The 61,900-nt window shown below is 36.4% G+C and overlaps 6 protein-coding genes, 1 long non-coding RNA gene and 1 other non-coding gene across 24 annotated transcripts in view; 2 read left to right on the top strand and 6 right to left on the bottom strand.

Moving 5' to 3' along the window:
* Window positions 1-1,535, bottom strand: part of tacc2 (transforming, acidic coiled-coil containing protein 2) — a 63,506-nt gene extending 61,971 nt beyond the window's left edge. Inside the window, exon 1 of the mRNA XM_089117072.1 lies at window positions 1,134-1,535. Coding sequence (XP_088973198.1) covers window positions 1,134-1,244 — 111 coding nt within the window. The 5' untranslated portion in view covers window positions 1,245-1,535. The remainder of the gene's footprint in view (window positions 1-1,133) is intronic.
* A 1,778-nt stretch (window positions 1,536-3,313) lies between these two features.
* Window positions 3,314-12,114, bottom strand: nsmce4a (NSE4A component of SMC5/6 complex). Its single transcript, XM_039672675.2, has 11 exons — window positions 11,982-12,114; window positions 11,177-11,413; window positions 10,992-11,072; window positions 10,233-10,363; window positions 9,982-10,124; window positions 8,564-8,663; window positions 7,230-7,320; window positions 7,052-7,146; window positions 6,914-6,962; window positions 4,826-4,911; window positions 3,314-3,555 (listed from the first exon to the last, which is right to left on the bottom strand). Exons 2-11 carry the CDS (start codon window positions 11,388-11,390, stop codon window positions 3,484-3,486), a joined length of 1,062 nt encoding a protein of 353 aa, XP_039528609.1. The 5' UTR covers window positions 11,391-11,413; window positions 11,982-12,114; the 3' UTR covers window positions 3,314-3,483.
* Window positions 12,115-13,268: 1,154 nt separating this feature from the next.
* hps6 (HPS6 biogenesis of lysosomal organelles complex 2 subunit 3) lies at window positions 13,269-16,852 on the top strand. The gene has a single exon (XM_039672648.2). It carries the CDS (start codon window positions 13,511-13,513, stop codon window positions 15,986-15,988), a length of 2,478 nt encoding a protein of 825 aa, XP_039528582.2. The 5' UTR covers window positions 13,269-13,510; the 3' UTR covers window positions 15,989-16,852.
* Window positions 16,853-19,907: 3,055 nt separating this feature from the next.
* On the bottom strand, window positions 19,908-32,147 carry prom2 (prominin 2). 5 transcript variants are annotated; one of them, XM_089117069.1, is made up of 25 exons: window positions 32,006-32,147; window positions 31,667-31,688; window positions 31,240-31,514; window positions 30,177-30,235; window positions 29,375-29,580; window positions 28,652-28,772; window positions 26,712-26,775; window positions 26,493-26,582; window positions 26,159-26,355; window positions 24,728-24,802; window positions 24,171-24,234; window positions 23,857-24,013; window positions 23,573-23,725; window positions 23,307-23,430; window positions 23,074-23,162; window positions 22,901-22,985; window positions 22,677-22,820; window positions 22,265-22,333; window positions 22,090-22,182; window positions 21,950-22,003; window positions 21,171-21,251; window positions 20,982-21,050; window positions 20,811-20,900; window positions 20,584-20,696; window positions 19,908-20,493 (listed from the first exon to the last, which is right to left on the bottom strand). In XM_089117069.1, the coding sequence occupies exons 3-25, from the start codon at window positions 31,451-31,453 to the stop codon at window positions 20,388-20,390; spliced, it is 2,517 nt and encodes an 838-aa protein (XP_088973195.1). In that variant the 5' UTR covers window positions 31,454-31,514; window positions 31,667-31,688; window positions 32,006-32,147; the 3' UTR covers window positions 19,908-20,387. The 5 variants fall into 5 exon arrangements, with proteins under 5 accessions (XP_088973195.1, XP_039528578.2, XP_039528581.2 ...); XM_039672644.2 differs by having other exon boundaries at window positions 32,015-32,147; XM_039672647.2 differs by lacking the exon at window positions 32,006-32,147 and adding an exon at window positions 31,831-31,896.
* Window positions 32,148-33,448: 1,301 nt separating this feature from the next.
* On the bottom strand, window positions 33,449-53,361 carry ldb1a (LIM domain binding 1a). 12 transcript variants are annotated; one of them, XM_039672662.2, is made up of 13 exons: window positions 53,227-53,361; window positions 53,000-53,039; window positions 50,468-50,568; window positions 39,572-39,674; window positions 39,349-39,393; window positions 39,036-39,111; window positions 38,756-38,861; window positions 38,429-38,601; window positions 37,988-38,110; window positions 36,797-36,880; window positions 36,593-36,716; window positions 36,260-36,408; window positions 33,449-35,751 (listed from the first exon to the last, which is right to left on the bottom strand). In XM_039672662.2, exons 3-13 carry the CDS (start codon window positions 50,493-50,495, stop codon window positions 35,521-35,523), a joined length of 1,242 nt encoding a protein of 413 aa, XP_039528596.1. In that variant the 5' UTR covers window positions 50,496-50,568; window positions 53,000-53,039; window positions 53,227-53,361; the 3' UTR covers window positions 33,449-35,520. The 12 variants fall into 12 exon arrangements, with proteins under 12 accessions (XP_039528596.1, XP_039528597.1, XP_039528599.1 ...); XM_039672663.2 differs by having other exon boundaries at window positions 53,217-53,308; XM_039672665.2 differs by lacking the exons at window positions 53,000-53,039; window positions 53,227-53,361 and adding an exon at window positions 51,987-52,303.
* LOC120479923 (small nucleolar RNA SNORA13) lies at window positions 38,173-38,306 on the bottom strand. Its single transcript, XR_005622994.1, has one exon. It is a non-coding gene; the product is annotated as a small nucleolar RNA SNORA13 (small nucleolar RNA).
* Window positions 48,337-56,385, top strand: LOC120479855 (uncharacterized). Its single transcript, XR_016145530.1, has 3 exons — window positions 48,337-48,677; window positions 48,826-48,961; window positions 52,655-56,385. It is a non-coding gene; the product is annotated as an uncharacterized LOC120479855 (long non-coding RNA).
* Window positions 55,153-61,601, bottom strand: polr1c (RNA polymerase I and III subunit C). Of its 2 annotated transcripts, XM_089117068.1 has the most exons (10): window positions 61,473-61,601; window positions 61,170-61,241; window positions 60,960-61,067; window positions 60,692-60,824; window positions 60,447-60,566; window positions 59,173-59,325; window positions 58,857-59,006; window positions 58,654-58,770; window positions 58,429-58,562; window positions 55,153-55,574 (listed from the first exon to the last, which is right to left on the bottom strand). In XM_089117068.1, the coding sequence occupies exons 1-9, from the start codon at window positions 61,590-61,592 to the stop codon at window positions 58,444-58,446; spliced, it is 1,092 nt and encodes a 363-aa protein (XP_088973194.1). In that variant the 5' UTR covers window positions 61,593-61,601; the 3' UTR covers window positions 55,153-55,574; window positions 58,429-58,443. The 2 variants fall into 2 exon arrangements, with proteins under 2 accessions (XP_088973194.1, XP_039528608.2); XM_039672674.2 differs by lacking the exon at window positions 55,153-55,574 and having other exon boundaries at window positions 57,373-58,562.
* Between the last annotated feature and the right edge of the window lie 299 nt (window positions 61,602-61,900).

Genomic DNA, 61,900 nt, shown 5'->3' with positions numbered 1-61,900 from the left:
TGAATAAATAATGTAATATAATAAAGCGCATTTTTGCCATGTACAGTAAATTGATGAAAAACTTCAAAATGGAATATAACTTACCAAACCAGTGTTTTCAACTCTTTCCATCTTTCTCCAAAACCTTCCATTCAACGACTATTTCCAGGTCGTTCTTGCTTAACTCCCTAGATTGTGATCTTTCCTTCGAATTCAAACTTAAATTCAACCACACAGCTGTTTCCCCATTGGAAAACCATGCAATCCATAATAACACATAAATGCATTATTTATGTATTATCCATTATCTGCAACCTGTTAACCTCACCCGTGCTCTTAAACACAACAACATACACTCCATTTCACTTATTCATACTCATTCTCACCTTTTGATACATACAAATTACAAAACCATACCCTGACTTTTTAAAAGCATAAAGAAAACATGAATTAAAGTATTTACTAATCACTGTAATAAATCCTTTTTTAATTGCTGGCAGTCACGCAACACACCCCTTCTCCTCCCTGATATCATTACAGTAAAAGATTAAGATTATTATACAATTATTAAAATAGTGACCAACCAAACATTCCTATTAAAACAAGTAGTGCATCTCATCACTTAAGAGAGGCTGAATAACAAGTTATTAATAAATCATAAAGACATCATTTAATGCCTATATACAATGACTGCTTATTTACTGTTTGGCTATTAATGCACAAATATTTCTTGTTGTTATGGGAATCAGTTCCTTATTTAATTCTCTCTATTTTCAGACAAGACATCATTTACTTGTTGCAATCTTGCCTAAAATGCAGTGTAGTGCCTTCCATTTATCCATGTCTGTCATTCCTTTCCCCGCTCACACTGTACAGATATTGTCAGGGATCTCTTTGCACCTCCCCCTCTTTTTTCCCTTCCATTCCCGTCTCCTTTCACTCTCTTTATCTCCAGAGCTCCGACCACTACAGGCCAGTATGAGACGAGACAGCCGAAAATACACGCTTTTTCTTTTATATCCCCCTGTCGACACAAATACTCCCCCTCATCCCCCTTTTCTTCCAGCACTAACAACCACCGATGTCTTCCCACTCATTCTCGTTTCGTTTTGCCATGCCATTCTGTGTGCAGTATCTGAGAGATGCGGTGTTACCTGGCTGCGTGCGACTCCGATGCAGCTTCCCATCCTGTATTCCATGTCCTCCTGAGGAGAGGTGACAGAAGCACTACAAGGCTTGCAAAAATAGTCTTTCCAGGATTGCATCCCCACTCCAAAGAAATGGCATCGCTGAGCAATGCAAGCAGGGTGTGAGCAAGTGTGTGCAAGCGTGCAAGGATACCCCTATGTGTGTGAGAGGGAGTTTGTGTGAATAAGCATCATCTACTGCAATGCCCAAGGTATAAGCATGACATACATGCTCATTCTCTTATATAATAATGCAATTATATAAATAGCACAGTTGAGGATTCAAAAAAAAAATAGAGTCTTGACTTTTTTTCCCTCCTTCTTTCGTCTGGGTTTGCAGTGATGCTAAGAGATGCTGCTCTGCAAGTGGCTGAAAGCCCCTCTGTTATCGACAGCGACCGTCACACAAGCAGGGAGAGGAGGGGAATGAGAAAGAGAAAAATAAAAGAACGGAGCATCTGCGGGTTTATTAGAGCAAAAGCAGCCGACATGATGACACGGTGCTGAGCATTGAAGAAAATCGCCAGAGGAAATGTGATGGAGCCACTCAAGTGAAATGGGACAGAGGAAGACAATAAAGGGATTTCACAAAATAATATAAAAAGGCCATAATGACAAAAAGAGATAAAGCCGTCCGAAGAATCACAGACTAAATTGAAAATATTTATTCTCTAATTGGCATTAAGGTTAACATGAAATCATAATTGTCCCTTGTTTTTTTGTTTTTTTTTTCTTAATGGTTAAAATTCCTCCAAGCATTAAAAAATAATAATAATAACAATATTTATTTATTTTAAAGTTATCAAATATCATCACTGATCCAGGCTGCAATTAAGCCAGTCATATTTAGATTTGCTTCCAATCCAGCATTGCAGTGAGGCAAAATAAAACACATTAAAAATCACATCTGGACCCTCATTAAAAGCAGTTTATCAGAATCATATCTCTTATCAATATTAACGATTTTAATATAACAATATTGGTCGAAATTTACTATTTATGTGTTTGACGCCTAAAATAAGCATGACAACATGGAATTGACAAAGACAAAAACTACTGATTTTAGTTTAGCACATTTATTTAAGACTAAATTGTTCTGAATTTTTATATCAGTCATTACATTACATACATTAATAACACAGTATTGGACAGCACTTTATTATCTGTGCATCCCTATGGAAAATGAGCTTTCAGCAAAAAAGCAACCTTTACTTTGAAATGGAAGGAAAAATAAAATGGCAAACACACATCATGTGTTTAGATGCATAACTTATTCTAAATTATATTAACTAAAAATGGACAGCAGGCAAACATACTGCAGTTCCCTAACACATTTACAAAATACAAAAGCTACACAACAGCTTATAAAAGACTAGGAAAAAGTAAGAACATTCAAGCAAATCCAACAGTAACTACTTTTCTATATGGCAATTAAAAGCTAATAAATAATTTCTGACATTTTCTGAAAAAAGAGAGACAGGATCTCTGCCACTTAGAAATACAAGGACTAGCGTAAACCGGTGAGCCACCACATTGGGCAGTTGATTAGCCAACAAAGTGCAAGAGAATACAGATATTCCCATATGACTGTGCAAATATCCCCGGTTAGAGACATCAGTCGAGATAATGTATTCAATCATTTTTTGGGTTGATTAACCAGTGCATTAAGTTACTTCACCACTAGGGGGAGTTCAACTGTAATCTAAATGTAATTACTGAGAAGGAAGTCAGGATATGGCCCATTTGAATGGGTTCATTTAGTTTCTACACTAATGATAAGATTATGGATTAGTATTGGGGAATCCAAACATAAACCATTCACACTACAAGTAATTTTAGTTAATCTGCAAGGATACATTCTGTTATCTACAAAAAAAAAAATCATAGATTTTGGGCTGAGTGAATAGAGTTTTGACTTTTTTATTATATTATATATCTTTTAGATTAGATAGATTATATCTTTGCATAATGGTTTACAAAGCAAACTTGTTTTATGAATTAATGGTCCCATGTGATGGTCACCGTTTCTGTGTGCAATATATATTTGGGATTCAGAGAAAGAGAAGAGAGATTTAAACCTACTGAAAGTGGAGAGTTATGAACCTTGTGTCCATGAAATGAAAATATTTCTACCACCTAATATAATGTTGAATGCAAGTTCACTTTACATTTATTTTATTAATCCAAATTATTACACTTTGTACAAAATTCAGAAGATATAACTCTTAAAATTGAGATTCCAAACATTAAAAATATAAAAAGTATTTGTTTTTTATTTTATAAACGTTTCGGTAGCTGTTGTTAGCTATCCTCCAACTTAGCTTTCTTGAGACAAAACCTCTAAAACTGGAATCATAGCGTCCTTAATATCAAAGGCATCAATGATTTCCTGAAAGACACAAACGAGAGATTATTTAACGTAAAAAACCACCATGCTAAATAAATATCTGCTTGAATTTAGTGATGCACCACAATTCCAGCAATTGAAAGTATTCAGCCGAAGCGGTTTTAAATTTCTTGATTTGAAACTTAATTTTGATGAACCGAGGTATTTTAGTCCATACGGTTTTTAATTTGCTTACCATCCAATAACTGCAATAAAATTTGTGCTTTGTTAATTTGGTTACAAAAAGTCTGAACCTTTCAAATTCTTTACATTTAACAAAACTATAATAATAATTATCGTTTGATGCTTTTAAATATGGTCACCGTGATTTTGCCAAGACAGACAGGTGCCTGGATAAACATATTTTGTTGATTAGGAGTTGAAACACTTCAGATTTTTTTGTTAAAGTCGACATTTATGTGATTAAAGTCGAGTTGACATCGACTAGTCGCTGATTAAGTCATTAACTAATAAATAAGTCTGAACCCCGAGCTGAAATTTAGGGTTTAGTTAGTAAATAGCAGAAGGTCTGGAATCTATTGCAGCCCAAAAGGACGTGTAAAGCAACCAATCATAGTTTGTTTTGTTCCGTGTCATGTTTAGGGGATTGAAAATGTAAAGTTGAAGTCAACGTCCCTACAATAATACACCGGCATGCATCTAATAAATTATTCATTTAAGATCGTTGTGCAAGTTTACTGCAACAATGGAGCCGAGAAATGTACATACTCTTGAAAATCCAGTGTTTAGTTGATCCTGTTTAGCACTTATTGTCACAGTTGTAAACACCACGGCATTCTTTTTCCACAAGGAGGTTTGGCGACATAAATATACATATGATAAATATAAATACCATGAAATTAAAAACCAAATTTTATTTTTAATATTGTAGTATTATCAAACAATTTATCTGTGTTTGTTTAGTAATCATAAGCTTTAATCATAACTTAATCTTAAAATAAATAACCCCTCCCTCTTGCATCTCTTCACTTCTCTGATGACGCGTTTATTGAAGCGAGGGCGGGACAACCTGTCACTCACATGAGATCAGAGCAAAAGCAAATCACAACCAGTACATATTTTCGATTTCATTTTGATCTACATCATTATAGAGTAGAAAAGAAAAAACTTCAGTTTCATGCAATATTAAATAAACTTTCATTTCGGTTTCAGCTTGTGGCTAAATGAAAACTTTAATTTCAGGTAAATAAATTCTAAATTTTGGTGCATCACTATTGCAAATAATCACCAAATGCAGTCATAATGTGCTCACCCTCCAGGATTCCTGGTTGATGGAGATGACACACTGATGTCGGATGGAAGCTCCACCAGGCTCTATCTCACCTTCCTCTACTAGAGCTACAACACACAGATAATAATATCATCTGCGAGAACATTCGACCAAATACGAACACAATAATGATTTATGGATTTGGCCTTATAGAATAGAATTGTTGTGTGGACAGCCCTACTTGTGAGATAAGCAGGGGTGTCCACAACCTTCTAGTTGACTAGTAGTTGTTCATTTAAGCCATTAGTCAACTTATGACTATGAATTATGAATGTGTCAAATATAGCAAGGAGAAATGTTAATTGTTTATTAATAAACTAATGCTTTCTGTGTCAGTGTCAGCTGCAAAGATAAAGTTGACAATGCTGACTCTCCATCTTCGCAGAAGTGAATGCGCCTAGAGAGAAATGCACGTCAAGTTATGACGTCACTTTGTAGGACAACTATGAACTTTCCCCATAGACTTTTGGAAAATCACAAAAAATAAGATCTTTGTTTAACAAAGAGTTGTGACCCTTACACGTTTTGTCTATTAAGATAATCTTTACAAGTTAATCCAAAATGTATACATTTTGAAGCCTATATAAAGACACAATAAAGTTTAAAAAACCAAAAGGAGGTTATAACTGGTGTGTTTTATGTCATAGATCAAAACGTGAAATTATTTAGAGGCTTTGTTAACCACAGACCTTATTTCAGGCGATTTAGCAAAAACCCATTCAAAAAACCCATAGACTTTAGGGCGAAGGAACCGGAAGTGCTAAAATGCTAACTCGCTACTGCGTTTTGGCCTACAAAGTGACATCATAACTTCAGCACTCTATACAGACCTTATGTAGCCCCATCCCTGCACTCGTTGTCTTTTGTCTTCCTGTTTTCGCATTTCCACAGCAATCTTAAAGGGTAACTAAACTCTAAAACCATTTTTTTTAAGTTAATAATCTAAGACTTTGGCTTTATTCAAGCTGGTCATTTATTCAAGTCATTTTTTTGACATTTGGGTGTTTTAAAGTGTTTTAATTCTACAATATATGGTGTAAAAACGAGTTCTGTGTGCTGCCCTCTTCAGGTTGAATGGTGGCTACTGCAGTTGAATTTCTATTGGAAGTTTTGGTGCCCTGACATACAGAGGTACCAGCTCACCACACCCTAGCCATGTGTTGTTTGAATAGGCCCAGAGCCATAGAGAGAGATTCTCTATAGATTCCATATACATTTATCTCTATATGGCTCTGGATAGGCCAACAAAATTGCTAAGTTGGCAACACTGCTCTAGTCATGTGAGCTCACGCAGCGCTGCCGTTTGGACTTTGAGCCGAGCGGATAAACAATCTGTGAGGCGCACACGGTTCTAATGAGTTTCGTTCAGCTTTTGGCGCATAATTATATCGAACATTTATAGAACTCTTGATATCGTTTAGTAGAGAAAAAATTATATCGCGATAATGAATGAATTAGCATATCAATTTAAGACGTGGCTAAATGTAATTTATGACCCAGTATAGAAAATCCAAACATTTTTATGACTTTTTATGGCCTAAAATTCTTTTTATTAAATTTAAGATGTTTTATGACTCCGCGGAAAGGTTTTATGACTCTTGCTGTTTAGTTATTAAATCCAGAGAATTGGTTGATGAAACATTGATTTGAAATTAAGATACAATTTATACAAAACAAAATTCATTTTAAAGAAACGCTTTCTACAAAACAAAAACAAAACTTAATGAAGTGGTGTCTGAGCTGACCCACTCCACGTCTTCCGATAGATTGCGCATCTTGTGATCCTATCTTACTCATGCTGTTCACTTTTCATAAAATCAACGGGCCAAATGGATGAGATTAAAAATATATAATTATATTATTTAAACATAAATATGCAACTAAATACGTTTTCTTTAATGGCTACAACACGTACAGTACTGGTACTACAGAGAAATTTTATCAGGAGCAGGATTTGAGTGAATTCTGTTTAACCAATGAGCATGTGGGGGAGGGGTGCGATTTTCAAATAATCTAATTCCCAGTGATCATCGAATATTATTTTTGCATAAAATGCCCATCCCTACTTACCAATACAAGGAAGCTCATCATTATCCAAGAACATCCTCACCAGTCCATCCTAAGGGTAAAAAATATAATTTGATTACTTTTTTTTTTATTGAGGGACATATGTTGAATTTTCACAGATATTGTTGAGTTTTGACTCACCCTTATGAGAAATGATGTGTGGAAGATATTCTCCACAGTCCGGGAGAAGGAGTTTGGGTCGATGACGAACTCGTAGTATGAAATAGGTTCCCCAGCTGTTCCGAAAAAAGCCATTTATTATAGGTTTTGAAATAGCCAGTGTCGCTAAGCTAACACTAACTTATTCTAGTATGCTTACAATTATCACCAGAGTAAAGTTGCAAACATCCAAGAATCCTTTCAACCTCTTTCTCTGTTGCCTCCTGGTGTGACTCTTCCATTTTTTTCAGCTGCGTTGAGAAGATATGTTTTAAAGTCAGACAGATTCTGAAGGATATTGGGAAAGTCAGGGTTTGCATTATTAAAGGGGTAGTTTACTGCTTTTTTTCTTTGCATGAATGTGTTTATGGGGTGCAATATAACATGTATTCGTGGTTTATCTTTTTTTTAAAGTCTTATTTTTCTTATTTTCATAGTGGAGTCTATGAAACCACTCCCTCAGAAACAGGCAGAGGGCTTAGACTGGTTAGTTTGGGAAGGTGTGTTGTGATTGGCTAAACTGTGTAGTGCACGTTGTCCAGATTCGACACGCCCATTACGTTTACGAGCGAAAGTTGCTTATCTGTTCCTGTCAAACGTACATAATGGTGTCGATACTACAGTATCAGTATGAGCCAGAATCAGACCCAGAAAGTGGCAATGAAGCGAGGCAAGCAGAACCTCACCACACATGGCTCTTACAAAACGTTTCTGAATGATACTTTGCCTATTTTTTTTTTTTTTACTTTATACAAGTTTGTTTTACACAATAGCATCTAAAAATACAAAATTAGTTCATATACAAATTCAGGTCCAAAATGTTTGTACGCGTTTGTCGTAGACACGAAATAGCATAACTAAGTGGCTATAAAGCCAGCGCTGGCATTTGATAAAACTAAAACATTACGTCTGAAATTATACATGCAAATACATTTACAATTATTTAGCCTATTACAGGTTGTGGCCCAACAACTGCTGCCACTGGTTTTAAAGTTGGAACTGCTTCATGGTTTAGTAACAGTTTCTTGTTGAATCCAGTGTTGAATTCGTGGAGATTCTGGAAGCTGTCTTCCGTAAATGCGCAGCACAAAGAGCTAAATTATGATTGTCATTTTCAGGAACATAATCAAACATAAATTGTATCCATTGTTGACGAACGACAGCGTCTGTAGGAAGCCCGAACAAAGAAGACCTGACAGCTGGATGAAAATAACACACTTTTGACAAGTCGCAAAAATATAGCCATGCCCTTTTTTGCATATCCCAGAGGGAGGGTTGATGCAAATGTATGGGTTAGTGACGTATAAAAACCCGTTGTAGTCCCAATCGAGTCGTTTTTGTAGGCATTAAACTTCCTGATTTTTAAAAGACGATATCTCTGCTTACACTAAACTTTCAGCGCTGCAACTCATGCACCAACAGCAACATTACACACTATTTAAAATGAAAAAAGTGAAATCGCAATCAACCACCCCTTTAAAATGATGAGCTCACCTGGGTGGGCATAATTCGTTTAGCCTCTTTGCTGGGGGCTTTTCTCTGCCTCTCCACTCTTGGCCGTGGTGGAGGAGGCTCTGCCAAAAATGAGCCCAATCTTGAATTGAAAAGAAAAAATAAAGGTTTGTAAACTTAAATGAAAAGGCATCAGTAGAGATTTTGTTTTCGTAAACTGTATAGCCAATTTAAAAAAAAAGAAAAAATTCCAATGTTTAGCGTGAAGTAAAAAATACCGAATGTAGTTAAATATGACTTTATTACTACCACACAATAAGTCTCTCTTATGCTCACCAAGGTAGTACTTATTTGTACTTATTATATATTATTACAATTTAAAACACCATTTTGTATTTAAATATATTTTAAAATACAATTCATTCCTATAATGGAATTAATGAGCACCCTTACTTTAGTCTTCAGTGTCACGATCCTTCAGAAATCATTCTAATATGCTGATTTGTTGCTCAATAATAATTTCTTATTATACATCAATGTTGAAAACAGTAATGCTGTTTAACATTTTTGTGGAAATCAGAATTTTGTTTTATTTCAGGATTCCTTGATGAATATGAAGTTCAAAATTACAGCATTTATTTATATTTATTTAGTCATTTAGCAGACGCTTTTATCCAAAGCGACTTACAACTGAGGACTAAACCAAGCAAGTCACGTGGGCCCTTTTGGGCTCGTTGAAGACCAGACGAGCTAGAGCATTCTGGATCATTTATAGAGGTTTAATTGCACATGATGGAAGTCCAGCCAGAAGAGCATTGCAGTAATGAAGTCTAGAAATGACTAGGGCCTGAACGAGGAGTTGTGTTGCATGCTCATTTAGGAAAGGCCTGATCTTCCTGATGTTGTGCATAGCATTTATTTGAAATAGAATTATTTAGCATACAGCCATTTTAAATGTCTCCACAGTTACTGTTGATTCATTTAAAGCATCCAAGTTACTGATTTCCAAAGTAACTAATTTACTAACCCCAAATTTGTTAAATAGTCGAGTATGCTTGCTTACTTACTAAACCATTTTAATATATAAAATACCACATGGGGACATCTACGAACATTTCTGAGCGATGATGAGAAAAAAATATGCAAGTAAACTTATTTAGATTGAGTTTCTGCTTCACAAAAATGTAACTTACCAATTATTACACCATCTACTGTAGTTTGGCAATAGAGACACTATAACATTTTTATCTTGACACGTTCATACTCACAAGTCATGGAGCAAGATGGGAATTGGGAAAATAGGTCAACTTAAGAGCTAAAACAAATGCTCTAAAAATGTTGAGCATTTTTTTTTTATTTCACATTTAATGTGAATTTTCAATATATACCCTAGCCTAACATATACAGTTACCTGATCACCATCAATCTCATTTTACTTCCCTTACTACAGCTATACTTACATGTAGTGGAATGAAGGGGCTGTTTTGAAGCAGGACTCTGATCTATTTGCAAGCTTTTGCCAGGCTCCTTGAGGTAAATATCCCTCCAAGTGTCCATCCTGACCACTTTCATCCTCCAAACGATTCAGACCCATGAAGGACAACTAGAGAGATCAATATGAAAAATCAACCAAGGAGAAAAAAAATTCCTTTCAGGGTGAATTTGCCCAATGCAAAACATAAGATCTGGCTTTCCTCTCACAGTAACTTACCAAATGTTCTGCAAATGCAGACGGGTCAAATGCAGAGCCTTCAGCATGTAGCTGGCTGGCCTTCTCCTTCCCTAGATCAGTGGCTAGTACCAGGAGCTGAGCATCCAGCGCTGCTTCACGAGCCTGTCTCACTGAAAACACACACACACACACACACACAATTGACAAACATTCAGGAGAACGTCATGAATACAAGTTGTGCATGCATCCAACAACTGCACTTAATTCCCGTTAGTAGATACCAGGATACTTTTTTTTTCAGGATACTAACTCGTTTTGTTTTATTTTAGCTATTGCCAAGGCAAAATTTCTAATTTTTATTTAATTTGCATTGTTGTACTATAGACCATTTCACAAGATGTAAACAACACTGGTCCAGAAATACTTCCTGTTTCAGTTTGTAACTGTTTTCTTTATTTCACATGTAAAGAAAACATCTTAAAGATGTTTGTTTAACTTTTTGATTCAATTTTAAATGTTCTGTTGGTTGTATTTTATCCCAGCTTTTATGTAGTGTTAAAAAACTGAAACAGGAAGTGCTTCTGGACCAGTGTTGTTTACATCTTGTGAAATGGTCTATAATAACTTCAACTGAAATAAAAAAAAAAAACTAAAAAAACAATACAATGACTAATAATAACTAATACAAACACTTAAATTGAAAATACAAAAATAATATATATATATATATATATATATATATTAAAACATTATAGTATCTCAATTATACAAAAAAATGACACTGTATAGAAATAATACCATTGACAAAAAGTTTGTTGGCTGCTTCTAAAACATCAGTGAGTTTATTGTTAGACGGGTTCAACATGTCCTCACGATTTTCTGTGAACAAAAAAACAAAAACAAAAAAATCTCAACAAATGCACTTCATAAATGAAACATCAATCTGTGTCATTGAAAGAAATGTTAACAGTATTAATACTCACGCTGGACTTGATTGATCAGATCCCTGTACTTGCTCCTGATCTCTCTTCTGCGTGTTGGATCATCATCTTCCTCACTAATACCTGATGGTTCACCAACATCATCTTCATCACCCATATCAACCACTCTCTCTGACCTGTTCCGCCCTCCCACTCCATTGGATGGTCCTGCTGGCTCCTCTTGAGCCCCTCTAGACCTTCTCCTCGAATCAGACATCTTCACTGTTTCTGCTTGATTTTCTGTGCAGAGAGACACATATGTCAGAATATAAATAGAACAGAAAATTAAAATTCCAACAGTTATAAAGTTGATAAAAGATTATATTACAATAAACATGAAATAGACTTAAAATTACAGTTTTGCACATTCAAAATGACAGTTGTACGCTGGGATGTTTTGGAAAATTAAGTAGGTTTTACTCAAGTATAAAAGCATAAGATAATATGTGATATGATGTGATGTAAATGCATAATTTGCAGCATAATCTAGTAAGGTAACGTTATAGCATAAGTTACTAGTCTGCAGCTAATCACATGGCGAGTAAACAGTATTTTACGGATACACCAACATATGTTAGTGAGATTTTTAAAAAGAGTGTTTATAAAACAGAGCATTTGTGTATGGAATCCAAGAAAATATATACTTAATTTTTTACATAAATATTAACGTTACACTACAGTGATCATTTTTGCGATTCAATGCAGTTGGCCTAAAAATGCAAATATACATCGGGAAATGAAGCCAGAGAAGAAACGATAAACACTGATTTACATAAATTTGTAATTAGCACGTATTTTGAAAACTTACAAACTTTAAAACCTGCGGGATTCATATCTGCGTTAGCATCAACGGTGAAAACTTCGCGCGAAGAGAAGGAAGTGTTTACTGTCATACGTCATTTCCGACAAAGTCAAAGCATAGAAACACAACAAGATGCCGCATCAGTGGCCAATGGGCTGCCATATTGGAACGGTCAAAACACGGCGCCGCAAACACGAGAGCCAGTGTACACAGTGTATATGTCTATGCACGAGAGCAAAACAGCAAGTTCATCAGAATAATTCTGCTGAAATAAACTCAATACAACAAAACGAATGTGTCAGCTAACATGACATTGAAAAGTAGCCTGCAGTATAAAAACCGGTCATATTGAGTTAATACATAAGAACACATTCTCACCTGTAAAAAGTTATCCCATTTCTTGTGGAATTGAAATCTCGTCAGTTTCACAACCAGAAGCTCCGCAATGTTGTGGCATCATCGATTCTTACCAAAAAGAGTATAGAACAACATAATATAAGTTATTTTTTTCTTACTGTGAGTGACACATTGACCGTTCCAAGATGGCGTACGCGCCAACGTATCTGGCATTTGGAGCGGTCAAATGTGGATTCTACATTTGAGCTAATGACTCTACTTGTGACCATCGTATTATTGTGTTTAAGTTATTTGGTCTTCCTTTGGCTTTTTATTCTATGTGTAAAAATACTATTATTTAAGCATCGCTATCTCCGAACTGCAATTGTTGATTAATTTCTCCATAAGCTCACCCCTAATTTGTAGCCTAGTTGTTTTTATAAAACAACTTGTCAACTTACCTAATATGGAATATAATCTATGTTGTTGATCAAAAAAAGTCTCAAAGTATTGTTAACCAAAACATTAATTTACTCTTATCGAAAACCAAACAACCCACATTAATTTTCTGTGGCGAATTAGCCTCATTATGAGCAATTTATTTGATTTCAGGATACACATTCTTACAGATTGAAAGACATAGTTGCGAGTTTTTTTTGTGTGTGTGTGTGTGTGTGTGTGTGTGTGTGTGTGTGTGTGTGTGTGTTTGTTTTTTGCTGAATAAAAAATATGCTTGTGCAGATTGTGCTCATGTAGAGTGATGAATAAAACCCCTCCCTTCAACGGAGCAAAATTGAAAAATAAAAGCAACGCATAGCGCATAGGACGTGTTTAAAAATGTAGAAAGCTACCTACCTTACTACCTAGACATGATTTCTGTCTAGCAAAGTCGCGATCGTTCTTGCTCTATCATGTTGCCTGGATAGTGGGCTCACTACGTTTTGAAACACAGCCATTATATTCCGGAAATTAACAAACTCGTGATGTCAGGAGGAGTGGGAGAGAAACAGACAGCACAAGAGAAATATACGTGTATTTCGCAGGATTTGTGGACTGTATATGACAGAGTCATATGATGGAGTTAACGCGTGAAATAAGCGCTGGACATGATTCAAGGAGATTGTGGATGATCGCAGGTCCAAACTGAAAGTGTTTTCACCCTCGTGTGCTTCCTATTACAGATCGACATTTCAGCAAACATGACGATGCTCGCATTGGAACAAGTGACTGATTTCGGAGATTTTACGAAAGGAAAGGATCTAAAGGAGTTTTTTAAACGAGAATACTCCAACATCTCTACTCAAAACTGTCTGTCCGAAGTGCGTCTGAGTCCAGATGGACGTCACATTCATGTCATTGTGCGTCAGCCCAAGAGTGGTCTTATGACATATGACAAATATCAGCGAGCCCATTTAATGCAATGCCAAAAGCACGTTGATTTAGTGCTAACTCGAAATGTTCCTATAGTGGATGTTATTTATATCCCTCTCAGCAAACCAGATGACGCAGCCCCTGTGTTGGGAGTGATTTTTGAGAATGGAAAAGTAGAATTCTGGAAATTCCTCGAGAGCAGATCAGGCTGGCATCTACTCCAGACTGTGGATCTGTGTAACAGCCCTCGTGCAAAAGTAGTTTCTGTGTCTATGTGTCACAATTTCATCATATGGTGTGAGGAGCGACCACCATCTGAGAACTCCAGTAGTGTGTGCAGCAGCTTCCGGTTCTGTATCTGCAAAAAGACAGTTGAAGTTAATGAGGGAGGTGTCAGTTTGGGAAATGTGAAAATTGCATTGCATAATAATCCTCGATATACGACCATCAGTTCTGGCGATTTGGTCTATCTGCTCCCAGACATGCGGGAAAACTCTTCATTGGATGTTTCGAAAGTGTTTCTTGTATGGTCACCTGAACATGACACCTTTAAAGTGCACAGTGCCTGTAGTTGCACACTTATGAAAAGCTCAAGCAAAGAATCAGACTTCAAAAGGCTTGTTACAGACTTCATTGGCCTCCTACCCACACTAAATCCCCCTAAAATCTGTGGATTCTCTCCCACTGGATGTGGAGACCTCCTCCTCCTCCTCAGCACTGGTTGGGTATGCATTATGAAGAGGGATGGCTGTCTTCGCAACATATACAAACTTCCTGATAATTGCCTAAGTGCTAGTGGGACCCAAAACAGTCTGAATATGTATAGTGAAGTCCTGGCACTAACAATAGGCAGGACCCTCTTCTTAATTGACACCAAATGTGGCCTGGAATTAGAAAGAATAAGTCTGAAAACCGAAGGTCTTCTCTTTGTAAACTCTTTGGACAGTCACTCTCCGCAAATCCTGTCAGAGACCGGGTTGTTTGTGGTCACGCAAACACAGAAGTCTTCTCCGACATATTCAGAAGACTCAAGTGCACTCTTGGTTGAGGCTGTTTTCGAGGAGGCGTGTAAATACTATCAGCAAAGAAGTCTAAGTAGCACACAGCTCACGGTGGAGAAGCTCAAAAAAGGTGGGATGTTTCAAGCTCCCATATCGCTGGCTGCCATCCTCCGAGATTACCTCAGCAACCAGAAGACCAAAACTGGTGAGAAACATTCCTCGGGTCAAGAAAGGCTCATGAGCTCGCTCGAATCAGAACTTAGGGGTCTCGTTTTGCTAGAGGACATCAAAACGTCAATGGTGAAGGCTTCTGAGAAAGATCTAGCGAACTATTGTGAAACCTTGGTGCAGCAGGAGATCTGCCGGCTGCTTGGCGGTGAGCTAGAGAAGGAAAATCTTCAATACCTGAACAGCATCTTCCAACTCTTTCCCACTCATTCCTGGCACGCCGTGCAAGCGGTTCTGCATCTGAGGTGCAACGGTGAGGGATCATTGTCTTCTAAAGCTCCTGCTGAATTGTGGAAAATCATCCTCAGCCCTGTGCAACCCACAGCGAACTTTGCTCACTGCAACGGTCAGCAGAAACACACTACAGTGAACCTGCCTGTTTTTGAGCTCTTGTGCCACTCCATCTTCAAATTCCAGCCCAGCTGGCTCCCCAGGTTTCTGGAATTGGCACAACAGCAGATGGGCACAACCTCCACATCTTCCTGGAGTTACGGTGTGAAGGAGAGCTCTGAGAGTTTGCCGCTCTATAAACGGGCCCTGACTGTGCTCCCTTGCAAAGGGTCCAACCAACACCTGGAAGTGGAGCTGCTTTTGTCCAGCGAGAGGCCCAAAGCGATAATGCAAGCATTGCGGATTCTCATCGAACAAAGCCAGTGGGAACGGGTGACACAAGTTGCTGAGAGGTTCTGCCAGAAGAGCCCGCTTCTGAACAAAGAGATTTTCAGCGCTCTGCTGTGCGAAGTGTCACAGCATAGAGACCTGGACCCTTATTTGGACCTGCTCTGGACTCTTTGTCCAGAGGACATGACTGTGACGAGCATACTCAATATTGTACTGAAAAACCTGCCGGATTCGACGCAGAACTCGGGACCGTTCGAAGCTCACGGCAGCCAGGTCACCATTGGGCTTTTGAAACCGCTTCTCAGAAAAGTTCTCCAAAGGGAGACCAAACCCAGCCACAGGTACGCAGATATTCTTCAGTCACCCACAGTTCCTCCTCTCACGCCTCCACGCCAGCCAAAGGGACTCTCCAGAGATGCCGAACACAAGGAAGCCAAGCAGAGGACTTCCTCTTGATCTCAAGTGACGTTTAGAGCCAGCCTGGTCTGACTAATCATCTAAAACCTTTCCATAGACTGTTATTAAATATCACCCAAAATGAACTTGCCCTCATGTTGTTTCTAAACATGTTTGACTTTCTTTCTTCTGTAGATAACAAAAGAAGGTATTTTGAAGAAATTATTGTCCATACAATGAAAGTCAATGGGGTCCAAAACAAACTTTGGACCATTCACTTTCTCTCTATTGACAAAAAAAAAGAAAAAAGATCTTCTTTTGTGTTTTACAGAAGATATAAAGTTCAACAGGTTTGGATAGACATGATAGTGAGTAAATGATGACAAAATGGTCATATTTGGGTGAACTGTACCTTTAAGAATTAAGTACCTTGCATGGTCTAAACAGAATTATGGCGCTTCTTCATATCAGATCATATTTCATTAATCATAACAATTGTGTAGTATTTACTGCAATTCACAGATGTTTAACTACTGCTTTAATTATTCCTGATATTGAATGTAATATGCTGTTTTTATGTATGCTGAATTTCGTCTTACATTTCTTTTGTGTTTTTTAAACAGTATTTTTCTTTTTCATAACCTTCAGATGTGACGTTTTTATGAGTCATCACATGCAGGCATGCTGTTACCCCGATCCTTTTGGAGATGACTAAGCATTATTCACATTTCATGCTCCAGATAATTTATTTTATAAACCCCTAGCATAACAATATATTTTTGTTTCTACTGACACTACAGTTTGTCATCATATGCTAGTGTGATTATTATTTTATGAAAATCGCATGTGGAAGACCTAAGCTAAGAATTGTTTTAGTCATTAATAAAAGTGTACAGTAATATAAAATGTAATGTGCATGATCCAGATTTTTCAGGATTGCTCTTGTATTTATTGCTACCACTGGGATTTTATCATTGTAGGACGCAATTAAATATGACACATGTATTGCTGCCACTCATTTTTAGTTGTTGTTTTTTTTTTTCGGAACTAAGTTGTCACGTACTTCTGCTGCCTTTAAAAAGTTATGGTTGTGTTGTCGAAGAGGGGAATTCTGATGTGTTTCCAATGAAAAGCTTTATAAACGTACTATGTCTGTACAGCCCCACCCTCTGCATTCCTTTTTGGCTCAGTAGCAGCATTCACAGCACTGCTTTAAATTCAATTGAACTAAATTCTATTACAGTGACCAGCTTCAAGCTCGGTCACATTGGACAGGCTTGTGCTGCCTTGAATTGATGTGGCATAGCTAAAGTATTTGGAAAGCTGAAACACTTCTTATTCACTAAGTGTTTACTAACAAATTTGACTGAGTTTTCTGAGCCAGCGTTCAAAAGTCAAATAAAGTAAATAAATCAATATGTTTTAAATACATGTTGTTCTTTTGAACTTTCTCTTTATGAAAGTATCCTGAAAAAAATCAGCATATTTTCCACAAAAATAACAAGGGGCATAACTGTTTTCACCATATTATAACGATTTCTCACTGTAAAAATGAATGCACTTTATCTAATCAAAAAAAAAAAAAAAAAAATTGTGGCAACAGATTACAAGCAATACTATTAAATAAATAAAATATTATTAAATATGATCAGCAATATTATTAAATTTAACAAAAGAATTGAGTAATAATTAATCAAATTAATTCATTAAAAGTTAACCATTTAAAATGAGTAAAACGTTTTTTTTAGAAAGTATGTTTAACCCTTATGCTGCATTAGGGACATTTTTGGTCTTTTGCAGTTTAATTTCTTTGACCATTTTGGCTGTTTTAATGCAAATGGTATGAAATTTGGCAAAATTGTGACTTTTTGGATACATGTAAAAAATGTGATCCCATTTTGCAAAATATGTATAACACACACTGTGTAGATCAAATAGTAACACTCAGCACCATAAAGACCAAAAATGACCCATTGAAACCCATTAAAACGTTTAAATCTGAGGCTGTCAGTAATACATGAAACATGATTTTTACACAAACATCCTTTCATTTTGAAGCAAAAGCATTATATTTGCATTATATAGTGTATTCCACCAGATGACGTCACTACATATTTATTCCCTATGGGTGGAAATGCACCTTATTTTAGGCAATAGGCAATGTTTAATAGGTGGCCATTTTTGGTCTCTAACGCGCTAAGTGGGATTTTTTGCAAAGTGGGACTGTGATAATCCAAATCTAAAGTTTTCTCTTTGCATTTAGTTTATTGAAAATAATTGAATTTTTGTGTTTTTTCCTCTTATACAAATCGATGGTTTCGCAAACAAAACTGGTAATTAAAGGGTTAAAATCCTGAAATTGAATACATTTTTGGTAGTTATGATGAGGACTGATGCTGGTTAAAAGATTTAACTTGGTAAAAGTGGAAAATAATAATAATATATAATATTTTAGGCAATGTTTAATATGTGGCCATTTTTGGTCCTTAATGCACTTAACGGTGTTAAAAATCTAATGCAGCACAAGGGTTAAGTCACCATTATGGTGCTCGGTGTTTGTTTTAGGTTTGTTTTAAAATGACGGTTTTCTCCTTCATTGATTCTGCTTGTTAACATCAGGTGCTTCAATGTTGGCAATATAACATAAAGATAATATAAAATAATTCATCTTTGACATCTGTTTGTTCAGATATTTTTGTTAAATTTTCTTGGTGTAAACGTTACTCATTTTAAATGGTTAACTTTTCAGGAATATTTTGATTAAGTATTACTCAATTCTAATTTGTTCTTTTTTAATTAATAATATTGCTTGCAATCTGTTGCTACAATTTTATTGATTAGATAAAGCATATTCATTTTTACAGTGGATTAATGACTGCTTAAATACTCAGCTTTGCCATAACAAGAATAAATTACAATTGAAAAAATTGTCATATATTTTTGGTCAAATACATTGTCTTGGTGAGCATACTAGACTTCCTCAAAAACATTAAGAACTGACCCTAAACTTTGAACGGTTGTCTATATTTTGTGTGTAATGTAAATAGGTTCATCTGAACGTCTTCTGCAGATTAATTCAAAATGATTTTTCTGTACATAAACCATTTTTCTGTTCTGGAACCTTTAACATGTCTCAAGAATCACTGTAATCATTTTTCTCACGCCCTACATAGACAGAGCATGAGAGTGCATTTGGATTAGATTTAAAATATTTCAAGACCAGTTTCATGGCCTCTCCTCGTGCATGTCTATTAAGTATCTCTGGCTCTTGCTAATCAAAAAGCTAATTACTATCCATAATCTTGAGCAATGGTATGCTTTTAAATGACACCCTTTTATATGACATAGGTGTTTCTGAAAGGTAGTATACTATCACTTTACTGAATATTTAATCCCATGAATGCTGGTTTCCCTCCCCCTAAGCTGCACAAACATGTGTGGAATGCATGTTTCACTGCTCTACTTCCCTCTGATTGGCACACTTTTGTAATGGCAGCTGCACAGTACCGTAAGGCCTCGGTCACAGGATGTAGCGTGGACTGGAGGAAGGGTTTCTAGATGGGTTGGCAAGACAGAGAGTGGCAAGTGATGCTTTAGTTTACACCAAACAAATAGGTTCAGCATGGTAGTGTGAGCATATTTTATTACTATTGTGATTAACACATGACATAAAAGAAATGTTTAATAGGCCACCTCTTCAAAATGAAAACAGTCAATGTCTGATAGAAATGTTTTTGGTTTTAAATAAACTGCTGTACAATATCAGCAGTATATGTGTAAAAGATTATTTCTTACTGAAAAAATGGCAAAAAAGTAAATCTCAATGCCCACAGGACCACATAAAGTGCTTTCTAAAACTTGACCTCCCATTAACCCCTTATAATAATAAAAAAAAAACATTACAGTTGCATCAGTACAGTTTTTCTTTTCATTTAAATATCGAAGGAATACTCCACCATTTTTTTTTTCTTTTTTCTGAGAGAGGTATGTATCAACTTGTCTTAGGTAAGTGAATGACATTGTTTAAAATGAAAAATACGGTGGAGTATCCCATTAAGTGCTGAAATCATCAAGTGCAAGTAATTATATTAATAATACAGTTTCTACAGCACATAAAAGTACTACATTTTCTACATTATTACAGAGCCCATAAAGGAACGTAGGGATGAATTTTTATGCTTTAGCGTTCCCCCGAGAAACTTGGCGTTCGCTCGCAAAACTTTTCCGTTCTTTGCGAGTGAATGCATAGCTTCTCAAGTAAAGCAAAGGTTTTGTGAGGTAACGCACATTTCTCGGGGAAACGCAAAATATTTCCGAGGAAATGCAACAGCATTGACATCATTTTTTTTTCTTCCATCTCATTTCACCATGTCCCTTTAAGGGCTGCATCATTTGTCCACCATTGTGAATTAATTGATATGTGGTTCGGCGTGTGTAAACCAAACGTTTACTGTCGTTTTTATTTACGCATGTATGTATAAGGTGGTTGTTTCTCATTTTCCAATAATTCAGGTCTTAGGTGAGCCTTTGGGAAAGAATGCATCCTGATGTTATTATTGGAATTCCTTTAAAAAGAGAAATAAGGAGACACTTATAATCAATCCATGCGTAAAATATTATCCTTACATTTAGGAAAAACAAATAAGATATCTTACTCATAAACATCTGAATACTTCATCCTGCGGTAGTACTTGGCCAGTTTAACTGAGAAAATGATGCTGGGGATCAGGAATATCATACACCAGCCCAAACTGAACCAAAAGGCATTCTGGGAACAGACAGGACATTGTTTGTTAAGGTTTTTTTTTTTAGATGGCAACTGCATGGGCACTTCCAAAGTCATCAGCACTATAGGCAGATAGAGCTGTTGATGGATTCTTACCAAAGATCCCACCAGGTGTTTACAGAGAAGATCCTCTGATCTTTCTAATGCTGCCGCTACAGGCCCACAACGACCCATCCTCTCTGTGATCTGACACAGAACACAACACAATAATGTTATTAATCATTCAAATAGTTGGCAACTTGAATATTAATAAAGACAAATATATACCGTTTGATTTGCCCAGCTGACAAATGCCTGAAAGATTTTCAGCTGACAGTCTATGAATGACATGCTCTCCTGCAGAAAAAACGTGACAATTATCATTTTAAGACATCCCGTAGATTGCTTCATCATTTTACATACAGTAAACATCCTGACGGATGATAAAGCTAAATATAGAATTGATTTTGCACTCACTTTTTTCACTATTTGTGATATGTTGTAGTTCAGGACGTCCTGAGCATTGCCAACATTTTTAAGAACATTCTCCACAGTTGCCTACAAAATGATTGAAGAGAAGGAATTAGAGGATACTGTAAGTGCATTTTTAAATCATGAATATAAAGATAATATATATATATATATATATATATATATATACATGGTTAAAGTCAGAACAAAGAGTTTTGTTTAGTACTTATTATACACATACAACATTTATTTGAACAAAAATATAGTAAAAATGTAATGGTTTTCTATGTCAATATTTTAAATTCTAATTTATACCTCTGATGACATTTCTTATTATTGTTAATGATGAAAAAAGTTATTATTTTTTGCGGAAACCATGCATGATACAGTTTATCTTATTATTTTGTTATTGAAAGGAGTAAAGCAATACATATGAAACCATGAAAGTTACATTTTTCTTCTAATTTTAACTATAATATCCCCCCTCATCCCCAAAACATCCCCATGCATACATGCATTACATGCATTTTCAATATTCTTTGATAGATGTAAAATTACACCATTTATTTGAAAGTCATTTTATTAACTGTCCCTTTCCCTTGCATTCTTGCTGAATAAAAGTATTAATTTAATAAAAACAAATGACTTTCAAACTCTTCTGTATATGCTAGTGAACTGTGATAAAATTACCAAAGCATCATATTTCATGGAGTCTTTAATGAAATTGTTATAAATACTAATATACGGTATTCTAGGCAGTGTGTCAGACAGAAATGATGACTTACATTGACCTGTAATGCTACTGCGCTGAGATTCTTAATGGTATCATTCAGCTCCAGCTGCAAAGAGGAAAGGGTGAGGGTCACAGTAAACCAAACTGAATTGATATTAATGATTTGATAAATTTGAACAAGTGTTAACACACCAGCAAAGGCATAATGTTGTATGTGATGTCAGTCTGGATGTCTCGCAGATCTTTAGCTTCCCCACGCAGTTGCTCACTGGTATTGTTGTTTATCTGAAAGACACAAATAAGTCTATGTGATTCACATCAGTCTTACACCAGAGCAGGAGGATGTTAACAAGAAAGTAAAATTCACCTGTTTAGCAGCCAACTCATCCAGACTTTGTGCAGCTGAGCTCAGATTTGTCCCTGACACATCATTTATCTGAAATATGAATAATAAAATAATTACGAGCCTCAATATACAAGTACATTTCAAGATAAAATGGCCAAAAGTATATCACTAACATGCATTATTTTCGATAAATCTTACATTTGCTCATATATTTTTAACCATGTATATATACATATGTGTGTGTGTACTTCAAATGTACTTCAAGTTGCAAGAACTTTTAATTTAATCTTAACATATTTTTGGGGAAAGCAAAATAATATATAGATCATGCTTAATAAAAATAAAGGCCTTTATGTACCCTTTATTAAATTATTCTTTATTTAATTACACAAACAGTATGTGCTAGTCTATTTGAGAATAAACAGTAGTTTACCTGCTGTATAATGTTGCTGAAGTTCATAGTGCTGGCACTGCTAGAGAAGTTGTGTAGCTGGGACTTTACCTCCGGACTGAGGACAGTGATGGTTGCAATGTTGAGGTTTGCATCCTCAAAGATCTGATAAATCTGACTTTCGTACTGTTAGGAAAATCAGAAAGCTGAACTATTAGTGTCCAATAAGTGATGCACTGGGACAAGTAGAGGTAATAAATTCTCACCTTTGAAACATTTAACATATTATTTAGGTCGAAGACCTCATTCAGATGTAATGTGGTCCACAGGGGCTTATTATTTTGACAATCACTAGAAATAAAATTAAAAAAAAAAGATTTATTTATAGTGGACAAGTTATGCAAAAATGTCAGCCATCAGTCATACAGCCTTGATGTACCTGTACACATTAACAATGCTCAGGTTTGTTTTCAAATTCAGAATCTTGGACAAATCGAACCCTTGAATCAGCCCTGGAGTGTCAAAAACCTATGAAACACAATATGATTGATTACCAAATATGCTGGCATACGTTACGGCAAAATTTACATTTACTGGAAACTAACAGAGATGGTTAACTCCTAGCATCTAGTCAAAGTCATATGTGTAAACACAATGAGTTTCTGGAAATACCTGGAGGAGTTCCTTGTTCTGCCACGGTTTACAGACTATGGTGTAGGTATTACCTCCCACTATGAAAAGTATCAACACCACTAACATGAAGATCCAGGAGAACAGGAAGCTAAAACCTACTCCTCTAAAATGAAACAAGAGCAAGTATTTGTATGTGTACCGTGTTTTTTTATTGTACTATACTGTATATAACAATAGAACAAATGCACACCCTGACAACAGTTTCCTGTTTCGCAAACACAAATCCGGGGAGTCATTGTACTCACGCCATGAAGAAAATTCCTCCACAGTTGGATGTGCCGGAGCGTTCAGTGGGATTGACTTTAGCATTTAGTCCAGCTGTACCCAGCAACAGACCCAGAATATTACAGATCACCACCAGCAAAATCAGACAGCTCAGGGTCAATCCAATAGCCCGGCTACACACACACACACACATAGTTTATTCTTCACTTTGAAATTATTGTAAATGTTAAAAATTGATTAAAATGTATTTGAACACCATTGTTGTGAATCATTGGAAATAGGAATACAAGATTTGTGAAAGTACCTGATTTGACTTGATCTCTCTATCTCAGGAGAATATTTTGAGATGAAACCCTGCAAGTCAGATAATGGTCCTGAAATTTTCTCCAAATCATCAAGGGGAAGGTCATTAGTCACACCTGAGATCTGTTTTTTTAACTTGTCAAGCTCATTCTTAGCCACTTTAAAGGACACAAGACAAAAGATCACTTTAACAACTAGACTGATCAGCAACTTCAAGTAAAATACACAACTGAAAACCTGCAGTGAACAAACATTTGTGGTTCAAGTCAGATTTCCAGAAAGAAGCGACAAACTCTTTAATATACACACACTTACAAAACACACTTGCTGTCGTCTGAGTTTTCACCTTTTGAGGAATACTATCAAAGAAGTCTCTCCCCTGGGAAACAAACAGGTGTAGACATTGAACAATAGTTAGTCAAAAATTATCATAACTGTTAAATACATAACATTCAAAAATTTAAGTTTAAAGTCAATAAGAAAAAAAACGTATATTAAGCAAGAATACATTACACTGATCAAAGCCTATTACTAGAATATTACAAAAGATTCCTATTTTAAATTTATGCTGTTCTTTGTATCCTGAAAAAAAAAATCAGTTTCTACAAAATAATAAGCATTACAACTGTTTTTAACTGATTATTCCTGACTAACGAATCACTATTAGATTTATACAATGCACTTCTTCCTTTTAAACTGTAACAATATTTTACAATATAAAAGTTTGTACTTTATACAAAACGTTCATTTAGTTAAACAAATAAATGTAGCCTTGGTGTGTGTGTGTGTGTGTGTGCGTGCGTGTGTGTGTGTGTGTGTGTGTGTAAAAATGCACTGAAGCGAAAATGTATACATGTGAAAGAGGCACTAACCTTTTCTGCCTGTCCAGTGACATTAGCATTTATGGCATTGTCTATAGCAGAACTTAAATCACTTTGGCCAGAAAACTATGCAAGACAAAACACAATCAAAGTCATTAGATTATCTCATTATAAATCAGCATAACAATTGGAGTGAAGAAAAAAATACATGTCAGGATATCCCTTTTTGCTTTTACACCAGCACTCTAAAATGAACTCCACACACTGAAGAAAATTATATACGAGTAGATTATTTTATATAGTCATGTGATCTCGACATGATCACACGACTGTATGAAAACTACTCATATCTCAGACATGATCACGACTCATATCTCATTGACTTCAGTGTGTGTTCATGCTAGCTTGAGTGCTGCTGTGAAACATGACTTCCCCTTGCTCCATATAAAATAAAACAGCTTTTATTAAACCACTGATATTATGTACTGTAATGTAGATGATTTATAATATTAAATAATAAAAAATTATACTTATAATATAGTCCTATATTTTCAATGTTGTCTCGTCTATGCTGTCAACCATTGCAAAAAATAAGCATCAAGCATAGCACACATTAAACACTAGAGGGCATTAAAAGCTGTGAACACACATTCACTATTGTCCTGACATCCACATTCACAGTGACAACAGAAAGCCTGTATTTGTGGAAATGTCTTTAGACTAGGAACGAGTTAGGTTTCCAAGAGAAAGAGATTGTAAACATTGATGTGTTAACAATGACGTCTTGAGTTACTCCTTATTGTTTGTTTCTTTGTTCCTTCTTCCAGTCAATTAGAGCGTTTGTGCCTTTGTGTGCATAGACGACTGGTAATACAAGTTGTTCTTCTGTACTGTACTGTACTAGAAAAATGCTATATAGTAGTCAAGTAATCTAAGTTAAAAATATTGTGTGGGTTTCCTAGTAGTGCTTATGTTTTCCCCCAAAAGATTGACGCAGAAGAACTTACTCTGCTTTAATCACTAACCTGAGACCACAATCATTAAATGCTTAGAGCTTCAAAGAAAGTGAGAATTATTGTATAATGATCCATCCACGTTTGAGCATTTATTTGCTCTTAAAGGGATACTCCACTTTTTTTTGGAAATATGCTCATTTATCAGTAACCAGACAGTTTCTGGTCTCATTCGCTTAAGGTCAATGAGACCAGAAACTCTCTGGTTACTGATATTCTTCTAAATATCAGAAAATCGACTGAATGCATTCGACAACGGTAAAAACTCAACTGTTTAACTCTGGGGGAGTTGTAAAATGAGCCTATTTCCAAAAAAAGTGGAGTATCCCTTTAATGCTAAACCTGAAACTACCACGAAGCCTGAAGTAAAATCAGGATATAGGCAGGATGTTTCACTGAACAGCCATAACAGAATTTCCCACTGAACTTTTCACTGGTTTGTTCCTATGGCACCTCTGGTTTAGCTTACTTCAAGACTTCCATCCAATGACAGTTTGTCCAGTTCTGGCTGAAAGGATGTGCAGTTTACACAGTCTGACATATGCAAAGTGTTGTTAATCCGCTGCCTCACTGCTGATAAATTAGCTTGCAGTGCATCCACCTTCGGTTTCAATAGATCCAAAGTTTTATTAAGCTGAAGCAGTCCGGTGCTGGTGCTATTTATCACTGTAACACACATACATGAACAAAATCTATTTTAAAATCAATGGATTCATTAATGTTGCAAAGTTGAGTCAAGAAGCACAGGCTCGTTCATGGAGAGAGTTTCCCAAATAAAGGGACTGTGGTATTTATATGCATACCTTTAGCTATTTCATTAATTGATGTGAATGCTGGGTCGAGGGCACCTTTAAGACCATTCTGGATCGCTTTGCCAAGCAAAGACCCCGTTTCTATAGAAATAAAAAATGTATGAATGTGAGACATAACTTTTTTAATAATTGGCAACACAGCCACAATTTTTACATTGTCCTAAGCTCCTATTCATTTCTGACTCTGGTCTTGAGAGATACAGGACGTACCATTTAAGTTGTATTCCACCTTATCCACAGTCTTAGAGCTCTCATTCGTCACTTGTCGGATTTGCTGTTGAGGAAATAAAAGTATTAAATTTTATGTATTAGTTGCATTAAGTTCAACTCAGTTTTGAAATAATTTAATTTAAATTCTTAAGATAAATCACCCTAAACAGTGTCTATTCTAGATATGGAAAAAGCATAAGGATTTTCTATTCAGCAAGAATACATTAAATTTATCAAAAGTTAAAGTAAAGACATTTATTACATTACGAAAGATTTCTATTTAAAATAAACAAGGATATTTTGAACTTTCTATCAACCAAAGAATCCAAAATAAAATGCATTACTGTTTCCATAAAAATATTGAGCAACATAATTGTTTTCAAAAAGTTAAAAGTTACACCAAATCAGCATAATTTCTGAATGATCATGTGACACTGAAGAATGGATTGATGGCTGTAAACTGGCTGTAAAACATAAATCTGCATCGTTTATCCTTTTGATCTTTCATTCAAAAAAATTGCAAAAAAATCCAACCTTGCATTAAGTAAAAGAATTGAAAGTAGGGGGGGAAATCAAATTATGAAATGTTTTTTCTCCAAAACATGTTGGCCACAATCATTGGCACCCTTTAATTAATCACTTTTTGCAATCTCCTTTTGACAAGATAACAGCTCTAAGTTTTCTCCTGTAATGCCTGATGAGTTTGGAGAACACCTGAAAAGAGATCAGAGACCATTCCTCCATTCAGAATCTCTCCAGATCCTTCAGATTCCCAGATCCATGTTAGTGCTTCTTCTCTTCAGTTCACTCCACTCATCAGGTCAGGGAACTGGGACGGTCATGGCAGAAGTAACACATTGTTGTGTTGATTTTGATGTTTGTTTTGGATCGCTGTCCTGATGGAAGATCTAAATATGGCCCATTATAAGATTTCTATCAGAAGGCGTCAGGTTTTGATTTTTTATCTGTTGATATTTGATAGAATCCATGATGGCATTATGTGTCTGAACAAGAAGTCAAGGACCTCCAGCAGAAAAATATGCCCACAATATCCAACGGTAATAATAACTTGTACACATGGGGTACTTTTTATCCTGTGCACCAAACTCATTTAGTGTGTTTGCTGCCTAAAAGCTCTTTTTTTGTTTGAAGTTCCAGTCGTGTCTGGCAACTGAATTTGCTGGAGTTTGTTAGGAGGATTTTTCTTGAAAACTTCCCAAACAACATGTGGGGATGTAGGGGTTGTTTGATTTTTTTTAATAGGCTTTCTGACCCCAAGACTCAACTGCAATTCTGCATTTCTCCATCTGTGATCATTGAGGAGTCTTTGGTCACTCAGACTTTTATCCTCACCATCCATTAAGGCTAACATCTTAAGGTGATTGGAACTTCTTAATTATTGCCCTGATGGTCAAAATGGGGATTTTCAATACTATATTCTTACAGCCACTTTCTATTTTGTGATGCTCAACAATCTTTACTATATTCTACTATATTCTTTGGGTTTACTCGTGACGGATGATGAAGGGATGACAAAGGCCAATTATCTTTGGCCTTTGTGTTTCCTCATACTTAAACTCTTGTGAAACAAGAAGTCATGGCTGGAAAATTTTATGTTCCTAGTCCTAAAAAAGGTAAACATTAACGGGAATATACTTCGAATTACTCGTAAAAAAATTCAAGGGGTACCAATAATTGTGGCCAATGTGTTTTGGAGAAAAACATTTTTTTAATAATGTGATTTCCCCCCACTTTAAATTCTTGTACTTCAATGAAAGGTCCGATTTTTGCCAATGAAAGATCAGAAGGATAAACGATGCAGATTTATTTTTTTACAGCCAGTTTTAATCATATTTACCAGGGATGCCATTAATTTTGAGCACGACTGTATAACATGGTATTTCAGGCAACATTTCACTTCTCCCTTCTGAATGATGTACCTCAGGAACAGTAGTAATATAGCTTTTGACGTTCTCCAAGATGTCATTGAGTTCTGTGGAGCTGCTCATCACTGTCTCAGAAGTGTACGTACTGCTCAGGAACATGCAAACGTTCCCTGCCCTGCACAGCAATTCACATTCATTTAGAATACTGATATACACTCACCAGCCACTTTATTAGGTACACCTTGCTAGTACCGGGTTGGAACCCATTTTGCCTTCTGAACTTCGTGTCAGATTCAACAGGGTACTTGAAACCATACTGACGCTACACCGCTGGGTTTAAACGATGCTCAGTTGGCCCAAAGAGTGGCAAGAAAATATTCCCCACACTTTTACACCACCACCTACAGCATGAACCATTGATACAAGGCAAGATGGAATCATGCTTTCATGTTGTTTACGTCAAATTCTGCCCCTATATCATCTAAACGCAAAGCAGAAATCGAGACCCATCAGACCAGGCAACGGTTTTCAAATCATCCATTGTCCAACTTCAGCTGATCGTCTTGACCATGTCTACATGTCTAAATGCATTGCGTTGCTGCCATGTGATTGGCTGATTAAATATTTGCGTTAACAAGCAGTTGAACAGGTGTCCCATAATAAAGTGGCCGGTGAGTGTATAATAAATAAGATGCATGATAATATACACCAGTTACATTTAAAAAAAAAACCAATAAGCTTTTGTCTTAAGATCACTAAATGTTAACTGGTGCTCACAGAATTAGTGCAGTTATGATAAATGTGGAGCAGTAAAAGCTTCTTCGCTTGCAGTGGATGTTCGTTTTCTGCTTCTGGTGCATACGGCCCCCGCAGTTACCACAGCAACGACAGCAGGCGAAGAATAGGCCAATTAGAGGCATCAGGACAATGTAGAGGATCCCAATGGCTACACACACCAGGAAACCTACCTCATATAGCAAAACCTTGCCGCAAGTGAAAGAGGTTAGACAGGTTGGTTAGTGTGGGTATTATGACTCAGTAAAGCAGGAAAGATGAGATTGACAAAAAAAAAAAAAACTCATGCTGATGGGTGTAGATCTGTGCTCATGTGCTCTGCTCAAGTGTGTACCCAAAACATGTCTGATGGTGAGATCAAATCAGCCACCGAAACTGGCAAATAGTGAGTGTTTACACAACAAAATAGAGTTGTTGGCGTCATTTACTTATGCTAAAAAAAATCCTAAGAAACCTGTCCCAGTAGTACTCACATATTTAAACAGATTTACTGAGAATTTATTATAATAAGCCGAAGACTAACAAGTAACACAATTTGATCTCACTTCAACAAACAGAATATGTGATATAAAAAAATATGTTGTAGGTATTACATCCTGAACAAGGGCTTCTCTCACCAGGGTTAGTTATTAGTTATGTGGTATGATCACTTTTAATAAAAAGAAAGCCCAGAAGTAGATTTTCTTCTACATAGGTCATTTTAAATATCTATTGCATAAATAGGACTAAGGTGTTATTTATGATCAAACTGTTTATTTACATGCAGGTGAATTTTATTACATACCTCTTTAATCATATCCGTTTGTGTGGTTCCACTGCCTTTTACCAATCCAACCACCAGATCTACAGGGGGAAAAAAAAAGTCAAATCATTGTACATTTATTTTTAAAATTCATTTACACATAATCAGTGTTCCAGCATTTTGATTACGCTTTGAGAGTCTCAGAGGCCAACAGTGATTAAGTGGCCATGGTCAAAGGTCTAGCTCTCTACTATATAACATTAACATAATTGTGCATATTTAGTCCCACAATTTCTTTCTTTTTTTTTTTAATAGCTATTGATGTCAGGTATTATAATAAAATACTTAACTTGAGCCAAAGTAGAAAATTAGACTCGACACAATCAGACTCTATTTACGAGTGATGATGAATAGACATTTGTCATTGTAACATGAACTTTCAACGAGGTTTCTATGGAGTAAAATTTCATTCAACAGCATTTCTATGAAGTAATGCTTCATTCTATTGTTGGCAAGGGATGTAGTAGAGCGTGTTTGATCTTATAATTATAGATCAAAGCGACATTGTTAACATTACATTTTATGAAAAGTTTGGAACTTTATGAGGTCATGCAATATAAAAAGTAATTTTCTTTCAGCATAAAATGAGTTTGCAGGTAATAATTAACCTAAAAGTGTTGTGATCCAGAGTGTAACTATATTCTACTTGAAATGTACACAACAATAACATATTTTTGAGGTAAACAAAGCATTTGGAATGGGGAAGGGTGTTGATTCAAATGTCGTGGACATTTGCATGGTTATTTGCACAGTGGTTTTTGTTTCTGACAATTAACGGAGTACATTTATCCCACCTGAATGAGCACAATCTAACCATGTGCGTCAAAGCCAGCCAATAAACCTCCTCTAATGAGTCTAATACAGCCATTACACTCTCAGAAGAGCAAGTCTGATTCATCTGTGCCACACATAGCATCTTTTTTGCATATAGGTCAACTTTTTTTAAGACAGATTACTCAACATAAAAAAAAAAAAAACATTGGCTGTTTGTACTGAATACGCCTTTGTCAAACACGTAGATCAAAAGTACATTACATGAACTTACCTTTAGGGAATGGCTTGGGCTGGACAGAACCCAGGAATGAATTCACAATTGGAGACATAAAGGCACTGTTGAAGGTCAGCTGGGAAGGTTTCACATTTGGATTTTGTAGCTCTGTGCTTATCGTCTCTACAGGACATGATGGTTGTCCGCTTACAAATGTGCAGAGAAACAGCAAAAGGCTACTCCAAAAACCTCCTTTCATTCTGAACCTCATGGTTTCAGTCACTAGTCAGTGAGTTTTTAGGTCATCGATTCTTATGGGCATCAGACATCACCTGTGAGATGATAAAGGTCAATTGGTAATTAGTCTATTCATTAAAAGCTTCTTAACAAGCCAGTCATTATAAGCATGACCATTGTCTTAATTACAGAAATAATTGTCAAAATTAGAGAAAGATGAACGGCAAAGTCTGCCAGCTGTACTTACATCCTACAACACATCCTCCTTGCTAAAGTATAAAACAAAAACATTGTCAGGAATATAAATGCTCTGTAGGCAGCACAGAATTATTTTTATATAAATACAATAACGTTTAAACTCGTTTGTTGTATAATTTCTTACATATTAATTCAAACAGAAGCAGAACTCACTCTTTCACTCTCACCAATTTAGGTAAAACGGACCAGTGCAACTGAACTGAAACTCAACTGTTTACCTAAAAACAGTTAACTGAGACCTAAGCAACGAGAGAGGAAGCTAGAGAGGGACAGAGAGAACTTGTATTGTTGTAACTTGTATACAAAAGCTTTTAGAAGAGTACCTGACCTGTTTTACCTTTATAGTCCAGCTATTGTTGAGTGTGTTCCTCTTAGTTCAGTTTAAATGAGTCTGTAGATCCAATGTCTTTATCCTTCTGAGAGAAACCTGATGTCAACACTGAAGTTTAACTGCATTGAGTGAAGCAGTAAATTAATGAAAGACTCACTAAAATGGGAGGGACCGAGAGAGAGAGAGAGAGAGAGAGAGAGAGAGAGAGAGAGAGAGAGAGAGAGAGAGAGAGAGAGAGAGAGAGAGAGAGAGAGAGAGAGAGAGAGAGAGAGAGAGAGAGAGATGGGGTGGTTGGGCTCTGAGTATTGAAATACTGGTCAGTTTTCAGAAAGTTTTTTTTTTTTTTTATCCAAAACTGTTTGTTGTAGTTAATTTTCTTCCAAAAGTAGTGATCAAAGACAAAATTTTTAACGTCCAAGATGACAAAAAAGTGTAATATGATATCATATTTAATATATTATATATATATATATATATATATATATATATATATATATAATATGAAATTAATATTTTAAATAGTATAAATTCAAGTACTTTGAATAATTATATTTCAACCTTTTAATTATTATTTTTGTATCTATTTCTAGACAGTTACACAGACATGTTTTACTTAAAGGCATAGTTCACCAAAAAAAAAAAAAGAAAAAGAAAATTCTGTCATCATTTACTCACCCTCATGTTGTCTCAAACACTTAATACTTACCTCTGTGGAACAAAAAAATATATTTTGAAGAATATTGGTAACCAAAGATTTCTGGTGACCATTGAAAGACAAGCCTTACACATTTCAAATGTTTAATTCCCATGTTCCTGTTTGTAATTATTCAATGGACAAAAACATTTGTGTGAAGAGACTTTTTTTTCCTTATAGTTCCCGTTGCACTACAGGTGAAGTAATTCAACTTAAAAGGTGAAACTAATATATTTACATTCTGAGATATTTCAATCCTTTATTTGTTATAACTTTGATAATTCTGGCATACACCTTATGAAAACACCCTATTCAAAATTAGATTATTACATGGAATCAATAAAAAAGGATTTTAAATACAGAATGTCAGCCCTCTAAAAAGTATACTAATGCACATGTACTCAGTACTTGGTTTAGGCCCCTTTTGCATGAATTACTTCCTCAATGCGGTAATTATCAGCATAAATATTCTATTCTACATTTCTTTTGAGTTTCATCTGTATTTCTGCAAAAAGTATAGGACAGTTCCTGGTGGCCTTTGATCACTAGCTACTATGAAGAACCAGGTTGGTAAAAAAAAAAAAAAGGTCCAACTATAAAGTACAACAAAAACACTTATATCCAGAGCTGTTTGCAGAGGATCTTCTTAGGAACGTAAAGCGTCAATAGCTCTCTATTTGGTGATAAGGAAGCCTCACATATTTTGAATGTACTTTTGATGCGAGTTAACCACACACCAGGCATGATAGCTGTGAAAATGTGTTTTATTGGTACCACACATCAATTGTCAATGGGAGACACTAGGCAAAAATATATTTGTAAAACAACCACAAACAAATGGTCTCTGAAAACTCCAGAAAGTGCACACCTGTTTTATAACCGACTTGAGAAATGAAGCAAAATTCGGAAACATTCGTGAAAAATGTACTAAAGATTTGTATGCCATAGATTGGTTACATGTAGCTATAGTTTAGTCTCAGACCATTTGTATGGGTCACTGGAGGCCTTACAATGGAGTGCCCTCTGCTGTTTTAAAAAAAACAATACACTGTAACCTCAAGGGGGCTTCTAGGAATTAACAGTCTGGATTTTTTTACATTATCCAAGGTTTAATAAGAACTCTTACGGATTCATTCAAGAACTTATATATCATCTTAGGTTAATGAAATAACATAAAAAGTGAAATAATGTACAAAGGCAACATCACATACACAGCAACATGTTTCGTTTCGATATATAATGCAATGGCAAAGACTTTAAAAAAATAAATACATTGTACATTGACTTAAAAACTATAATCTACCTTTATAGGTGAAAGGTAGTTGTACCTTTAATGCATCTAGAAACGATTTGAAATGAGCGCTTTACTTTTGTCATATGAATGGGTCAAGGGCACAGACAAGGGTCCTAAAGAAGAGTAAATAGAATCACACTTATACAGAACTTGGCTACAATTTTAAATATACAATCACAAATACACAAACAAAATGATGAAAAAACTAAATCATAATACAAATGTGTAAATTAAAGGATTTTGCTTCTTGGTCTGTAGCATCAGGGAGGAAAAAAAATAAACAATGGCTGGTATATGCTAAAATTAAGTTTTTCACAATTGCTTTGAATGACTGGGTTTATACAAAGGCATTGAGCTTGGTCAGTTCTTTTCAATAGGCTAAAAATCTCCAAGAAACAAAATTTCCATAGCTACGGTCTCAGGACAAACTGTGCCATACCAGTCGTTGGACTAACAGTGTAGGATTTAGATCCTGCAAACAATGACTGTTACAGCTGCAATAGCTATTGTCTGACACATGCAGTTCCCAGACGGACATGCTATGATCATGTAATGTCATTTTCAATGAAGATTGAAACAGAAGAAACAGAAAGACAGATAGGTGTAAAGCTTAGAGCAATGTAGCATCTACTTACAATAATATTGATAACAGTAACAATACAAAATTTGTTATTTTACATTTGAGATTGACAGCTTTTTCCAGTTAAAGATTATCCATTTTTTTTTTTGTTTTAATAAGAACAAAATTCATCATAATCGTTTTATTAAGAAAAATAGATCCAAAATACAGTGACAAGAGTGCAAAGGATATTTAGAGTTTTTGTTTGCTTACTTATTTTTTCTCTTTAGAAATCGTTATAAAAAATAAAAAAAGAACAAGAAACCAAACAGAATGCAAACAATTAAAAAAAACAAACAAAACAAAACAAAAAAACAAACACTTCTTTGAGTCTGGCATAACGGTCAGGCAAGCTCTCAGTGACCATTTCGGGTATGACCAAACTCAAGAACCTCGATGCTTTACACTTTATTTAGTTTTACTTAAAGGACTTTACGTAGTGGTTCTCAACTCCGGTCCTCAAGCTCCGGAACTGTACAGGTTTTTGTTCCAACCAGGTCCTACAAAACAAATAATTGAGTTTTTAAAAATGGAGTGTTGGGTTTGAATCTGAGGTGCACACAATGGTCATATCACTAAACGGTTAGATAAAAAGTGATCCTTTCCTGTCAAGTGAGCACAACAGAAACGGCCATGCGCGTCAAAGCACGGCACGCACAGAGAGACCCGAGGTTGGAACAATAACCCACAGCCTGATCGCTAAGCCTGATCGAGACACATAAACGGAGGGTGTTGGAAAACGACTCTCAAAAAAACAAAAACAAAAAAGAACCAACAAAACGGCATGTCTGATGGCGGCGGAGGATGAGGAGGGCCAATTTCACGAGGGACCAATTGAGGAATCGTCAACGCAGAAGACTAGGACCGGGTCGTGTCCTCGAGCCTTTCGCTAGCCCCTAATGCTTCTACTGTGATGACTGTGAGGTGGGGTTGTCATTTTTGCTCTCCTGGCTGGAGGGAGCTTTGCTGTTCCAGGGGCTGTTGGTGCCAAGGGCGGGGGAACTGTTGAAACTGTCCTCGTCGTCGATGCCATTGGCCGCATCAAACTGTGTGTTCTCCAGCCGCGTGATGAGCCGCTCATCCTCGTCCCCGAACTCCCCTCCCATCAGAGTGGGCTCTCCCACCACCATCACATCCTGCAGGGGACAGGAAGGGGCGCAAACATTATCCCCGCAACCCGGGGGTGCTCCGTAGGGGGACGCGGTGGCTTTCTACACCACATAGCAACTGCAGAAGGCACTGAGGAACAAGACCTCCAGACCTCCACTATCCTGCCCACTAATCAGCAGTGCTGTATGTGAAAAAGGCTACGTTCACCATGCTGAACACTAAATAGCTCTGCCATGGTGGGCATCCCGGATCCTTGAGTGCTGCACGGGTTTCATTCCACCTCGGGTCTCTAGTGTTGGCTGCGTCTCTGGAGCTCAAAACACCCAACAGACTGACAAAAACCACCAAAAAAAACCCCACAGACCTGCGGCCCTAAAGGACCAGGGACTGCCCAGCATTGGATCATGTCCACTTGTCTCTATGTTGGGTCTGTCTTCCTAGTATTATGCATAACTTGAATACAAGCATTGGTCCACCCTCCTCCCCCTACCAATCTCACACAGCTCAAAATGGACATCAAAATGAGATGCTTACAGGTACCTGGCTGGAGAGCGCAAAACTGCTGGCTGGACTTTTCTTTTTACTGTTGCTGTTGTTGTTGTTGCCTCCTCCGGTACTCATCGTGCTGCCGCCGGACATTTTCCGTTTCCTTCGCTTGTTGGGGGCTTGTCTCGCAGGCTCGGCTGGAGAAAGAGCAGAGGACGATATTTGAACCTTGCATGGAATTTCCAGTGGGATGCAGTTATTTATTTATTTTACACGTTCATTTTATTTTTTTCATAGAAATATATTTATTTCAAACAACAAATGTCTTTTAATGGTTTTAGTTTACTTTCAAAACCCGAGCTGTTGTTGCTCGATTCGCACCTGGTGGGGCTACCATCCTCTGCCATTTCTGAAACAGACAGGTTTTGAGGCAGTCTCGTGGGCTGAGACTGTAGGTCTTGTGTCTGGACATCAGCTCCTGCATGGGCTCCAGGATTACACAAAGCTGTGGAAGAAGAAAAAGGAGAAGTGAAGCCACTGTAGCTGGAGATGGTTTTTAATTCGAATCTACCGTTCTTTACTTACTCGGAGGTAGTTCAGCGTAGAGTTAGATAAACCACATCTTGTGATGTTTTTAGATAGCTGGTCAAGCATTTGAGGGTCTTGTGCCTGTTGTGGAAAAAATTAGAAAATTAACAGAAATAGTAGAGTAGTGTAGGTTTTTGCTTATGCTTTATCAGACAAGCACAAATCTTGATTAAAAAACATTTATTGAAAACTTTTAAACAAAACATGACATATTAAGTAAAAGAAAGACATTCTAGTGTTGACATGCAGCATTGTATGGGAGACTAAAAATGACAAAGTAAATAAATAAGTGCCATATCTACATCTAAAATCATTACAACTTATAGGGGGGAAAATGGTCCGAATTATAGGTCATTCTTTCACAGGAACTAGATTCTTGTATGGCCGTTACCTGTAGCCAGTAATTATAGTTTATGAAGTTATAAATATGGATATAATTTATTTCTAACAAAAAAACACATACACTACAGAGGCCTTTATTTACCCCCTGGAGCCATATGGATTACTTTAATGATGGATGAGTTTTTGAATTAAAGGTACCATTCATTCCCATTATAAACCTTGGAAGAGACACAATATTTTTTTTTAAAAATATCTACGTTCGGGTTTGGCTTAAAAAAAAAGTCATATACACTTAGGATGACCTAAAAGGTGAATTAACCCTTTAAAGGCAGATTTTACACAACAGTAATTGTGTGAAATATTATAAGAATTCAAAATTTCTGTTTTCTATTTTAATACATTATTATTATTATTATTATTCCTGTGTGATGGCAAAGCGGAATTTTCAGCATCATTACTCATGATTCTTCAGCGATCAATCTAATATGCTGATTTGGTGCTCAATTAAAATGTCTTTTTATTATGTCTATTATTATTATTATCATTGCTGTAAACAGTTGTGCTGCTTAGTAAACCATGATACATTTGTAGCAGGATTCTTTGATGAAATATATTTTAAAATTATAAATGTGGCTTTACTGTCAATTTAATGCATCCTTGCTGTATAAAAGTATAATTTTTTTTTTAAATCATACTGACCCAAAACTTTTTAACAGTAGTGTAAATACTTATTGAAAGAGGGGTTGAGGACAAAAGTATTGTTCTAATAATCTCAATATATTCACTCATTATAAGAACTGTAATGATGTTAATAGAAAACAGCATGAATAATTATCCAAAACTCACATGCATTGCCAGGATGCTTCTTGGCACAACCTCTCTGTGCTGTCTGATGCTGAAGTGCCATGTCTTTATACGCATCATGTCATCGAACATAAACTCCAGGTACAGTCTTCCCTCCACACACACCTGAGGAGATGAAAGTACTTGTCAACTTTGAACGACAATGGTGGCCAACAATCATTCGATGGTTATGTTCTTATAGTAGAGCTTATTTAATGGAAATACATTTATTTCCAATTAAGATCACAACAAGAGTTAATGTAAGCCTTTTCTGACACCACATTCATTTTGAAAAGAAATGAATAGGCAACACATAAAGGCTATTTTTAGGATTTATTTCTGACAATGAACTTTATAAGAAGTGAATTGTGTAATGGTGGTCATACTAAAGGATATTCTTAGTTGGCGTTAAGTTTTAAAACTTAACGCAGAAAACAATTATACCTGTGTGAACATGGGTTTGCCATTCTGTGTAACCATGGTGCACTGATCGCAGTCCAGGGACACAAAGTTATTGTGGAACGACTCCTTGGGATGTTTTAGCACATAGAAAAGTTCAGTGGCCCCTCCCTCAAATATACTCCTGAAGTACCGAGGGATCAATGTCCTACCAATAGCTGAAAACAGGAAAAATTTTGGATTCAGTTACTGGGGAAAAAACAGACTATGAATGGGTTTTCCTTATGTTTACATCTATATTTGATCATTAAAGTGAAATCAAATACAAATAAATTAAAATCACCGAAGTGACATAATAAAACAGAATATTACTATATCTTTTGGGTCCATCTTCCAGACAGAAAGTGATAGTCAGCATTGCATCATCTTCGAAAAACTCTGTAGTGAACGCATCCCACCACAAATTGTCACAATCCTGCTGAGAAAGCACAAAAAACCCACACAACTTTATTTTTTTTTTAAAGTTTAAATGGGCAAAACAAGCAACATATACATGTTTCAACTAACTAGTGTTTCCTTTCCTGAAATAAGGATTTCAGTTGTCCCCTATTTAAATGTGTACCATGAATGTTGATGAAGTGGTTTCTCTTACCTCTGTCCAATTCTGTAGTCTTTTGTTGAGCTCAAATATTCTGTAGTCTGTTTGATTTCCATACGGTGTGTGCCTCCTGTAACATGGCAAGCATTATTATTATGGAGAAAAGAAATTCTACTAAACTCTGTTCAAAATCACAATTTCTACAAAAATATTAAGCAGCACAACTGTTTTCAACATTGAACATAAAAAAATGTTTCTTGAGCAGCAGATCAGCAAATTAGAATTATTTCTATATCATGTGAAGCTGAATACGGGATTAATGGCTGTTGCCATGAACAGCAATATTAACTGCCAAATAAGTGCTTACCCTATTCCAGGTTCCATGTAAGAGGGGGGATACATCGGTGTCGGACTGAAATTTAAAGAACATTAGTCAAACTTTAATAATAAATTAATTTCATTTGAAATGTACAATCAGTTTAATTGGGATAGATGTCCACTTTTAACTATAAACTAAAAAAAAAGGGGCGATTACTAGACACGCATGTAGTTTTCACCATGTAAAACAACAATCACAACATGAGTCTCACCCCACATCTCTATCCAGCATTGCACCTGGGTGAAATGGAGGGAAGGCACTGCCGTTGGGAGGCTCCTTTGGGGAGTACAGCTTGAATGACTTGGACGAACAGCCTATAGAAGTAAACACAAAGACAATGAGAGAGAGAAGAGTCCATTCAAACGTAAAAGAAACAGTACATTTATATATATATATATATGTGTGTGTGTGTGTGTGTGTGTGTGTAAATACACAACCCTGAGTTATTCTTGTTCACTGACTAGCAGTTCAGTTAACATGCATGTTGATCTGTGACTAAGGAAATTACATCTTTAAATATTTCATTATTCCTTTAAAATAATAAATATGATGAATATTTTGCTTTTGATAGACTTCCATGATAATTCCCCCACACCCCAATAAGCAAACACCATGTGATCACATGACATTGTGATTATTTCCCTGTAGCTTATTCACAGCCCATCCCCCATCTCGATTTAAGGATTCAGTTAAGTCCAGTTAGTCCTGATATGACAGCAAATTAAAAGCAGAAACCCCAAAAACAAGCCACACAAGGACTAATCTAATACAATGGACAATTCAATTAGCAATTAAATGCAAAATTTGCGCAGTGCTTTATGTTTCTTGTCTATTTTATTCACATTATATAATAGCCATACAATGAAATTAGACTGGAATGTAATTACTAGGTCAGGCTGACATCATCACACTTTTTGAATAATAAATTTACATCACTATTTTGGTCGCTCATGACTTCTGAATAAGTAATTATTTTTTAAAACATTTTATGGATATTTTAGCAGCCAATTAAATATTTCAAATTTAGCACAACAAGTCAAGAAACATATTCAATTTAGAGCGTGGCCTGGAAATGGCATATTTACATATCCCTGATATTTACAGGTTTTGCATCAGTCATCAACTGGAAAAAAAAGGCACGTTACACCATCTCTCTAGTCTGATACACCAACCTGTCAATATTGTGGCTCTGGGAGTTTTAGTAATCAGCATAATTTGAATAAACTAAGATATACTATTCACTCTATGCCACCAAGCCTCTTTTGGAAACAGGGGAGCTTATTATATTGCATTTGAGAAATGTAATAATTAGTATAAATATTTCATGTCATTGACAAATACATCACACACACAGTTTAACTGACACTCACATTGTATTTACCAGAATTAACGTAACGTTTTATAATGCCACTTACAAAGTAATAATGAGTAATTTTTAATCCTAAATATCATTTAAAGCAATTAAGGACTCGTGGTGTTGCACATGATTAAATAAGAAATACTGCATATTTTGTATATTCACACGGATTAATAGTAACGTTAACCCCTTAATTCTCCTCTGCTGTTGGTGAACATTTATGCTAAGCTAGTTATAAGGTGAAACGTTAGCCATACTACTGAAAACATTACACACTAAAGTGCATTGAACTACGCTTAAAAGATGTTGCTGTTATTTCAAACAATTATCACTGGTGTTTCTGTAGCAACTTATTCCAAGCAAGTCACGGCATTTGTCTAGTACAACGACTAACTTGGTAGCCTAGCTTAGCCAGGCCTGGCCCCGAGTCCGAGCACAGGCGAGGCCCTGCACAGGTTAGCCGATTATCCGAACAGCGTAAACGGCATCACCATGGCGACGCAATTCAAAGCATTTATTTCGGCGCTTACAAGCTTTAAAACTAAACGTTGCTATGTATTTACGTTGCAATGAAGCTCAAGCACACCTGCAGCAATCCAAGCAGGAATTCGACGCTCTCTCTCCCCGGTACTCCCTGATTATAATCCCGGTCTGTCGGTCGCTGTTTTTAAAGCGAGGTGAGCTGAAACATCAGCCCCTTCAAACCATCGTGGTGTGCAAAAAAGCAGGTACAAAATGCAGTTGCATCGCTGGTAGTTGTAGACTGTGTTAGACAAGAACCAGACTCACGGGATAACGAGGAAAAGTGCCCGTGCAACCCTTTGTTCTTGATCATGAACAATGGTAAAGGCCCTTCTTTCTCTCCGTGCAACCCCCCTCAGCACTCCCTGCTCTGGTGGAGCATCAACCCCTCGCAATCCCATCCCATCAAACCTACCCCTCCCCCAAACACAAGCTACTGCCTGTAACAGTAGGCTACACGTCGAAAGCCTACTGTAAATGTGGTCAAAAGACAAACAAGACCATCGAATAAAACTCTAGTTGGATAAACTTTGAAAATTCGTAACGGGACTTGAATGAGAGCAGAGAGGATGTTGTGTGTTTACACCGGTCTACACATCTTCTGAAGACCCTGCCAAAAATATTTTTTTGAGTTAGTTTATTTTGCTTAATTTAATTGGCAACTTGATGTAAAAAAAAAAAAAAGACTTAAAAAACAACTGAATCTATATTTAATTATAATTGTTATATTTAGGCTATATTTTTAAATAGGCTGTCTTAATTTCATGATTAAAATTTCATTCTGAAGTCACTTGGATGTTTCAACGCTGTAAAAAAAATATTTTCATGATTTGTAATCACAACATTTTTTCTTTTGTCAAATCAACTTAGATAATTTATGTAGTTCAGAACATAATATTTTGAGTTTCTGGTGATTAAATTAATCTCCTTCATTGTATTAACTCAATTTTTCCATTTCAATTAACTTAAAATTAAGGCAACCAGGTTACTTATTTTTTTAAGCTAAACCAACAATTTTTTTTACAGTGAACATGCAAGCTGTGAATTTGTCAATAAAACCCATTGCCAGAATATTTAAGGTTTAACTGATTTGCTACTGATGTGGAATTGTTTACATAAATAAATACTTTTAAACAAGTTGTTCCAAACCAGCATTTCTTTTTTTTCTGCTAAACACAAAAGATATTTTGAAGAATGAGTAATCAAACTGTTGATTGGCCCCATAATTGACTTCCAAAGTATTTTTCTTCCATATGGAAATCAATGGGGTCCATCAACTGTTTGGTTACTCATGTTCATTTAAAAAAAAAAAAAATAAAATGTGTTCAGCAGAAGAAGAAAAAAATCATACAGGTAAATGTAAATGATGACAGAATATTAATTTACAGGTAAACCTATCCCCTTAATTCAGGGCTGGTAACTAGCTGAAAGGGTGCTGACTCAGTCCTATACTTGTAAAGATCCAGTTACAACCATTATAAAAAATAATTCAAAATTAAAGGCAGGAGTTGCGAAAACCAATGCTGTCAAGTGTTCAAAGGCAATAAATCAATATTTTATTGCCTTTTATTCAAAGGCAATAAAAACAAATCTATCATGCTGAACTCTTTCCTTGTGATATCATCGCCTTAATACAAATTTCACAGATTGTTATGTTTATGTTTTGTCATCAAGAAGAAAAAAAGGTTTTAAAATATCATTACACACTAAATCAATCCCATATGGTTTATTTATTTATTTATTTATTTTTTTTGTCCTAATTGAAAAGTATGTCACAAGGATCAAAATGCCAGTTTAAATACAATTAAATAAAATTAAATAAACTCCTGGTCAAAGTTTAATCACACTGATGTTATTTCAAAATAATATATCTTTGAAGAATGTTTCGTTGTATATGGACAAAAAAAAATTAAACTTGTTTTCTCTACTAAATATCGTATTTTATGTTCTACGAATAAAAAGAAAGTCATACAATTTTGGAACAACATGATGGTGAGTTTTTTTGGCTTTGGTTTAACTGTCTCTTTGGCTGTGGTGGGTCATATCCATAGGTCAAATCAGCATAACAAATTCATAATGAATTGCTGTGGGTCACATGTGGCACGTGTTATGGTTCAGTTTTTTTTTTTACAGTCTATGGTTCAGACCCATCCACTTCCTGCAGACAGAACAACATCGCAACCTAGTGTCATGAACTTGCATAAACTCCATATCTTACTAATTCACTGGACTGCAGCACAAATTGAGCGAGGAAGATATGAGCCATTATCACAATAACACGCGAGTGTTAAGGGAACCATTGCTTATATAAATTAGCTTGTTATTTGTATGACAGGTAGCCTACCTCAACATTGGTGTATTTTAAAAGTCTGAAGACTAAGCAGCTTGAATATATGGCACATTGACGATATGCTAACGATAATAGCTAAACTTCCACTGGGGGCTCTTGGTGAATTCATTTATGAAGCTTTATGAACGTCCTTCATGTGCAGCAGTGGAGCTGTTCTCATTTTCATGGTTTGAATGAAGGATTGCCTCTGTGGAGAAAACTCCATCCTTCACTGCCATGGCTGACAAAATCTCTCTCCCTGATGAGGCCTCTGCTTCCCTCACAGTGCTCCAGGGGCTCTTTGTTATGCCACTGCCTCATCTCTCCCAAACACAAGCACAGGGAGAGCCATGTGCCTCACGCTCACCCAGGCTGCTCAAAGCTACACGGCTGGCAGAGCGCGATAATGCTCTGGCGACAGACGACATATGTGAGGGCCATACTAACTACTGTGGGGGACTGACTGACTGCAGTACAAATCATATCTGTCCTCCACTCAGAGGAATGTGCAAGGGGAAACATCTCATGATCTGCTGTTCACAAAAGAGAGTCAACACATTTGAATTTTTAATAAAATATGTGTAATCAATTCCCAAATCCAGATTAAGTAATATCCAGATTTACATCACCGCATGTGTGAATATTTTGATTGGGAATCCCACAGTTCCCAACATTTTAGGGAATTTCAAAAATATGATTGAAAATTATTAGAATATGAAAAAGTCTTGAACCTTTCTAAAGTCTTTCTATAGTCAATTGAAATTATATTCTGAAGTGTTGCACGTTTTTTTGTGAGATCTCACACTAATTGTCATCCAGTCATTACAAACAGGAAAAGTCATGGTAAAATCAAAGAAAATATTTGGTGAAAAAAATGAAACCCTCATACTGTACAAGCTGGTATTTTGCCCTAAACATTTTTTTGTTATTAAAAACATTTTTTGTACAAAATTACAGGGTTTTTTTTTTTAATTTGTGTATCAAGTTTCATAAGTTATACATAAATTAATTATAAGTTATATTCATTATTAAATATATTGTCATTAACCATAAAGCAGCTGTTCCTAAAATGTTATTTCAAAAGTTATTTTAACTTCTATAAAAAACTTTTTAAAAAATCTTACCAACCCCAAATTTTTTAACAAAATAGGTTTGATAGGATTATTATTATTATTATTATTATTATTATTGAAAAAGGCTTTATTTAATCAATAATACAATGAAAACTGTAATATTGTGAAACTTTGTTCTATTTTTAAGATGTAATTTAGTCATGTGATGGCAAAGCTGAATTTTCTGCATCATTACTCTCACTGTAAAAAAAAATATTGTTTCTTTAACTTAAAAAATTAAGTAACCTGGTTGCCTAAAATTTTAAGTTGATTGAACTGGAAAAAGTGTGTTAATATAATGAAGGAGATTGATTTAATCATCAGAAACTCAAAATAATAAGTTATTTGAACTAAATAAATTATTTAAGTTGATTTGACAAAAGAAAAAATGTTGTGATAACAAATCTTGAAAATATTTTTTTTACAGCGTGATTATTCATTTATGATGATCAATGTTGAAATAAACTGTGCTGCTTAATATGTACGTGATATTTTTTTTCAGTATTATATGAAGAATGGAAATTTCAAAAGAACAGCATTTATTTGATATAGTAATCTTTTGTAAAAAATGTCTTTACTCTTTACTGTCATTTTTGATTAATTGAACGCATCCTTGCTGAATAACAGTATTACTTTCTTTTAAAACAAAACAATAAAACCTTTCTGACCCTAAATATGACTCGCCTTGACAAAAGCAATGTACACAGTACACATTTTAAAAGTCTGCCTGTGTTCCTACAGATGATGATGCTCTGACCCAGCAGGGATCAAACTGCCTCTTCAGATTTCTTTCTTTTCATCACAAACCACTCATTACCACCTTAAAGCCTTACAGACATTTGATTGCCAGAGACAATCAGATGCAATGCTAAGTGAACCCACTGGTGAATTAAATTGACTGGCTTTTTTTGTTGCAAGCATCTCTTTAAGCTGCTAAATCACTTAGAAACATGCATTATAACACTACTGTGAGAGGAAATACGATGAAGGCTCTAACAAATATACAGTGAATGAATATTCTGCCTGCTGCTGCACTGCAGTGGTTTCTGGTTAAAGATGTGGGCAAAGCACTTAACCTTAGGTCACTCCATGGCAACTGAACATGCAATAAATATACTCTGCAAGTCACTTTGGATATACAAGTGCACTTTCATATCCAAAGTGACTTTCAGAGTATATTTTGTCTGATAAATGACTAATAAGTAACTGTGGTGTTTGTTGACTTTGTTGGGAAAGACTATGCTATCAAACATAAGTGTCAGACCTCAAAAGGCAGCAGGAGACATTCTTGATGAGAATACAGAGAAAAATCAATGAGCAGTAAAACACACTGAGGAAAACACATTCGCTGCCATTGGAAATAAATCTGTTCAGGCACTTTTTAGGTGTTCCCTAAATAAAACACACACTTCAGGTATAGAGAGAGTGTGAGGGGTCTGTTGTGTTCAGTGTGTTTCTCTTGGCAACAGCAGCCTCATGGACGGGTCATGGAAGTTTATTGAGGTCTCAGGAACCACTGAGTTGGAAATCATAGAGAAGCAAACAGCTGATGCTCATCACTATGAGATACAGTTCTGATTTTTCTTTTCTTACATTTTGTTTCTCACATTAACTTGGGCTCAACTACAGCACTGCTCTTTATTCTGATTACAAAACAAAAAATTTACATTTTTCGTTAATGACTTTTACTGCACCTAAATTGCACCAATAGGTGGCGACAGTGACTGCCTGTAATGAATCACAATTCAATCAAGAACAAAACTATTGTGAATTCAGATGCCTAATCACATAATTAATAACTATACTCTTTCTATTTCTAACATATTTTCATATGAAAACATTCATTGTTTCAGTGATTCATTGATTCATTCACTCAACCGATTCGCTTCAGGAAGGAAACGCCACTGTGTGTTGCTGCCTGGTTGCTGCTGGCTTCGTTTGAAACTATGGTATTTTCAATGGCGGCGAAAACACAGACAAACCAACTGTTGTCCTTGATTGAAATGTTGGCTAAGTGACTCAATATTTACTCATTAAACTAGTAGCCTGTATAATAGCAATATCACATGTCAGTACAGTTGTGACTACCTTGCTGCGACCGAATTTAAATACAGTGACCCAGATTAAATAGGTGAGTATAAAATATTATTTTCATATAACTGACTGTTTTTATGGAGAAACAACACAATAAGCCTACAAACCATTCTTGAAAGTGTCACGTATGATAAAGCTGTCAATAGAATAAAATTATTGTGAATTCTTTAGACAGCACAATGAAACATTAATGATGTCAAATTCTGCAAATTATTAAAATGAGACAGTGTAAAAAATTTCCAAAAATACCTTACTTTAAAATGCTGACTTTGAATGCCCTACAATTTAAATAATGTCAAAAATCTTTAAATGAGTTTAAAAAAAAAAAAGATAAATACATTTTCTTTCAAATGTTTTGCAGAATCCCCTTTTGCAGACAGTGGTCCCCCAGAAACACCCCAGTTTGAAACAATACTGGAAAAGTAACAGCTCTCATCATTTTGCCGCATGATTTAAGGTATCATTCATTTCCACAGATGCCAAAGTTTAATAATAATAGAGGTACCATAAGCAATAGCAAAAGTAATGCATATCCGACCAAGCATCACTAATAAATCTTCATTCAGTCCGTAAAATCATGTGTCATTTTGTTCAGACAACGATTGATTCTTACAGTGGTGGATTTGTGCAGCTGGCAAATGCCAGTTCTCATCTAATATTTCCTCACCATCATTGACACGTGACATAACGAGTTCTAACATCCCCGTCTAATGCTGACAAGTTGAGGGGAGCTTTTTTTTCTGCACAGGAAGCCATTTTGTTCTAGCACTGTGTAATGAGACTGATCTGTGAGCCACGGGCTGGAGAGGGGGAGAGGTTGCACAAGCGCACACAAATGCACGCTAAAGGCACTGTGCACAGGCATTACCAGTCCAGCAGGGAGATGGTAAACCAGACCAGCTTCTCTTAACTTGACAGGCACACCCAAACCCTTTCGCCATAGTGCAACTTGAAACAGGCTCGCTTTGTGACCGTTTTAGCTTCGCTTAAAGTCATTTCCATCTAATCAAGGGGCCATGTGACTTTTTTGCATGAGGTAACAGGACACATGCTGATATCGAGTACTTGTAGGTGAGAGGTAGAGAATCGAGTGGCAGAGAGCAGCTGGATGGAGCTTAGTAGCTCACATTTAAAAGCGTCGGTATGGGTTGTTATCTATAGCTCAAACAAAGCTATAAAAGAGGCCATTAAAAGCGTGCAATCCGTGCTCTGCAATGTATCCGCTAATCCAGGCGGGAGGATCACGGCAGCCCACTGTACGTGCAGCCCACACCAGCATAGGAATGTAAACAAACCAGACTTCAAACGAAACCTGTGTCGAGTGCGCTGTAAGCACAGATTGCATCGTGTTTCTGACAGAGGTGAACATCACAAGCAGGCTTTTATGGTGCTCCCCTGCCTTTTATGAAATGGCGCAGTGGGACCCCACACAAAAGCAAGAAAGAGCCGTCTTTCGCGCTCCAAACCTCCGTTTCAGTCTCGCCCCGTCTCATTCTTTCTTCTCTTCACCCTCTTTCCCGCCTCCCACTTCACAAAAAAAGGAAAGCAATCAGACAGGACACATGTCTGTGGAAATTTCCATGACTACGCTCGTAAAAATGTACCCTTGTGACTTGATTTTAAACAAATGTTATGTGCCAAATTTTGGCTTGTTTATCAATGAGGTTGCCAGAGAGGCTTTTGTGGTTGGCTCTTGTGCTGAGATAAAAATCTGACTTGAGAGCGTCTGAAGAAACTGCTTGCCTTGTGTTTATGGCAACGAAGCAATCTCCACACCGGTCCAAACTTGCCTTGATGCCATTCACCCTGTTTTTAATCTTTATCACAGTGAGGGAGAGGACAAGCGCTATGTTCCTTCTAATTGGGATTATCTTTCCATGATGCAACAGATCTCAAGAACATGGTACTTGGAATTTGAAACTCCTATAGACTGAACATATGGACTCTATTAAAAACGTTTTTTAAGTGATCCAAAGACTATAACTTGTGAAAGAGAAAGACTTGGTCAGAGACATGGGTGCCTTGTGTCTAAATGTGATCTCTCTATTTAGGTGACGGCGCACAGTGGGGTACATACACAGCAAAGTCAACATGTGCTACATCACTGCTTCCAGCATGCTTGACCACACTCAAACAAACTGCGTACATTCATTCACAGGTAACCTTCAGATGCTAAGATTCCAAAAGGTAAAGATGGCAAAATAATGCAGCTTTATATCATCAATGTGTCACTCGTAACATTTTTTTCACAAGGTGTATGGTCAAACTAAGCAAGCCTCAAGAAGTTTCATGTTGCCATTGAGTGGACCACACAGTTCTGTTGAATCTGGTTTAGAGATTCCCTATGAGGAGACTTGTTGTTAGATCACCAGCATGGAGCCATGTCTCCAAAAGCATCACTTGACTCTCAGCTAAGGCCAGTCACGGACGGTGCACACATTTTTATAAAGATTTTGTCCCATCTTCTCAGAGTGTGGATTTAGCAACTCCAAAGTCATGGGTTCGATTTAAACTCATCAAATGTATACTTTAAATGCAATTACATTGCTTTGGATACAAGCATGCAAGTATTAATATTTTAAAGATAAATTTTATAAATTTTATAAAATTTTATACAAATATGAACATATAAATTAAATACAAATATATATATATATATATATATATATATATATATACACACACACACAAACAATATAAAATATGTTGAATAAAAATTATATAACATTTAAAAAATCTATAAATTCATACATAAATATATATATTTTTTAGGTTTTTTTAAAAAAAAGAGTTTATTGTAATGCATAATACATATAAGTAATAATACAAAAAATACATAGTTATTCAAATAAATATAAATTAAGACTGATTTGTGTATTAAAAAAAACAGTGATTGATGCTTGTGACTAATCTTGCATTTCCTCTTATATAAATTAATTAAGACAGATGTCTCTATTCAACAGTCTCAAGAACAGCTGCCAAAAAGTCAATGCCTTTGATTTCAAACCCCTTCAACATCTGAAAAATGTTTGCAATTCAGATGAATGAATTTGTGTTGGGTGTTTTTTTCTTCCTTTACAGAAACAATCCATATATTATTCCCTGCCATCGGCACAAATGACAAACCAAAGCCTAAAAATGTTTTCAGAACATGATTCATGAAGGAAAAACAAAGAGAATATGTTTTTCATAACCGTCAGAAGGTTAAACTGCCACAGTGTCCTGCTCAATCAAAAGCGTTTGCTTGCTTTTCTATGCAAAGCACTTTTAGATGCGAGTGAAGGTTGACGTCATATGAGAAAGGAAAGCACCCCGCACAACTATACACACCAGTCAGGGAGACTATTCAAGTCACAGCAATGTCCAGGAAGTCTCTGCTCTAAGATCACATACACATTTCTTGCACAAACTAACGCATGTCATTGCATGGACAAATAAAATACACAAATGAACTTCTAAAACAAATGTCGCCGTACAGGAATGCTGATTTATGCAATGCTCCTTTAACGTTCAAATAAACAGGCCATACAGTGCAGACTACAACACATGACCTAAGTGGCTTCACATTGGGGCACAAGAGATGTGAAGTCTTCTAGGTATAGTCCTCTCCCTTTCATTCCCAAAAACCCCATGTTGTTTCGCAACTCCTGCCTGAAGCAGTCCATGCAAAAGAGATGAAATTAGAGCTCTTACCTGGGCAAGCACAACCTCCAACAGACATCTTCTCACATGTTTGGCACTGCTCTTAATGAAATGGTGTTGTTCAGTCCACGCACTGCTAGCATGGGCTTCTTCTGAGAAAGAGAAACAGGCAGAAAGGGGTGGGGAGTCAGTAGGAGGAGGGCACAAAAAAAATCAAAATGTAGAAACAAGAGCTCTGCGAGTAACAGGAAGTAGGAATTACACTCCTGCTCGACACTGCGCCCAGGTTCATTAATATGCAAATTGCAATACTTGTGGGAGGGAGAAAATATGAGAGAGAGAGAGAGAGAGAGAGACAGAGAGTGTGTGTGACACAGGAGAGGAACAGAGAAGGAGGGAGAGTGGAAGCGAGAGCCAACATTGTCAAAGTGACCTGTGAGGCACATTTTAGAGCACATTGGCCATGTGATGCTGTTCTTTTTTTCTCTCTGTGTATTGCCTATTTTTGCCTTGTGCTGCTAACGGAGATAAACAGAGGCAGCCAGAGCCCAGAGGCACGAAGTCATTACCGCCTAGTGGAGCTACGACACACAGCATAAACACACACATACACACGTACAACCTGCCCTCCTGATGCTCCCAGGGGTCTGCTGCACAGCTCACCCCTGCCAGAGTGAAACACACGTACACACACACACACTCTATATGCTGCATGACTGATCTCCCTTCTCTTCATATACAGCTGTCCTTCTCCTCTTTGCACGTTCTGTGCATTTTAGTAACCTATGCATAGCTATGCATAATTCTCTATTTGATACCTTCACAGAAACGTACTGTGGGGTATGCACAATATATGAGTATTATTAGACAATATAATAAATGTACTTTAAAAAAATCTGCATTAGTCAATAATGGATATTTAGTAGTTAATGCTCATTTCCCATTTTTCATTTAAATTACCTTTGTTGTTGTTAATACAATATATATAAGTTTTAGTATAGCAAATATCCATATAAACTCTATTAATTGAATATGCATAATAAGCATTTAAACAATTGTATTTTTTGTGTTTTTTTATTTATTTAGGAGATAGATAGATTTTAGTAAATTTTTTAGTAAATATAGTAACTGTGATTTATTGGGGAAAATGGGACTGTTAATTGTTACCATATTCATATAGCATGATCTCCCCCTTGAACATCAAGATACTTTTAAGAATACCCTGGTATTCACAATATAAATAAGTATTGTAACTCTTGAGAGTAGTGATAGAATTGTTAGGCAAATTGTACTGTACATAGTATTACCCTTTTCTGTGAATATAGTAGCTGTGATTCACTCTTATTGACAAAAGAATGATTTTGTTAATGGTTACCTTATTCATAATGCATGACATCAACAATCACGATTACTTTTAGGAATAGCATGGTATTTCTATAGTACATGTCAAAACAACAACATAGAAATACCTTGTTTTATACATGTAGCAACTGTCATATATTCTCAACGACAAGAAAAATGGTCCAGTTAATGGCTGAACCATTTTCCAGATTAAAAATTCAGAACGTACCTGGGGTACTGGGACATTGGAGAAAGAACTCTTCAAGGAGCCCGTGTTTAAAACTGACAGCACTCACAGACAACAATAAAAATTTAAAAAGTGATTCACTTTGTAATTAAAAAAGCTCAGCCTTTGTCTTTGTCTCTAACTGCACGGTCCCATCTTCAACCCTCCCGGTTTCAGAGACTCATTGGCTTTCTCATAGTCCCAAAGGACAGACAGAGGTCCCTGTCCACATGGCACCCACTCTGTGTCAGCCCCGCGATCGACCCGACGCCTCCCCCGCTCTGCCCTGCTTCTCCCTTCTCAAAGCCTCTCCCCCCAGTGGGCTGTGCTTCTAACTACGGAATCTCACACACCACTGGTCCTTTACGTACCCTGTCAAAGCCGCCTGACAACTCCAGAGGGGGGGGGGGGGGGGGGGAGTGAGCGAGCACTCAGCAACCTCTTGATTTCACAGACTCTCATCCAGCGTATCTAGGGAACAGTGCTCTGTTTTCATCGCACCGCTGTTACATGTCACCTGTCACTCAAAATCAATATGCCGACATTGAGACAACACTCTCCATCCCTTACAGACACAAACGACCTGCCAATCAGATACAAAATCAGATGTGCTCTGCAATTATTTACTCTCAAAATGCCTCTGATTATCTCATTTGATTTACTTTCCACAGCCGAGAGGAGCTGCGGTCCAAAACGCAGTGATCGAAGAACAAAGAGGGCCACTCCATGGAGAATAGTCTCACATTGAGGGGTTTCCTTGCGCCGCTGTAGGAAATGGCTTTTTGTTTTCAGAGCCCCAGATTGGCTTTGAAGCGCTGAGCCTCGGGAGATGCTCTTCACCACAGACTGCACAATCAGGTCTCCCTCCCTCCCTCCCTCTCTCTCCTTCATCCTCAGTCACACGCTCACACACTCCAACTCTGCTAAAAACAAAGATGATCCCTCCTCTGTCTTTCCTCTGACTCCACCATTGTTGAAGCCTAGATGTTTACCTGCATGCGCTGACACTCACTCACCTTCCCTCGCAGTTACAGCGGTGTTCCTGGTTTTGCCGTGCTGTCGAGAAACAAACAGAGGAAGGATCTATAATCAACTCCTGATTCAATTAAGTGCATGAAAAGAATAAAAACAACAACAACAACAAAACCAAGTCGATTTATCACCACTTGAATTTAAAAAAAAAACCCAGATGAATCTAATCAAGTTAACAATGTTCCACATTGTTTTCCTCACCACAATTTACCTCTTCGGGGTCTGAGCTGTTTGTGGTAGTCGAAGCTCTGTATATTGATGATCTGGAGCTGGGTCAATTAGCCCTAAAAAGCATGGACAGAGAGAAAGAGAGAGAGAGCGTAGAGGAGAGCAAAAGGAGGAGGCGGGAGAGAGCGCACTGATCCACTGGAATAAATATGACGCAGAGCTAGAGCAACTTCTCCAGCCCGCTGTACCCAGCGAGGGCACTGTCACCATGGCAACGGCAGAGCAGTGATAGCTCGCCGGGGCACACAAGGCACGGCATTATTCCATCTCTCACTCACTGGAAATACACAGTTCCACTCAGGCGGCGAGCACGTAGGCAGGCGGACGGGCGCCTCATGTTCAATTAACTCTACTCGTTCTGGGCCCCAGGAGCCCAGCCACCTGTGACCTGCGACGAGGACGGACGTCGCTTAATGCAAAGATTATCTGAGAACACACCAAATTGGTCATTAATCAGCATTCGGAGATGGATCCTTACAGACTGTGTTTTAAATGAAAACAAAGAGTTTGGTTAATTATGTTGAATGGAAATAGTTTATATGTGGCATTATCGAATGAGAAATGTGTATTAGCTTGCTAAAAAAGAAAAAAAAACTTGGTTTATTTGTCTTTGCTGGTGTAAACTGGGCTTCCAGACTGGCTAAGCTGATTTTAGATGGATATCAGTTGGTCACCTGGCCCTTATAAAACATCTTAAACCAGCCTAATCTGGTCTTCTCCCAGCCTTGTCAGGCCGATCTGTTGACTGGTTTTAAAAGGATATTGATACAGTCTTGCTGAAGAGCAGCTTGACGAGGCTTGGAGACCAGACGATATCACGTTTTTTTTTCAGATGATATATTCATTAGTCTACTACAAAACAAACGTTTTTTTCTGGTCTTAGCTGATTTAAACTGGTCCCCAGCTTGGCTAAGTAGTTTTTATCTGGATTTTGGTCACTTTTCAGCTAGTCAAAATGGGAGACTTGCTGAAAAACAAGTGGAGCAGACTGGGAGACCAATCTAAACCAGATCCAGCTAGTTTAAGTAGGGTTTTTAGCAGTATTGGCAAATGAGAGATTTATTACTGGAATAAATCTAAGCTGGTTTGTTGGTCTTAGCTGGTTTAACAGATCCTCAACCCTTTAGCATATTTAGCTGGATGGTCTCCCTGCTTAACCAGCTAAAAAGTGAAAACCAGCCAATAAAAACTTCTTAAACCAGTCATGTCTGGTTTGCTGGTCTCCCAAACTGGTCTGTTGACTGATTTTAAAAAGATATTGGGCGCTTTTCTGCCCATTCAGGCTGGGTGAAAATTGCCCAAAGCTCCTCTGATACCAGCTAACAGACCTGCCTGACCAATGTGGAAGATGAGCAAACAAGTTTAGCTTGGTTTAAGCAGGCTTTTACAGCAATGTCATTCTTTAATGTGGCTAAAACAGCCCATATTCTTGCATTAAACTTCCACTGCCATTCATGTGAAGACTGAGACATTTGTCAAATTATTTGACTTAAGTTGAAATCAGAAGCAATTTGTTTTTTATAGCAATGGAAAACTGAAGTAGTTAGGAAAAATGGTAATATCCAGACAGTCAAAAGATATAATAAGCATGAAATCAAAAGCAATTTGTTTTATTAGCAATGGAAAACCGTAGTAGTTAGGAAAAATGGTCATATTCAGACAGTCAAAAAATATAATAAGCCTTATCTTAATGATCTGTCAAACTGTTTTAAAGAAAATTCCACCAAATGGGCCGAGGAACTGGGTGATCCTTTCACCATAATTTGCTTGCTTAGAAAAATACAGTATGTTTTATAAACAACAGCTCTGGCCAACAAGGATATGAGATTTTTCTTCTGTCTTTTTATGCTTCGAGTAGTGTCCGGTGCCTGCCAAGAGCAAAGCGAAGTAATGAGACATGATGGAGAGGAACGGAGAGTGCCAAACGACTCCAGTCTCAACCAGTCTCGGCAGAACCATTCTAATGATGCGAGCCGCACAATGGAAGGTGACCCACTTAGTGCCTCTTCCCTCTGTGACTCGCCATCTCCGAAGACAACCTGGCCCAATTTCAACAGTCTGTACACATTGTGTGCGATTATGTGGCTATTTGCTTGAGCATTATGGGTGGGCGGGTGTTTGGTAGAATACAGCTCAAAATGATCTACTGCAGATGTTGTGCCCACCCATAATAATAAGTGAAAATGTGACTAAAAATGCAGAATTAATGTGTGGGAATGGCAAAGAACTTCTCCTATTGAGGTCAACAAAAGTAATTAGATACAAAGTGAAGTATCTAGATCATGCATAAATCTGAAGGAACTTCATCAGGTGCTTTGGTGTTTGTATCATCTGGCAAGAAAAAAAACAGGATTTCACGCATAATGCTTTCATTGTGCTGACTCCAGCCCTCATTGTGCCAAACAATGCCTACAGTGCAAATGCAAAGCTACTTTAGACACATCTGCCTCTAGCAATAGCAGCATATGCTGGACATTATCTAATAATTTAGTCAGCATGTTTGTATGTAACTCAAAGCAGACAAGAACCTCAGCATGTGCACTTTAGAAGCACTGATGCAAACAATAATTCCACATCTATTGGGGATGATCTGTATGTGAAATATAGACATTTAGAAGATGGAAACTTTCCAAGCAAGTACTACATAAATACCTAAGTAAGTTCACTGAACTGAACAAAAAGTCAAATTTTCAGGGTCACTGCCATGATAAAAAGGAAAACGTCCCGATAGTACTGCATTACTTAGTCCTACGTGCATTAGATGTTTAAACTGTGTCGAGGTATACGTGTAATTAATTAAGGACATTTCAGAAGACTGACTTGATTGCATTCATCACCATTCACCAAGACACATAATTTGATTTCACTGATACAGAGCAAAACTGGCAAGCACAATAATACTGAAAAACGCTTAGTTTTTTTCTTTTTTTCTTGTGGAAACTATGAAGATGTATGATCCAAAAGAAATGGAAACAAAAATCTAAATGCACGCAAAGAGTGATGGCCTCACCCTCAAGTTGTTCCAAACCTGTATGAATTTCTGTCTTCTGCTGAACACAAAAGAAGATATTTTGAAGAATCAGTAACCAAACAGTTGATGGACCCCACTGACTTCCTAGTACATATATACAGTATATATATATAAAGAAATACTATGTAAATCAATTTGGCCCATCAACTGAATTATTTGCTGTATTATGAATGTTAAAGTTCATTATTTGCATATGCTTTAAAGATTTGCTGGTTAAACATTTGTCATTAGTCCATCACAGGAATAAATAACATTTTTACTAAATAGAAAACAGTTATTTTAATTTGTATTCATATTGTCACATTTAGTTTTGGGTTTTGTTTCATGTTAATTCTCATAGTCATGTTTCCAGTTTGTCATGTATTTCCACTGCCATCATGAAATTATGTATTTTGCTTCCCTAGTCTTATGTGTCATATTCTTATTGGTTGACTGTTTTGATTGTTCACAGGCGTTTCTGGTTAGTCAGTCTTGGTGCATAAATAGCCCTCATGTTTCCATTGTATCTTGTCTAGTTTTGTTTGTGTAAGAGCTGTTGGTGAGTCTCGTGTGTCCGTGTTTCCTTGTCCGTGCCGGCTGTAATAAATTAAATATGTACATTTAATAAATATTATCAGTGTTTTAATTTGTAATGTATTAATATTGTTAAATTCAAGTTTTCTGAATTTGTGTTCCATCACATTTTAAATGTTTGTATTGTGTCTGTGTTCTGGCTTCTCTGTCCCAATATATTGTACAATGCAACTACATTCACATCACGTTAACACAGAGGTCGAGTTACACACACAGGAGACTGCAATTTACTGCAGAAGTTCATTATTTGATGGTGCTTTAAAGCCTTGCCGGTTAAACATTTGACCATGTCTGCCGCCATTCCATTACAGGAATAAATTGAATTTTTATATTGTATAAATATATTACAATAGAAAAGTTATTTTAATTTGTAATAATATTGTCACGTTGTATTGTATGAGTCTCATGAAAGCAAGTCAAATTCAAGTTATGTCATGTCGGTGTACTGTATGTAAATTACACTTTTCATTTTTGGGGAACTATTCCTTTACTGTTAATAAAACGATACAAAACAAACAATACCACTCACTGTTTTGAGAACTTTAATAAAGAAAATAATGACAAAGATTTTTATCTTCCTGACTTTGGCCTAAATGTCTGCCATTCTTTTTTATTGTATATGTTGTTACCTTGTAAGGCTTTGTTTTTAAAATAGGGACATTAGTTTGGCTGTAATACTCAGTCACTTGCAAAATAGTAAAACCAACATGAAAAAGAATTGTGATTTGTCATATCGCCCATCCCTAATTCCAGTAACTCAGAAATATTATATAATATAATATAATATAGGGGCTAAGACTGAGAAGACTCTGGCAAAGTGCTTTGTTAAGATGTTGACTACAGAGATTGAGAGAAAATATACTTTTTTTCTCAAAAAACAAAAGTTTAATTTACATTGGTAAAACATAAATATGTCACAAAATGTATAGCCAAATATGTGGTTTACAGAATTATGTTAAGTTATAGATGGACATCTCAAACCAATCAGATTAACTTGACATGGCTTGACTAGATTAACTTGACTTTATCTAAAGCTTAAAGGACAAGTTCGATATTTTATACTTATAGCCCTGTTTTAAGATCGTTTCGGATGAAATGGGACGATTAAGATTGAAGACGCATTAAACTTTAGTTTATAAAGATGTGAAACTCACTGAGAGTTCTGGGGTGTTCACTGATAACCTCACACAAAACTCTCTGAAATAGATGCTTTCCAACAGGTTTTATCGTAGTATTTGTCCAACTCTGAAAAAAACTATGATAAAACCTGTTGGAAAGCATCTATTGCAGAGATTTTTGTGTGAGGTTATCAGTGAACACCCCAAAACACTCAGTGAGTTTCACGTCTTTGTAAACTAAAGTTTAATGCGTTTTAGGAAGGATAGTTCCAGTGCACCTATGCAACCATTGTGGAGGTTGGAGTGGGGGCCAGCAGCATGTGCCCAAATTTCAATCTTAATCGTCCTATTTCATCCGAAACGATCTTAAAACAGGGCTATAAGTATAAAATACCGAACTTGTCCTTTAAAAATGCATGTACAATGTCATTTCATTCAAAGCTATAGGATGATTGTGACTAGCCTTATTTTCCTCCATCTAGTCGATTTCTGTCGTATCAAGTTCTGTGAGAAACTTCTGGCATTTAGAGATGAGGACATTAATGGCCTCGGTAACCAGGACATCAGGAGGGAGGATCCCTGTGGACTCCACTGAGACTAAAAAGAAAACACAGAAGAACATGTGACATTACCTTTGGTAAATCACCACAAAACAATCCTAATGCAACAATTTTGGTTGCGAACATACATATGAAATGATCCCGCACTCTGCCCAGTTTCACCAAGTTCTTCAAGTCATCATGCCGAAGAACTTCTCTGCTGCATGTGTCCAAACGACTGTTGACAACCTTAGCTATCTTCCTTCCTGAAATTCACAATTATTGGATAATAATACAACAACAAAAGCACCAAATATCAAGACTACATGTAAATGTAGAGGAGTAGCCCTACCGTTCACATTCTCTAGCTCAATAACTCCAGGAGAGAAGCACCGCTTTAACCTCTCCGCTTGTTCTCCCTCAATGGTCTGTAATAATGTGATTTCAGGAAGGAGTCTGTAGCTTGCGGTGGCCACTGGAGAAAACTTGGCATGATCCTTGCCTGGGAGGTGCAACAAATCTCTCCAGTTAATCACACAATTCATAAACAATATACAGGAATCTAGGGATTGGACACTGGAGTTAGATAATAACTAAACCTTTATTAAAGAAAAATATATATGCCTCCCTGGAAATCAAACATCTTCTTGGCCTCTTATATTACTCACCTATTCCTTTGACACAGTGCATGACTATATCAAGTTCATGCCCTGGTCGGAGTTGTGCCAGGAGAATGTCCCCATGCACAGGTCCAATCTTGGCATCTGCAAACACATCGGCTTGATTTCCAACTGGGAGCCATTTTATGTCACCTGAGTACACTGAAACAAAAGACAAGTTTTCAGTGACATGTTGTAAAACAGTGCAGTGATATCTAGAATGTTTGTCATGGTTGGGAATTAATATATTTGTGAAACCCTCATTATTTATTTACACAAACTGTTGTTCCAAAACTGTAGGACTCTTTTTCATGTAAATCCCCTTTTACTTCCATTACATAATTTTTCACATATAAGGAAAGGTGACTGACTGAATCCTGAAGCCTAACATCTTTTGTGTTGCATTTAGAGCTGTACAATTAATGTAAATAAAACAGATTAAATTTCAAAATGGTTTACTGCCATTATCAAAGGCTGCGATTCATGTATATGTGCTGCATGTTTCAGTGTGTTGCACATGCTCATTAACTGTACATGCAAGCAGCTAATGTCATGATCCAGCATTTTCAGCATCTCAGAGCGGCTCGGTTCAGAGTAATGGTGCTCCAAACAAACTCATCTTTGTGTGTGCTCTGAGTTTGGGATAGTTATAACATGCATTTAGGAAGACAATAACCATCTTCCAAACTTGTAATGAGGAATGCTTATACATCAGCTTTTGCCAACAAAAAAGAAGCTTTATGGGCTCCCTGCGGTTTTCCAGTAAAGTAAAAGCTTAAGTTTTGAAAATGAAGAAATTAAAACAAACATTTATATCAGAATTGTAATTTTACACCTGTACTAAAAAAATAACATTTAATAAAATATATTATTGTTTACAATGAAATATTACAATAATATTTCTTTGTTTACCATTTTTATATAGGAAAAATAATTCTTCATATAATAAGTAATTCATAATAACAATTATTATTATTAAAATCAGAAATAAAAAAAAAAGTAAGACCAAACCATACTGATAAGCAAAGCAAATGTGGAGACTTTCATTTGCAATTTTTTTTAACCCACAAGTTAAATATCATATGGGTTTGGAACAACACATTTAACAAAAATAGAAATGAGTCATAAGTTTAAATTAGTTTTATAGGGCACAAAAAAACGGTCCAGAGAGAGGGCGGATAAAACAAAATGTATATTAAAGAGTAAACCTCGGAAGAAAAAATAAAATGCCTGATTTTGTCATCCAAAAAAATAAATAAATAAATAAACCTCATTTTACTCACCCATGTGATTGAGATACAACTCCTTATGATCTGAAGAGTCTTTGGGGGCTCTAGGATTCCTTGTGCATTTAACCTTCAGCTGAAGTTGAATGGTGTCAATTTCTGTGCCTTCCTGATCCTCTGATAAACACAACACACTCAGCGGTCAAACTACCATCAATTTTGGCATTTGTGCCACCATAACAAAAACATTAATCTTATTAATTGTCACTTTAAATTAAAATGTGTTTCCAGAATTAACTTACCCGGATTCCTATACTCAAAAAGACGAGGATCTGCTTTAATGGGCACAAGACCAAGCCTATGAGATAAAATCTCATCCTGAATTATCGATGTGTTATTGTAAATGAAGACTTTCTCAATGGCCATTGTTGGGACCTACATAGTCAAATGAATGAGGAAGAAAATAAACGCTACAGTTCAAAGAACATGATGAATGCCACCTCCTGATTTAAGTAAAGGTGATGATGGGAATAATACAACATGTACACAAACAGACAATAACATCATTACCTCAGCAAGTAAAATACGGCGAAATGCATTGGCGATGGCCGCGTCAATTCCAATCATATCGAACTCCAACGTGTTTTCATCAAAATTAACTATATCGATCCTGAAGTTCTGGAAGAGTAAAATACACATTTTGCATCAATTACATATTAAACACCAGATTCAGCGTGGTATTCATTATATTATAAAGGAAATCATATACAATTCACACACCTTTTTGAATTTTTCAAAATCCCATGTGTCATCGTAACCAGGGTAATTTCCTGGATAATCTGTAGTATGGACCTGTAAAATAGTAGTTACATATGTAGTTTACAGAAATACAAGCTATTAAGCATGATCATATAAATAAAATAAACAAAAAAAACACAGCAGTTCATATACGAAGAAACCAACATTGCATGTGCAACGTTATCTAATTAATGCATAAACTGAGATTGAAACAGCCTATATCGACATGAACACACAATGAACACTATATGAATTAATAAAAAGCCAGCAGAGTTCATAACTTACATTTTTTACGCCAAATTCACCCAATATTACTCTATCACGAATTTCATCCACGTTGTTCATAGGCGCCGCCATCTTTGCTGTCATTCTCTCTTGTGCCGATAGAGGGAAGAAAACTTCCATTCAAACACCCTATTCGAAAAAAAGTCATTTTATAAATACTTTACTAAACAAAACAATACACACAGCAAATATGAGAAACATATATAAAAAACCATTAATTGCAAAAATAGACAACAAAATAATATATAGCAAGGAAGGATAGGAAGGATAATTTAAGAAAGGGTTATGCTTTGGTGTTCTTTAAACCCCATCAATATTTCAACAGACTGATTTTTTAATTTAACAAATTAAAAAATGTAATTTTAATTTGTTGAATTAACACAAACTGCACAAATTCTACAAGTTGTCTACATATGCGAATGCGAGAT

The sequence above is a fragment of the Pimephales promelas genome, chromosome 11 (genome assembly GCF_988280905.1).
Source record: "Pimephales promelas chromosome 11, fPimPro1.hap1.1, whole genome shotgun sequence".
In the NCBI taxonomy this organism is placed as follows: Eukaryota; Metazoa; Chordata; class Actinopteri; order Cypriniformes; family Leuciscidae; genus Pimephales; species Pimephales promelas.
Note: the sequence above shows the minus strand (reverse complement) of the source record. Positions and strands in the feature narration are given on the sequence as shown.

What these genes read in the sequence shown, in the direction of transcription:
- polr1c (XM_089117068.1), bottom strand. Translation starts at nt 61,592, where the DNA reads ATGGAAGTTTTCTTCCCTCTATCGGCACAAGAGAGAATGACAGCAAAG. An exon ending in ATTTTGAAAAATTCAAAAAG is followed by an intron (nt 61,068 to 61,169) that starts GTGTGTGAATTG and finishes TTACTCTTCCAG; the next exon opens with AACTTCAGGATCGATATAGT. An exon ending in TGAGCTAGAGAATGTGAACG is followed by an intron (nt 58,771 to 58,856) that starts GTAGGGCTACTC and finishes TGTGAATTTCAG; the next exon opens with GAAGGAAGATAGCTAAGGTT.
- prom2 (XM_089117069.1), bottom strand. Translation starts at nt 31,453, where the DNA reads ATGAGGTTCAGAATGAAAGGAGGTTTTTGGAGTAGCCTTTTGCTGTTT. An exon ending in AAACGGATATGATTAAAGAG is followed by an intron (nt 29,581 to 30,176) that starts GTATGTAATAAA and finishes ACTTGCGGCAAG; the next exon opens with GTTTTGCTATATGAGGTAGG. An exon ending in ATCATAACTGCACTAATTCT is followed by an intron (nt 28,773 to 29,374) that starts GTGAGCACCAGT and finishes ATTGCTGTGCAG; the next exon opens with GGCAGGGAACGTTTGCATGT.
- nsmce4a (XM_039672675.2), bottom strand. Translation starts at nt 11,390, where the DNA reads ATGTCTGATTCGAGGAGAAGGTCTAGAGGGGCTCAAGAGGAGCCAGCA. An exon ending in GCCCCTTCATTCCACTACAT is followed by an intron (nt 8,664 to 9,981) that starts GTAAGTATAGCT and finishes TTTCAATTCAAG; the next exon opens with ATTGGGCTCATTTTTGGCAG. An exon ending in TGATGAGCTTCCTTGTATTG is followed by an intron (nt 4,912 to 6,913) that starts GTAAGTAGGGAT and finishes TGTGTGTTGTAG; the next exon opens with CTCTAGTAGAGGAAGGTGAG.
- ldb1a (XM_039672658.2), bottom strand. Translation starts at nt 41,552, where the DNA reads ATGATCAAGAACAAAGGGTTGCACGGGCACTTTTCCTCGTTATCCC. An exon ending in GACTACAGAATTGGACAGAG is followed by an intron (nt 38,862 to 39,035) that starts GTAAGAGAAACC and finishes GTGCTTTCTCAG; the next exon opens with CAGGATTGTGACAATTTGTG. An exon ending in GCAAACCCATGTTCACACAG is followed by an intron (nt 38,111 to 38,428) that starts GTATAATTGTTT and finishes TCATCTCCTCAG; the next exon opens with GTGTGTGTGGAGGGAAGACT.
- hps6 (XM_039672648.2), top strand. Translation starts at nt 13,511, where the DNA reads ATGACGATGCTCGCATTGGAACAAGTGACTGATTTCGGAGATTTTACG.